The sequence below is a fragment of the Mesoplodon mirus genome (genome assembly GCF_964341445.2).
Source record: "Mesoplodon mirus genome assembly, chromosome: 8".
In the NCBI taxonomy this organism is placed as follows: Eukaryota; Metazoa; Chordata; class Mammalia; order Artiodactyla; family Ziphiidae; genus Mesoplodon; species Mesoplodon mirus.
Genome location: NC_138984.1, coordinates 116,896,768 through 116,968,856, shown reverse-complemented (window position 1 = coordinate 116,968,856; position 72,089 = coordinate 116,896,768).

The following is a 72,089-nucleotide window of genomic DNA, read 5'->3' as shown; positions in this document are numbered from 1 at the left end:
CAGGAAGTATAAAAATGGTTCCAAACATTGTGGAACTTACGTACGATGGAATATCCCTCAGCCACGAAATCAATGTCATAAGACCAGTAGCAGCAAAATGAGTGGATTCAGGTACGATGATTCTAAGTGAAAGAAGTCACACGGGAAAAGAAACTTATCATAAGATATCACTTAGGAAGATCCTGTAAACATGGCTACACATGAACTGAGTTAGGCAAGAGAACAGAGTCTCACATTTAGAAAACACTCTTATGCCTGCTTAAGGGGGAAGGAGAGGTGGGGTGATGCATCAAACCAGACTTTGATATAAGCACAGGTACCGTTCCAAAAACCAACTATGGAATAGACAAGACCTACACCTTCCTCAGTGAAAGGGACTCAAAACCCCATATTTCCCGCAGAGGAATAGATCTGGCTAGTAAGAATCTTAAAACCTACGTATTGATATGTCTCCGTAAGGGAATCAAGTGCGTCTAGACTGGCATAAACATGGCCGCGAGAATCAGCTCAAACCCACTCTAAAAAGGAATTTCAAAAACAGAACAAAGAAACAGGGAAATTCTTTACAATTCCTTCAGGGTCTCTGATGCAACCTGGAATGACCCTATCTACAATGACAGCTGGATGTGGCATAAGGCTGGACACTTGGGACTGAGAGGATTGGTGAGATTGGGTGAGTAAATGCAGACCCTTTAAAGCAATAATGCATGGCACCCATTCCATGGGTCCCAGCTCTCCAGGTGGAAGGGAATATTACTACAGCTATAACGTGTACGGGAAACCTAGAGAATGGACACACTGTGAATACGAAAGGTTTCTAAAACTCAACGGAGAGCCCCTCTCCTGGTGCTCCGGTTTGACTTTCCAACTGCTTTCCTATCAATCTCCCAACTTGGAGAGACAGCCCCTTTAAGCTCCTGGTTCGCACAGGTTGCCAATTTGGCAGAGGATGAAAGGGAAGAGGGAGAACCAATGAGAGAGTAGCTGTTAGGCATTTGGATGGGCACATGTCTCTCTAATTTCCCGGCAGGAAGAAGAATGAACCAAAGTCTCAGCCACCCACCGGGAACCAGTAGAGGTCCTGAACCAAAAGTTTGGACTTGCGTTCAGCTCACAAAAAACGAGTTGAAAAATGGAGCTCAGGGGCACAGCAATTCACAAACTGGCAGAGTAATCAAGGCCAACTATCGTCCAAAAATCTGTTGAGGGAAGGCAACGAGGCGGACTTGAAAGCGAGGCAGAATAGCAGGAAACAGATTTCAAGAGGTACGTTGGAATCGCCTGTAAAGCACAGGAAGAGGGGCACAACTTCGACAATGATGCACTTGGCCAAAAAGGGCGTATGCGTTTTCTCCTGAATATATTCAGGAGAAAACGCATACGCCCTTTTTGGCCAAGCAAGCAAGCGGGCAATGCAAATCTGCACTACAAAGGAGTATCACTTCCCACCGGTCAAAAGGGACATCCACAAAATGTGTAAAAACCAGAAAGGCAAGACAGGCCCTGGAGAACAGGGAGCCTTGTTATGCTGATGGGCGGGATGTAAGTTGCCAACTGCCTCACTGGAGGAGTGCATTGTGTCCCCTAAAACAAGTAAACAACAGAGCTACAGAGCCAAGGGCACTTCCAGTCTAGGGAATATACCTTGGGAAAACTGAAAATCCATAAGACAGAGCCACCCCCAAATTGAGGGCTGCACTGCTTACAGGAACCTCAACCTGGGTACACCTGAAATATCCCAGGAAGTATAAAAATGGTTCCAAACATTGTGGAACTTACGTACGATGGAATATCCCTCAGCCACGAAATCAATGTCATAAGACCAGTAGCAGCAAAATGAGTGGATTCAGGTACGATGATTCTAAGTGAAAGAAGTCACACGGGAAAAGAAACTTATCATAAGATATCACTTAGGAAGATCCTGTAAACATGGCTACACATGAACTGAGTTAGGCAAGAGAACAGAGTCTCACATTTAGAAAACACTCTTATGCCTGCTTAAGGGGGAAGGAGAGGTGGGGTGATGCATCAAACCAGACTTTGATATAAGCACAGGTACCGTTCCAAAAACCAACTATGGAATAGACAAGACCTACACCTTCCTCAGTGAAAGGGACTCAAAACCCCATATTTCCCGCAGAGGAATAGATCTGGCTAGTAAGAATCTTAAAACCTACGTATTGATATGTCTCCGTAAGGGAATCAAGTGCGTCTAGACTGGCATAAACATGGCCGCGAGAATCAGCTCAAACCCACTCTAAAAAGGAATTTCAAAAACAGAACAAAGAAACAGGGAAATTCTTTACAATTCCTTCAGGGTCTCTGATGCAACCTGGAATGACCCTATCTACAATGACAGCTGGATGTGGCATAAGGCTGGACACTTGGGACTGAGAGGATTGGTGAGATTGGGTGAGCAAATGCAGACCCTTTAAAGCAATAATGCATGGCACCCATTCCATGGGTCCCAGCTCTCCAGGTGGAAGGGAATATTACTACAGCTATAACGTGTACGGGAAACCTAGAGAATGGACACACTGTGAATACGAAAGGTTTCTAAAACTCAACGGAGAGCCCCTCTCCTGGTGCTCCGGTTTGACTTTCCAACTGCTTTCCTATCAATCTCCCAACTTGGAGAGACAGCCCCTTTAAGCTCCTGGTTCGCACAGGTTGCCAATTTGGCAGAGGATGAAAGGGAAGAGGGAGAACCAATGAGAGAGTAGCTGTTAGGCATTTGGATGGGCACATGTCACTCTAATTTCCCGGCAGGAAGAAGAATGAACCAAAGTCTCAGCCACCCACCGGGAACCAGTAGAGGTCCTGAACCAAAAGTTTGGACTTGCGTTCAGCTCACAAAAAACGAGTTGAAAAATGGAGCTCAGGGGCAGAGCAATTCACAAACTGGCAGAGTAATCAAGGCCAACTATCGTCCAAAAATCTGTTGAGGGAAGGCAACGAGGCGGACTTGAAAGCGAGGCAGAATAGCAGGAAACAGATTTCAAGAGGTACGTTGGAATCGCCTGTAAAGCACAGGAAGAGGGGCACAACTTCGACAATGATGCACTTGGCCAAAAAGGGCGTATGCGTTTTCTCCTGAATATATTCAGGAGAAAACGCATACGCCCTTTTTGGCCAAGCAAGCAAGCGGGCAATGCAAATCTGCACTACAAAGGAGTATCACTTCCCACCGGTCAAAAGGGACATCCACAAAATGTGTAAAAACCAGAAAGGCAAGACAGGCCCTGGAGAACAGGGAGCCTTGTTATGCTGATGGGCGGGATGTAAGTTGCCAACTGCCTCACTGGAGGAGTGCATTGTGTCCCCTAAAACAAGTAAACAACAGAGCTACAGAGCCAAGGGCACTTCCAGTCTAGGGAATATACCTTGGGAACACTGAAAATCCATAAGACAGAGCCACCCCCAAATTGAGGGCTGCACTGCTTACAGGAACCTCAACCTGGGTACACCTGAAATATCCCAGGAAATATAAAAATGGTTCCAAACATTGTGGAACTTACGTAGGATGGAATATCCCTCAGCCACGAAATCAATGTCATAAGACCAGTAGCAGCAAAATGATTGGATTCAGGTACGATGATTCTAAGTGAAAGAAGTCACACAGGAAAAGAAACTTATCATAAGATATCACTTAGGAAGATCCTGTAAACATGGCTACACATGAACTGAGTTAGGCAAGAGAACAGAGTCTCACATTTAGAAAACACTCTTATGCCTGCTTAAGGGGGAAGGAGAGGTGGGGTGATGCATCACACCAGACTTTGATATAAGAACAGGTACCGTTCCAATAACCAACTATGGAATAGACAAGACCTACACCTTCCTCAGTGAAAGGGACTCAAAACCCCATATTTCCCGCAGAGGAATAGATCTGACTAGTAAGAATCTTAAAACCTATGTATTGATATGTCTCCGTAAGGGAATCAAGTGTGTCTAGACTGGCATAAACATGGCCGCGAGAATCAGCTCAAACCCACTCTAAAAAGGAATTTCAAAAACAGAACAAAGAAACAGGGAAATTCTTTACAATTCCTTCAGGGTCTCTGATGCAACCTGGAATGACCCTATCTACAATGTCAGCTGGATGTGGCATAAGGCTGGACACTTGGGACTGAGAGGTTTGGTGAGATTGGGTGAGCAAATGCAGACCCTTTAAAGCATTAATGCATGGCACCCATTCCATGGGTCCCAGCTCTCCAGGTTGAAGGGAATATTACTACAGCTATAACGTGTACGGGAAACCTAGAGAATGGACACACTGTGAATACGAAAGGTTTCTAAAACTCAACGAAGAGCCCCTCTCCTGGTGCTCCGGTTTGACTTTCCAACTGCTTTCCTATCAATCTCCCAACTTGGAGAGACAGCCCCTTTAAGCTCCTGGTTCGCACAGGTTGCCAATTTGGCAGAGGATGAAAGGGAAGAGGGAGAACCAATGAGAGAGTAGCTGTTAGGCATTTGGATGGGCACATGTCACTCTAATTTCCCGGCAGGAAGAAGAATGAACCAAAGTCTCAGCCACCCACCGGGAACCAGTAGAGGTCCTGAACCAAAAGTTTGGACTTGCGTTCAGCTCACAAAAAACGAGTTGAAAAATGGAGCTCAGGGGCACAGCAATTCACAAACTGGCAGAGTAATCAAGGCCAACTATCGTCCAAAAATCTGTTGAGGGAAGGCAACGAGGCGGACTTGAAAGCGAGGCAGAATAGCAGGAAACAGATTTCAAGAGGTACGTTGGAATCGCCTGTAAAGCACAGGAAGAGGGGCACAACTTCGACAATGATGCACTTGGCCAAAAAGGGCGTATGCGTTTTCTCCTGAATATATTCAGGAGAAAACGCATACGCCCTTTTTGACCAAGCAAGCAAGCGGGCAATGCAAATCTGCACTACAAAGGAGTATCACTTCCCACCGGTCAAAAGGGACATCCACAAAATGTGTAAAAACCAGAAAGGCAAGACAGGCCCTGGAGAACAGGGAGCCTTGTTATGCTGATGGGCGGGATGTAAGTTGCCAACTGCCTCACTGGAGGAGTGCATTGTGTCCCCTAAAACAAGTAAACATCAGAGCTACAGAGCCAAGGGCACTTCCAGTCTAGGGAATATACCTTGGGAAAACTGAAAATCCATAAGACAGAGCCACCCCCAAATTGAGGGCTGCACTGCTTACAGGAACCTCAACCTGGGTACACCTGAAATATCCCAGGAAATATAAAAATGGTTCCAAATATTGTGGAACTTACGTACGATGGAATATCCCTCAGCCACGAAATCAATGTCATAAGACCAGTAGCAGCAAAATGATTGGATTCAGGTACGATGATTCTAAGTGAAAGAAGTCACACGGGAAAAGAAACTTATCATAAGATATCACTTAGGAAGATCCTGTAAACATGGCTACACATGAACTGAGTTAGGCAAGAGAACAGAGTCTCACATTTAGAAAACACTCTTATGCCTGCTTAAGGGGGAAGGAGAGGTGGGGTGATGCATCAAACCTGAGTTTGATATAAGCACAGGTACCCTTCCAAAAACCAACTATGGAATAGAAAAGACCTACACCTTCCTCAGTGAAAGGGACTCAAAACCCAATATTTCCCGCAGAGGAATAGATCTGACTAGTAAGAATCTTAAAACCTATGTATTGATATGTCTCCGTAAGGGAATCAAGTGTGTCTAGACTGGCATAAACATGGCAGCGAGAATCAGCTCAAACCCACTCTAAAAAGGAATTTCAAAATCAGAACAAAGAAACAGGGAAATTCTTTACAATTCCTTCAGGGTCTCTGATGCAACCTGGAATGACCCTATCTACAATGACAGCTGGATGTGGCATAAGGCTGGACACTTGGGACTGAGAGGATTGGTGAGATTGGGTGAGCAAATGCAGACCCTTTAAAGCAATAATGCATGGCCCCCATTCCATAGGTCCCAGCTCTCCAGGTGGAAGGGAATATTACTACAGCTATAACGTGTACGGGAAACCTAGAGAATGGACACACTGTGAATACGAAAGGTTTCTAAAACTCAACGAAGAGCCCCTCTCCTGGTGCTCCGGTTTGACTTTCCAACTGCTTTCCTATCAATCTCCCAACTTGGAGAGACAGCCCCTTTAAGCTCCTGGTTCGCACAGGTTGCCAATTTGGCGGAGGATGAAAGGGAAGAGGGAGAACCAATGAGAGAGTAGCTGTTAGGCATTTGGATGGGCACATGTCACTCTAGTTTCCCGGCAGGAAGAAGAATGAACCAAAGTCTCAGCCACCCACCGGGAACCAGTAGAGGTCCTGAACCAAAAGTTTGGACTTGCGTTCAGCTCACAAAAAACGAGTTGAAAAATGGAGCTCAGGGGCACAGCAATTCACAAACTGGCAGAGTAATCAAGGCCAACTATCGTCCAAAAATCTGTTGAGGGAAGGCAACGAGGCGGACTTGAAAGCGAGGCAGAATAGCAGGAAACAGATTTCAAGAGGTACGTTGGAATCGCCTGTAAAGCACAGGAAGAGGGGCACAACTTCGACAATGATGCACTTGGCCAAAAAGGGCGTATGCGTTTTCTCCTGAATATATTCAGGAGAAAACGCATACGCCCTTTTTGGCCAAGCAAGCAAGCAGGCAATGCAAATCTGCACTACAAAGGAGTATCACTTCCCACCGGTCAAAAGGGACATCCACAAAATGTGTAAAAACCAGAAAGGCAAGACAGGCCCTGGAGAACAGGGAGCCTTGTTATGCTGATGGGCGGGATGTAAGTTGCCAACTGCCTCACTGGAGGAGTGCATTGTGTCCCCTAAAACAAGTAAACAACAGAGCTACAGAGCCAAGGGCACTTCCAGTCTAGGGAATATACCTTGGGAAAACTGAAAATCCATAAGACAGAGCCACCCCCAAATTGAGGGCTGCACTGCTTACAGGAACCTCAACCTGGGTACACCTGAAATATCCCAGGAAATATAAAAATGGTTCCAAACATTGTGGAACTTACGTACGATGGAATATCCCTCAGCCACGAAATCAATGTCATAAGACCAGTAGCAGCAAAATGAGTGGATTCAGGTACGATGATTCTAAGTGAAAGAAGTCACACGGGAAAAGAAACTTATCATAACATATCACTTAGGAAGATCCTGTAAACATGGCTACACATGAACTGAGTTAGGCAAGAGAACAGAGTCTCACATTTAGAAAACACTCTTATGCCTGCTTAAGGGGGAAGGAGAGGTGGGGTGATGCATCAAACCCGAGTTTGATATAAGCACAGGTACCGTTCCAAAAACCAACTATGGAATAGACAAGACCTCCACCTTCCTCAGTGAAAGGGACTCAAAACCCCATATTTCCCGCAGAGGAATAGATCTGGCTAGTAAGAATCTTAAAACCTATGTATTGATATGTCTCCGTAAGGGAATCAAGTGTGTCTAGACTGGCATAAACATGGCAGCGAGAATCAGCTCAAACCCACTCTAAAAAGGAATTTCAAAAACAGAACAAAGAAACAGGGAAATTCTTTACAATTCCTTCAGGGTCTCTGATGCAACCTGGAATGACCCTATCTACAATGACAGCTGGATGTGGCATAAGGCTGGACACTTGGGACTGAGAGGATTGGTGAGATTGGGTGAGCAAATGCAGACCCTTTAAAGCAATAATGCATGGCACCCATTCCATGGGTCCCAGCTCTCCAGGTGGAAGGGAATATTACTACAGCTATAACGTGTACGGGAAACCTAGAGAATGGACACACTGTGAATACGAAAGGTTTCTAAAACTCAACGAAGAGCCCCTCTCCTGGTGCTCCGGTTTGACTTTCCAACTGCTTTCCTATCAATCTCCCAACTTGGAGAGACAGCCCCTTTAAGCTCCTGGTTCGCACAGGTTGCCAATTTGGCAGAGGATGAAAGGGAAGAGGGAGAACCAATGAGAGAGTAGCTGTTAGGCATTTGGATGGGCACATGTCACTCTAATTTCCCGGCAGGAAGAAGAATGAACCAAAGTCTCAGCCACCCACCGGGAACCAGTATAGGTCCTGAACCAAAAGTTTGGACTTGCGTTCAGCTCACAAAAAACGAGTTGTAAAATGGAGCTCAGGGGCACAGCAATTCACAAACTGGCAGAGTAATCAAGGCCAACTATCGTCCAAAAATCTGTTGAGGGAAGGCAACGAGGCGGACTTGAAAGCGAGGCAGAATAGCAGGAAACAGATTTCAAGAGGTACGTTGGAATCGCCTGTAAAGCACAGGAAGAGGGGCACAACTTCGACAATGATGCACTTGGCCAAAAAGGGCGTATGCGTTTTCTCTTGAATATATTCAGGAGAAAACGCATACGCCCTTTTTGGCCAAGCAAGCAAGCGGGCAATGCAAATCTGCACTACAAAGGAGTATCACTTCCCACCGGTCAAAAGGGACATCCACAAAATGTGTAAAAACCAGAAAGGCAAGACAGGCCCTGGAGAACAGGGAGCCTTGTTATGCTGATGGGCGGGATGTAAGTTGCCAACTGCCTCACTGGAGGAGTGCATTGTGTCCCCTAAAACAAGTAAACAACAGAGCTACAGAGCCAAGGGCACTTCCAGTCTAGGGAATATACCTTGGGAAAACTGAAAATCCATAAGACAGAGCCACCCCCAAATTGAGGGCTGCACTGCTTACAGGAACCTCAACCTGGGTACACCTGAAATATCCCAGGAAATATAAAAATGGTTCCAAACATTGTGGAACTTACGTTCGATGGAATATCCCTCAGCCACGAAATCAATGTCATAAGACCAGTAGCAGCAAAATGAGTGGATTCAGGTACGATGATTCTAAGTGAAAGAAGTCACACGGGAAAAGAAACTTATCATAAGATATCACTTAGGAAGATCCTGTAAACATGGCTACACATGAACTGAGTTAGGCAAGAGAACAGAGTCTCACATTTAGAAAACACTCTTATGCCTGCTTAAGGGGGAAGGAGAGGTGGGGTGATGCATCAAACCCGAGTTTGATATAAGCACAGGTACCGTTCCAAAAACCAACTATGGAATAGACAAGACCTACACCTTCCTCAGTGAAAGGGACTCAAAACCCCATATTTCCCGCAGAGGTATAGATCTGACTAGTAAGAATCTTAAAACCTATGTATTGATATGTCTCAGTAAGGGAATCAAGTGTGTCTAGACTGGCATAAACATGGCCGCGAGAATCAGCTCAAACCCACTCTAAAAAGGAATTTCAAAAACAGAACAAAGAAACAGGGAAATTCTTTACAATTCCTTCAGGGTCTCTGATGCAACCTGGAATGACCCTATCTACAATGACAGCTGGATGTGGCATAAGGCTGGACACTTGGGACTGAGAGGATTGGTAAGATTGGGTGAGCAAATGCAGACCCTTTAAAGCATTAATGCATGGCACCCATTCCATGGGTCCCAGCTCTCCAGGTGGAAGGGAATATTACTACAGCTATAACGTGTATGGGAAACCTAGAGAATGGACACACTGTGAATACGAAAGGTTTCTAAAACTCAACGGAGAGCCCCTCTCCTGGTGCTCCGGTTTGACTTTCCAACTGCTTTCCTATCAATCTCCCAGCTTGGAGAGACAGCCCCTTTAAGCTCCTGGTTCGCACAGGTTGCCAATTTGGCAGAGGATGAAAGGGAAGAGGGAGAACCAATGAGAGAGTAGCTGTTAGGCATTTGGATGGGCACATGTCACTCTAATTTCCCGGCAGGAAGAAGAATGAACCAAAGTCTCAGCCACCCACCGGGAACCAGTAGAGGTCCTGAACCAAAAGTTTGGACTTGCGTTCAGCTCACAAAAAACGAGTTGAAAAATGGAGCTCAGGGGCACAGCAATTCACAAACTGGCAGAGTAATCAAGGCCAACTATCGTCCAAAAATCTGTTGAGGGAAGGCAACGAGGCGGACTTGAAAGCGAGGCAGAATAGCAGGAAACAGATTTCAAGAGGTACGTTGGAATCGCCTGTAAAGCACAGGAAGAGGGGCACAACTTCGACAATGATGCACTTGGCCAAAAAGGGCGTATGCGTTTTCTCCTGAATATATTCAGGAGAAAACGCATACGCCCTTTTTGGCCAAGCAAGCAAGCGGGCAATGCAAATCTGCACTACAAAGGAGTATCACATCCCACCGGTCAAAAGGGACATCCACAAAATGTGTAAAAACCAGAAAGGCAAGACAGGCCCTGGAGAACAGGGAGCCTTGTTATGCTGATGGGCGGGATGTAAGTTGCCAACTGCCTCACTGGAGGAGTGCATTGTGTCCCCTAAAACAAGTAAACAACAGAGCTACAGAGCCAAGGGCACTTCCAGTCTAGGGAATATACCTTGGGAAAACTGAAAATCCATAAGACAGAGCCACCCCCAAATTGAGGGCTGCACTGCTTACAGGAACCTCAACCTGGGTACACCAGAAATATCCCAGGAAATATAAAAATGGTTCCAAACATTGTGGAACTTACGTTCGATGGAATATCCCTCAGCCACGAAATCAATGTCATAAGACCAGTAGCAGCAAAATGAGTGGATTCAGGTACGATGATTCTAAGTGAAAGAAGTCACACGGGAAAAGAAACTTATCATAAGATATCACTTAGGAAGATCCTGTAAACATGGCTACACATGAACTGAGTTAGGCAAGAGAACAGAGTCTCACATTTAGAAAACACTCTTATGCCTGCTTAAGGGGGAAGGAGAGGTGGGGTGATGCATCAAACCAGACTTTGATATAAGCACAGGTACCGTTCCAAAAACCAACTATGGAATAGACAAGACCTCCACCTTCCTCAGTGAAAGGGACTCAAAACCCCATATTTCCCGCAGAGGAATAGATCTGACTAGTAAGAATCTTAAAACCTATGTATTGATATGTCTCTGTAAGGGAATCAAGTGTGTCTAGACTGGCATAAACATGGCCACGAGAATCAGCTCAAACCCACTCTAAAAAGGAATTTCAAAAACAGAACAAAGAAACAGGGAAATTCTTTACAATTCCTTCAGGGTCTCTGATGCAACCTGGAATGACCCTATCTACAATGACAGCTGGATGTGGCATAAGGCTGGACACTTGGGACTGAGAGGATTGGTGAGATTGGGTGAGCAAATGCAGACCCTTTAAAGCAATAATGCATGGCCCCCATTCCATGGGTCCCAGCTCTCCAGGTGGAAGGGAATATTACTACAGCTATAACGTGTATGGGAAACCTAGAGAATGGACACACTGTGAATACGAAAGGTTTCTAAAACTCAACGGAGAGCCCCTCTCCTGGTGCTCCGGTTTGACTTTCCAACTGCTTTCCTATCAATCTCCCAACTTGGAGAGACAGCCCCTTTAAGCTCCTGGTTCGCACAGGTTGCCAATTTGGCAGAGGATGAAAGGGAAGAGGGAGAACCAATGAGAGAGTAGCTGTTAGGCATTTGGATGGGCACATGTCACTCTAATTTCCCGGCAGGAAGAAGAATGAACCAAAGTCTCAGCCACCCACCGGGAACCAGTATAGGTCCTGAACCAAAAGTTTGGACTTGCGTTCAGCTCACAAAAAACGAGTTGTAAAATGGAGCTCAGGGGCACAGCAATTCACAAACTGGCAGAGTAATCAAGGCCAACTATCGTCCAAAAATCTGTTGAGGGAAGGCAACGAGGCGGACTTGAAAGCGAGGCAGAATAGCAGGAAACAGATTTCAAGAGGTACGTTGGAATCGCCTGTAAAGCACAGGAAGAGGGGCACAACTTCGACAATGATGCACTTGGCCAAAAAGGGCGTATGCGTTTTCTCCTGAATATATTCAGGAGAAAACGCATACGCCCTTTTTGGCCAAGCAAGCAAGCGGGCAATGCAAATCTGCACTACAAAGGAGTATCACTTCCCACCGGTCAAAAGGGACATCCACAAAATGTGTAAAAACCAGAAAGGCAAGACAGGCCCTGGAGAACAGGGAGCCTTGTTATGCTGATGGGCGGGATGTAAGTTGCCAACTGCCTCACTGGAGGAGTGCATTGTGTCCCCTAAAACAAGTAAACAACAGAGCTACAGAGCCAAGGGCACTTCCAGTCTAGGGAATATACCTTGGGAAAACTGAAAATCCATAAGACAGAGCCACCCCCAAATTGAGGGCTGCACTGCTTACAGGAACCTCAACCTGGGTACACCTGAAATATCCCAGGAAATATAAAAATGGTTCCAAACATTGTGGAACTTACGTACGATGGAATATCCCTCAGCCACGAAATCAAGGTCATAAGACCAGTAGCAGCAAAATGATTGGATTCAGGTACGATGATTCTAAGTGAAAGAAGTCACACGGGAAAAGAAACTTATCATAAGATATCACTTAGGAAGATCCTGTAAACATGGCTACACCTGAAATGAGTTAGGCAAGAGAACAGAGTCTCACATTTAGAAAACACTCTTATGCCTGCTTAAGGGGGAAGGAGAGGTGGGGTGATGCATCAAACCCGAGTTTGATATAAGCACAGGTACCGTTCCAAAAACCAACTATGGAATAGACAAGATCTCCACCTTCCTCAGTGAAAGGGACTCAAAACCCCATATTTCCCGCAGAGGAATAGATCTGACTAGTAAGAAACTTAAAACCTATGTATTGATATGTCTCCGTAAGGGAATCAAGTGTGTCTAGACTGGCATAAACATGGCCGCGAGAATCAGCTCAAACCCACTCTAAAAAGGAATTTCAAAAACAGAACAAAGAAACAGGGAAATTCTTTACAATTCCTTCAGGGTCTCTGATGCAACCTGGAATGACCCTATCTACAATGACAGCTGGATGTGGCATAAGGCTGGACACTTGGGACTGAGAGGATTGGTGAGATTGGGTGAGCAAATGCAGACCCTTTAAAGCATTAATGCATGGCACCCATTCCATGGGTCCCTGCTCTCCAGGTTGAAGGGAATATTACTACAGCTATAACGTGTACGGGAAACCTAGAGAATGGACACACTGTGAATACGAAAGGTTTCTAAAACTCAACGAAGAGCCCCTCTCCTGGTGCTCCGGTTTGACTTTCCAACTGCTTTCCTATCAATCTCCCAGCTTGGAGAGACAGCCCCTTTAAGCTCCTGGTTCGCACAGGTTGCCAATTTGGCAGAGGATGAAAGGGAAGAGGGAGAACCAATGAGAGAGTAGCTGTTAGGCATTTGGATGGGCACATGTCACTCTAATTTCCCGGCAGGAAGAAGAATGAACCAAAGTCTCAGCCACCCACCGGGAACCAGTAGAGGTCCTGAACCAAAAGTTTGGACTTGCGTTCAGCTCACAAAAAACGAGTTGAAAAATGGAGCTCAGGGGCACAGCAATTCACAAACTGGCAGAGTAATCAAGGCCAACTATCGTCCAAAAATCTGTTGAGGGAAGGCAACGAGGCGGACTTGAAAGCGAGGCAGAATAGCAGGAAACAGATTTCAAGAGGTACGTTGGAATCGCCTGTAAAGCACAGGAAGAGGGGCACAACTTCGACAATGATGCACTTGGACAAAAAGGGCGTATGCGTTTTCTCCTGAATATATTCAGGAGAAAACGCATACGCCCTTTTTAGCCAAGCAAGCAAGCAGGCAATGCAAATCTGCACTACAAAGGAGTATCACTTCCCACCGGTCAAAAGGGACATCCACAAAATGTGTAAAAACCAGAAAGGCAAGACAGGCCCTGGAGAACAGGGAGCCTTGTTATGCTGATGCGCGGGATGTAAGTTGCCAACTGCCTCATTGGAGGAGTGCATTGTGTCCCCTAAAACAAGTAAACAACAGAGCTACAGAGCCAAGGGCACTTCCAGTCTAGGGAATATACCTTGGGAAAACTGAAAATCCATAAGACAGAGCCACCCCCAAATTGAGGGCTGCACTGCTTACAGGAACCTCAACCTGGGTACACCTGAAATATCCCAGGAAATATAAAAATGGTTCCAAACATTGTGGAACTTACGTTCGATGGAATATCCCTCAGCCACGAAATCAATGTCATAAGACCAGTAGCAGCAAAATGAGTGGATTCAGGTACGATGATTCTAAGTGAAAGAAGTCACACGGGAAAAGAAACTTATCATAAGATATCACTTAGGAAGATCCTGTAAACATGGCTACACATGAACTGAGTTAGGCAAGAGAACAGAGTCTCACATTTAGAAAACACTCTTATGCCTGCTTAAGTGGGAAGGAGAGGTGGGGTGATGCATCAAACCCGAGTTTGATATAAGCACAGGTACCGTTCCAAAAACCAACTATGGAATAGACAAGACCTCCACCTTCCTCAGTGAAAGGGACTCAAAACCCCATATTTCCCGCAGAGGAATAGATCTGACTAGTAAGAATCTTAAAACCTATGTATTGATATGTCTCCGTAAGGGAATCAAGTGTGTCTAGACTGGCATAAACATGGCCGCGAGAATCAGCTCAAACCCACTCTAAAAAGGAATTTCAAAAACAGAACAAAGAAACAGGGAAATTCTTTACAATTCCTTCAGGGTCTCTGATGCAACCTGGAATGACCCTATCTACAATGACAGCTGGATGTGGCATAAGGCTGGACACTTGGGACTGAGAGGATTGGTGAGATTGGGTGAGCAAATGCAGACCCTTTAAAGCAATAATGCATGGCACCCATTCCATGGGTCCCAGCTCTCCAGGTGGAAGGGAATATTACTACAGCTATAACGTGTACGGGAAACCTAGAGAATGGACACACTGTGAATACGAAAGGTTTCTAAAACTCAACGAAGAGCCCCTCTCCTGGTGCTCCGGTTTGACTTTCCAACTGCTTTCCTATCAATCTCCCAACTTGGAGAGACAGCCCCTTTAAGCTCCTGGTTCGCACAGGTTGCCAATTTGGCAGAGGAGGAAAGGGAAGAGGGAGAACCAATGAGAGAGTAGCTGTTAGGCATTTGGATGGGCACATGTCACTCTAATTTCCCGGCAGGAAGAAGAATGAACCAAAGTCTCAGCCACCCACCGGGAACCAGTATAGGTCCTGAACCAAAAGTTTGGACTTGCGTTCAGCTCACAAAAAACGAGTTGTAAAATGGAGCTCAGGGGCACAGCAATTCACAAACTGGCAGAGTAATCAAGGCCAACTATCGTCCAAAAATCTGTTGAGGGAAGGCAACGAGGCGGACTTGAAAGCGAGGCAGAATAGCAGGAAACAGATTTCAAGAGGTACGTTGGAATCGCCTGTAAAGCACAGGAAGAGGGGCACAACTTCGACAATGATGCACTTGGCCAAAAAGGGCGTATGCGTTTTCTCTTGAATATATTCAGGAGAAAACGCATACGCCCTTTTTGGCCAAGCAAGCAAGCGGGCAATGCAAATCTGCACTACAAAGGAGTATCACTTCCCACCGGTCAAAAGGGACATCCACAAAATGTGTAAAAACCAGAAAGGCAAGACAGGCCCTGGAGAACAGGGAGCCTTGTTATGCTGATGGGCGGGATGTAAGTTGCCAACTGCCTCACTGGAGGAGTGCATTGTGTCCCCTAAAACAAGTAAACAACAGAGCTACAGAGCCAAGGGCACTTCCAGTCTAGGGAATATACCTTGGGAAAACTGAAAATCCATAAGACAGAGCCACCCCCAAATTGAGGGCTGCACTGCTTACAGGAACCTCAACCTGGGTACACCTGAAATATCCCAGGAAATATAAAAATGGTTCCAAACATTGTGGAACTTACGTTCGATGGAATATCCCTCAGCCACGAAATCAATGTCATAAGACCAGTAGCAGCAAAATGAGTGGATTCAGGTACGATGATTCTAAGTGAAAGAAGTCACACGGGAAAAGAAACTTATCATAAGATATCACTTAGGAAGATCCTGTAAACATGGCTACACATGAACTGAGTTAGGCAAGAGAACAGAGTCTCACATTTAGAAAACACTCTTATGCCTGCTTAAGGGGGAAGGAGAGGTGGGGTGATGCATCAAACCCGAGTTTGATATAAGCACAGGTACCGTTCCAAAAACCAACTATGGAATAGACAAGACCTACACCTTCCTCAGTGAAAGGGACTCAAAACCCCATATTTCCCGCAGAGGTATAGATCTGACTAGTAAGAATCTTAAAACCTATGTATTGATATGTCTCAGTAAGGGAATCAAGTGTGTCTAGACTGGCATAAACATGGCCGCGAGAATCAGCTCAAACCCACTCTAAAAAGGAATTTCAAAAACAGAACAAAGAAACAGGGAAATTCTTTACAATTCCTTCAGGGTCTCTGATGCAACCTGGAATGACCCTATCTACAATGACAGCTGGATGTGGCATAAGGCTGGACACTTGGGACTGAGAGGATTGGTAAGATTGGGTGAGCAAATGCAGACCCTTTAAAGCATTAATGCATGGCACCCATTCCATGGGTCCCAGCTCTCCAGGTGGAAGGGAATATTACTACAGCTATAACGTGTATGGGAAACCTAGAGAATGGACACACTGTGAATACGAAAGGTTTCTAAAACTCAACGGAGAGCCCCTCTCCTGGTGCTCCGGTTTGACTTTCCAACTGCTTTCCTATCAATCTCCCAGCTTGGAGAGACAGCCCCTTTAAGCTCCTGGTTCGCACAGGTTGCCAATTTGGCAGAGGATGAAAGGGAAGAGGGAGAACCAATGAGAGAGTAGCTGTTAGGCATTTGGATGGGCACATGTCACTCTAATTTCCCGGCAGGAAGAAGAATGAACCAAAGTCTCAGCCACCCACCGGGAACCAGTAGAGGTCCTGAACCAAAAGTTTGGACTTGCGTTCAGCTCACAAAAAACGAGTTGAAAAATGGAGCTCAGGGGCACAGCAATTCACAAACTGGCAGAGTAATCAAGGCCAACTATCGTCCAAAAATCTGTTGAGGGAAGGCAACGAGGCAGACTTGAAAGCGAGGCAGAATAGCAGGAAACAGATTTCAAGAGGTACGTTGGAATCGCCTGTAAAGCACAGGAAGAGGGGCACAACTTCGACAATGATGCACTTGGCCAAAAAGGGCGTATGCGTTTTCTCCTGAATATATTCAGGAGAAAACGCATACGCCCTTTTTGGCCAAGCAAGCAAGCGGGCAATGCAAATCTGCACTACAAAGGAGTATCACTTCCCACCGGTCAAAAGGGACATCCACAAAATGTGTAAAAACCAGAAAGGCAAGACAGGCCCTGGAGAACAGGGAGCCTTGTTATGCTGATGGGCGGGATGTAAGTTGCCAACTGCCTCACTGGAGGAGTGCATTGTGTCCCCTAAAACAAGTAAACAACAGAGCTACAGAGCCAAGGGCACTTCCAGTCTAGGGAATATACCTTGGGAAAACTGAAAATCCATAAGACAGAGCCACCCCCAAATTGAGGGCTGCACTGCTTACAGGAACCTCAACCTGGGTACACCTGAAATATCCCAGGAAATATAAAAATGGTTCCAAACATTGTGGAACTTACGTACGATGGAATATCCCTCAGCCACGAAATCAAGGTCATAAGACCAGTAGCAGCAAAATGATTGGATTCAGGTACGATGATTCTAAGTGAAAGAAGTCACACGGGAAAAGAAACTTATCATAAGATATCACTTAGGAAGATCCTGTAAACATGGCTACACCTGAAATGAGTTAGGCAAGAGAACAGAGTCTCACATTTAGAAAACACTCTTATGCCTGCTTAAGGGGGAAGGAGAGGTGGGGTGATGCATCAAACCCGAGTTTGATATAAGCACAGGTACCGTTCCAAAAACCAACTATGGAATAGACAAGACCTCCACCTTCCTCAGTGAAAGGGACTCAAAACCCCATATTTCCCGCAGAGGAATAGATCTGACTAGTAAGAAACTTAAAACCTATGTATTGATATGTCTCCGTAAGGGAATCAAGTGTGTCTAGACTGGCATAAACATGGCCGCGAGAATCAGCTCAAACCCACTCTAAAAAGGAATTTCAAAAACAGAACAAAGAAACAGGGAAATTCTTTACAATTCCTTCAGGGTCTCTGATGCAACCTGGAATGACCCTATCTACAATGACAGCTGGATGTGGCATAAGGCTGGACACTTGGGACTGAGAGGATTGGTGAGATTGGGTGAGCAAATGCAGACCCTTTAAAGCATTAATGCATGGCACCCATTCCATGGGTCCCTGCTCTCCAGGTTGAAGGGAATATTACTACAGCTATAACGTGTACGGGAAACCTAGAGAATGGACACACTGTGAATACGAAAGGTTTCTAAAACTCAACGAAGAGCCCCTCTCCTGGTGCTCCGGTTTGACTTTCCAACTGCTTTCCTATCAATCTCCCAGCTTGGAGAGACAGCCCCTTTAAGCTCCTGGTTCGCACAGGTTGCCAATTTGGCAGAGGATGAAAGGGAAGAGGGAGAACCAATGAGAGAGTAGCTGTTAGGCATTTGGATGGGCACATGTCACTCTAATTTCCCGGCAGGAAGAAGAATGAACCAAAGTCTCAGCCACCCACCGGGAACCAGTAGAGGTCCTGAACCAAAAGTTTGGACTTGCGTTCAGCTCACAAAAAACGAGTTGAAAAATGGAGCTCAGGGGCACAGCAATTCACAAACTGGCAGAGTAATCAAGGCCAACTATCGTCCAAAAATCTGTTGAGGGAAGGCAACGAGGCGGACTTGAAAGCGAGGCAGAATAGCAGGAAACAGATTTCAAGAGGTACGTTGGAATCGCCTGTAAAGCACAGGAAGAGGGGCACAACTTCGACAATGATGCACTTGGACAAAAAGGGCGTATGCGTTTTCTCCTGAATATATTCAGGAGAAAACGCATACGCCCTTTTTAGCCAAGCAAGCAAGCGGGCAATGCAAATCTGCACTACAAAGGAGTATCACTTCCCACCGGTCAAAAGGGACATCCACAAAATGTGTAAAAACCAGAAAGGCAAGACAGGCCCTGGAGAACAGGGAGCCTTGTTATGCTGATGCGCGGGATGTAAGTTGCCAACTGCCTCATTGGAGGAGTGCATTGTGTCCCCTAAAACAAGTAAACAACAGAGCTACAGAGCCAAGGGCACTTCCAGTCTAGGGAATATACCTTGGGAAAACTGAAAATCCATAAGACAGAGCCACCCCCAAATTGAGGGCTGCACTGCTTACAGGAACCTCAACCTGGGTACACCTGAAATATCCCAGGAAATATAAAAATGGTTCCAAACATTGTGGAACTTACGTTCGATGGAATATCCCTCAGCCACGAAATCAATGTCATAAGACCAGTAGCAGCAAAATGAGTGGATTCAGGTACGATGATTCTAAGTGAAAGAAGTCACACGGGAAAAGAAACTTATCATAAGATATCACTTAGGAAGATCCTGTAAACATGGCTACACATGAACTGAGTTAGGCAAGAGAACAGAGTCTCACATTTAGAAAACACTCTTATGCCTGCTTAAGTGGGAAGGAGAGGTGGGGTGATGCATCAAACCCGAGTTTGATATAAGCACAGGTACCGTTCCAAAAACCAACTATGGAATAGACAAGACCTCCACCTTCCTCAGTGAAAGGGACTCAAAACCCCATATTTCCCGCAGAGGAATAGATCTGACTAGTAAGAATCTTAAAACCTATGTATTGATATGTCTCCGTAAGGGAATCAAGTGTGTCTAGACTGGCATAAACATGGCCGCGAGAATCAGCTCAAACCCACTCTAAAAAGGAATTTCAAAAACAGAACAAAGAAACAGGGAAATTCTTTACAATTCCTTCAGGGTCTCTGATGCAACCTGGAATGACCCTATCTACAATGACAGCTGGATGTGGCATAAGGCTGGACACTTGGGACTGAGAGGATTGGTGAGATTGGGTGAGCAAATGCAGACCCTTTAAAGCAATAATGCATGGCACCCATTCCATGGGTCCCAGCTCTCCAGGTGGAAGGGAATATTACTACAGCTATAACGTGTACGGGAAACCTAGAGAATGGACACACTGTGAATACGAAAGGTTTCTAAAACTCAACGAAGAGCCCCTCTCCTGGTGCTCCGGTTTGACTTTCCAACTGCTTTCCTATCAATCTCCCAACTTGGAGAGACAGCCCCTTTAAGCTCCTGGTTCGCACAGGTTGCCAATTTGGCAGAGGAGGAAAGGGAAGAGGGAGAACCAATGAGAGAGTAGCTGTTAGGCATTTGGATGGGCACATGTCACTCTAATTTCCCGGCAGGAAGAAGAATGAACCAAAGTCTCAGCCACCCACCGGGAACCAGTATAGGTCCTGAACCAAAAGTTTGGACTTGCGTTCAGCTCACAAAAAACGAGTTGTAAAATGGAGCTCAGGGGCACAGCAATTCACAAACTGGCAGAGTAATCAAGGCCAACTATCGTCCAAAAATCTGTTGAGGGAAGGCAACGAGGCGGACTTGAAAGCGAGGCAGAATAGCAGGAAACAGATTTCAAGAGGTACGTTGGAATCGCCTGTAAAGCACAGGAAGAGGGGCACAACTTCGACAATGATGCACTTGGCCAAAAAGGGCGTATGCGTTTTCTCTTGAATATATTCAGGAGAAAACGCATACGCCCTTTTTGGCCAAGCAAGCAAGCGGGCAATGCAAATCTGCACTACAAAGGAGTATCACTTCCCACCGGTCAAAAGGGACATCCACAAAATGTGTAAAAACCAGAAAGGCAAGACAGGCCCTGGAGAACAGGGAGCCTTGTTATGCTGATGGGCGGGATGTAAGTTGCCAACTGCCTCACTGGAGGAGTGCATTGTGTCCCCTAAAACAAGTAAACAACAGAGCTACAGAGCCAAGGGCACTTCCAGTCTAGGGAATATACCTTGGGAAAACTGAAAATCCATAAGACAGAGCCACCCCCAAATTGAGGGCTGCACTGCTTACAGGAACCTCAACCTGGGTACACCTGAAATATCCCAGGAAATATAAAAATGGTTCCAAACATTGTGGAACTTACGTTCGATGGAATATCCCTCAGCCACGAAATCAATGTCATAAGACCAGTAGCAGCAAAATGAGTGGATTCAGGTACGATGATTCTAAGTGAAAGAAGTCACACGGGAAAAGAAACTTATCATAAGATATCACTTAGGAAGATCCTGTAAACATGGCTACACATGAACTGAGTTAGGCAAGAGAACAGAGTCTCACATTTAGAAAACACTCTTATGCCTGCTTAAGGGGGAAGGAGAGGTGGGGTGATGCATCAAACCCGAGTTTGATATAAGCACAGGTACCGTTCCAAAAACCAACTATGGAATAGACAAGACCTACACCTTCCTCAGTGAAAGGGACTCAAAACCCCATATTTCCCGCAGAGGTATAGATCTGACTAGTAAGAATCTTAAAACCTATGTATTGATATGTCTCAGTAAGGGAATCAAGTGTGTCTAGACTGGCATAAACATGGCCGCGAGAATCAGCTCAAACCCACTCTAAAAAGGAATTTCAAAAACAGAACAAAGAAACAGGGAAATTCTTTACAATTCCTTCAGGGTCTCTGATGCAACCTGGAATGACCCTATCTACAATGACAGCTGGATGTGGCATAAGGCTGGACACTTGGGACTGAGAGGATTGGTAAGATTGGGTGAGCAAATGCAGACCCTTTAAAGCATTAATGCATGGCACCCATTCCATGGGTCCCAGCTCTCCAGGTGGAAGGGAATATTACTACAGCTATAACGTGTATGGGAAACCTAGAGAATGGACACACTGTGAATACGAAAGGTTTCTAAAACTCAACGGAGAGCCCCTCTCCTGGTGCTCCGGTTTGACTTTCCAACTGCTTTCCTATCAATCTCCCAGCTTGGAGAGACAGCCCCTTTAAGCTCCTGGTTCGCACAGGTTGCCAATTTGGCAGAGGATGAAAGGGAAGAGGGAGAACCAATGAGAGAGTAGCTGTTAGGCATTTGGATGGGCACATGTCACTCTAATTTCCCGGCAGGAAGAAGAATGAACCAAAGTCTCAGCCACCCACCGGGAACCAGTAGACGTCCTGAACCAAAAGTTTGGACTTGCGTTCAGCTCACAAAAAACGAGTTGAAAAATGGAGCTCAGGGGCACAGCAATTCACAAACTGGCAGAGTAATCAAGGCCAACTATCGTCCAAAAATCTGTTGAGGGAAGGCAACGAGGCGGACTTGAAAGCGAGGCAGAATAGCAGGAAACAGATTTCAAGAGGTACGTTGGAATCGCCTGTAAAGCACAGGAAGAGGGGCACAACTTCGACAATGATGCACTTGGCCAAAAAGGGCGTATGCGTTTTCTCCTGAATATATTCAGGAGAAAACGCATACGCCCTTTTTGGCCAAGCAAGCAAGCGGGCAATGCAAATCTGCACTACAAAGGAGTATCACATCCCACCGGTCAAAAGGGACATCCACAAAATGTGTAAAAACCAGAAAGGCAAGACAGGCCCTGGAGAACAGGGAGCCTTGTTATGCTGATGGGCGGGATGTAAGTTGCCAACTGCCTCACTGGAGGAGTGCATTGTGTCCCCTAAAACAAGTAAACAACAGAGCTACAGAGCCAAGGGCACTTCCAGTCTAGGGAATATACCTTGGGAAAACTGAAAATCCATAAGACAGAGCCACCCCCAAATTGAGGGCTGCACTGCTTACAGGAACCTCAACCTGGGTACACCAGAAATATCCCAGGAAATATAAAAATGGTTCCAAACATTGTGGAACTTACGTTCGATGGAATATCCCTCAGCCACGAAATCAATGTCATAAGACCAGTAGCAGCAAAATGAGTGGATTCAGGTACGATGATTCTAAGTGAAAGAAGTCACACGGGAAAAGAAACTTATCATAAGATATCACTTAGGAAGATCCTGTAAACATGGCTACACATGAACTGAGTTAGGCAAGAGAACAGAGTCTCACATTTAGAAAACACTCTTATGCCTGCTTAAGGGGGAAGGAGAGGTGGGGTGATGCATCAAACCAGACTTTGATATAAGCACAGGTACCGTTCCAAAAACCAACTATGGAATAGACAAGACCTCCACCTTCCTCAGTGAAAGGGACTCAAAACCCCATATTTCCCGCAGAGGAATAGATCTGACTAGTAAGAATCTTAAAACCTATGTATTGATATGTCTCTGTAAGGGAATCAAGTGTGTCTAGACTGGCATAAACATGGCCACGAGAATCAGCTGAAACCCACTCTAAAAAGGAATTTCAAAAACAGAACAAAGAAACAGGGAAATTCTTTACAATTCCTTCAGGGTCTCTGATGCAACCTGGAATGACCCTATCTACAATGACAGCTGGATGTGGCATAAGGCTGGACACTTGGGACTGAGAGGATTGGTGAGATTGGGTGAGCAAATGCAGACCCTTTAAAGCAATAATGCATGGCCCCCATTCCATGGGTCCCAGCTCTCCAGGTGGAAGGGAATATTACTACAGCTATAACGTGTATGGGAAACCTAGAGAATGGACACACTGTGAATACGAAAGGTTTCTAAAACTCAACGGAGAGCCCCTCTCCTGGTGCTCCGGTTTGACTTTCCAACTGCTTTCCTATCAATCTCCCAACTTGGAGAGACAGCCCCTTTAAGCTCCTGGTTCGCACAGGTTGCCAATTTGGCAGAGGATGAAAGGGAAGAGGGAGAACCAATGAGAGAGTAGCTGTTAGGCATTTGGATGGGCACATGTCACTCTAATTTCCCGGCAGGAAGAAGAATGAACCAAAGTCTCAGCCACCCACCGGGAACCAGTAGAGGTCCTGAACCAAAAGTTTGGACTTGCGTTCAGCTCACAAAAAACGAGTTGAAAAATGGAGCTCAGGGGCACAGCAATTCACAAACTGGCAGAGTAATCAAGGCCAACTATCGTCCAAAAATCTGTTGAGGGAAGGCAACGAGGCGGACTTGAAAGCGAGGCAGAATAGCAGGAAACAGATTTCAAGAGGTACGTTGGAATCGCCTGTAAAGCACAGGAAGAGGGGCACAACTTCGACAATGATGCACTTGGCCAAAAAGGGCGTATGCGTTTTCTCCTGAATATATTCAGGAGAAAACGCATACGCCCTTTTTGGCCAAGCAAGCAAGCGGGCAATGCAAATCTGCACTACAAAGGAGTATCACATCCCACCGGTCAAAAGGGACATCCACAAAATGTGTAAAAACCAGAAAGGCAAGACAGGCCCTGGAGAACAGGGAGCCTTGTTATGCTGATGGGCGGGATGTAAGTTGCCAACTGCCTCACTGGAGGAGTGCATTGTGTCCCCTAAAACAAGTAAACAACAGAGCTACAGAGCCAAGGGCACTTCCAGTCTAGGGAATATACCTTGGGAAAACTGAAAATCCATAAGACAGAGCCACCCCCAAATTGAGGGCTGCACTGCTTACAGGAACCTCAACCTGGGTACACCAGAAATATCCCAGGAAATATAAAAATGGTTCCAAACATTGTGGAACTTACGTTCGATGGAATATCCCTCAGCCACGAAATCAATGTCATAAGACCAGTAGCAGCAAAATGAGTGGATTCAGGTACGATGATTCTAAGTGAAAGAAGTCACACGGGAAAAGAAACTTATCATAAGATATCACTTAGGAAGATCCTGTAAACATGGCTACACATGAACTGAGTTAGGCAAGAGAACAGAGTCTCACATTTAGAAAACACTCTTATGCCTGCTTAAGGGGGAAGGAGAGGTGGGGTGATGCATCAAACCAGACTTTGATATAAGCACAGGTACCGTTCCAAAAACCAACTATGGAATAGACAAGACCTACACCTTCCTCAGTGAAAGGGACTCAAAACCCCATATTTCCCGCAGAGGAATAGATCTGACTAGTAAGAATCTTAAAACCTATGTATTGATATGTCTCTGTAAGGGAATCAAGTGTGTCTAGACTGGCATAAACATGGCCACGAGAATCAGCTGAAACCCACTCTAAAAAGGAATTTCAAAAACAGAACAAAGAAACAGGGAAATTCTTTACAATTCCTTCAGGGTCTCTGATGCAACCTGGAATGACCCTATCTACAATGACAGCTGGATGTGGCATAAGGCTGGACACTTGGGACTGAGAGGATTGGTGAGATTGGGTGAGCAAATGCAGACCCTTTAAAGCAATAATGCATGGCCCCCATTCCATGGGTCCCAGCTCTCCAGGTGGAAGGGAATATTACTACAGCTATAACGTGTATGGGAAACCTAGAGAATGGACACACTGTGAATACAAAAGGTTTCTAAAACTCAACGGAGAGCCCCTCTCCTGGTGCTCCGGTTTGACTTTCCAACTGCTTTCCTATCAATCTCCCAACTTGGAGAGACAGCCCCTTTAAGCTCCTGGTTCGCACAGGTTGCCAATTTGGCAGAGGATGAAAGGGAAGAGGGAGAACCAATGAGAGAGTAGCTGTTAGGCATTTGGATGGGCACATGTCACTCTAATTTCCCGGCAGGAAGAAGAATGAACCAAAGTCTCAGCCACCCACCGGGAACCAGTATAGGTCCTGAACCAAAAGTTTGGACTTGCGTTCAGCTCACAAAAAACGAGTTGTAAAATGGAGCTCAGGGGCACAGCAATTCACAAACTGGCAGAGTAATCAAGGCCAACTATCGTCCAAAAATCTGTTGAGGGAAGGCAACGAGGCGGACTTGAAAGCGAGGCAGAATAGCAGGAAACAGATTTCAAGAGGTACGTTGGAATCGCCTGTAAAGCACAGGAAGAGGGGCACAACTTCGACAATGATGCACTTGGCCAAAAAGGGCGTATGCGTTTTCTCCTGAATATATTCAGGAGAAAACGCATACGCCCTTTTTGGCCAAGCAAGCAAGCGGGCAATGCAAATCTGCACTACAAAGGAGTATCACTTCCCACCGGTCAAAAGGGACATCCACAAAATGTGTAAAAACCAGAAAGGCAAGACAGGCCCTGGAGAACAGGGAGCCTTGTTATGCTGATGGGCGGGATGTAAGTTGCCAACTGCCTCACTGGAGGAGTGCATTGTGTCCCCTAAAACAAGTAAACAACAGAGCTACAGAGCCAAGGGCACTTCCAGTCTAGGGAATATACCTTGGGAAAACTGAAAATCCATAAGACAGAGCCACCCCCAAATTGAGGGCTGCACTGCTTACAGGAACCTCAACCTGGGTACACCTGAAATATCCCAGGAAATATAAAAATGGTTCCAAACATTGTGGAACTTACGTACGATGGAATATCCCTCAGCCACGAAATCAAGGTCATAAGACCAGTAGCAGCAAAATGATTGGATTCAGGTACGATGATTCTAAGTGAAAGAAGTCACACGGGAAAAGAAACTTATCATAAGATATCACTTAGGAAGATCCTGTAAACATGGCTACACCTGAAATGAGTTAGGCAAGAGAACAGAGTCTCACATTTAGAAAACACTCTTATGCCTGCTTAAGGGGGAAGGAGAGGTGGGGTGATGCATCAAACCCGAGTTTGATATAAGCACAGGTACCGTTCCAAAAACCAACTATGGAATAGACAAGACCTCCACCTTCCTCAGTGAAAGGGACTCAAAACCCCATATTTCCCGCAGAGGAATAGATCTGACTAGTAAGAAACTTAAAACCTATGTATTGATATGTCTCCGTAAGGGAATCAAGTGTGTCTAGACTGGCATAAACATGGCCGCGAGAATCAGCTCAAACCCACTCTAAAAAGGAATTTCAAAAACAGAACAAAGAAACAGGGAAATTCTTTACAATTCCTTCAGGGTCTCTGATGCAACCTGGAATGACCCTATCTACAATGACAGCTGGATGTGGCATAAGGCTGGACACTTGGGACTGAGAGGATTGGTGAGATTGGGTGAGCAAATGCAGACCCTTTAAAGCATTAATGCATGGCACCCATTCCATGGGTCCCTGCTCTCCAGGTTGAAGGGAATATTACTACAGCTATAACGTGTACGGGAAACCTAGAGAATGGACACACTGTGAATACGAAAGGTTTCTAAAACTCAACGAAGAGCCCCTCTCCTGGTGCTCCGGTTTGACTTTCCAACTGCTTTCCTATCAATCTCCCAGCTTGGAGAGACAGCCCCTTTAAGCTCCTGGTTCGCACAGGTTGCCAATTTGGCAGAGGATGAAAGGGAAGAGGGAGAACCAATGAGAGAGTAGCTGTTAGGCATTTGGATGGGCACATGTCACTCTAATTTCCCGGCAGGAAGAAGAATGAACCAAAGTCTCAGCCACCCACCGGGAACCAGTAGAGGTCCTGAACCAAAAGTTTGGACTTGCGTTCAGCTCACAAAAAACGAGTTGAAAAATGGAGCTCAGGGGCACAGCAATTCACAAACTGGCAGAGTAATCAAGGCCAACTATCGTCCAAAAATCTGTTGAGGGAAGGCAACGAGGCGGACTTGAAAGCGAGGCAGAATAGCAGGAAACAGATTTCAAGAGGTACGTTGGAATCGCCTGTAAAGCACAGGAAGAGGGGCACAACTTCGACAATGATGCACTTGGACAAAAAGGGCGTATGCGTTTTCTCCTGAATATATTCAGGAGAAAACGCATACGCCCTTTTTAGCCAAGCAAGCAAGCGGGCAATGCAAATCTGCACTACAAAGGAGTATCACTTCCCACCGGTCAAAAGGGACATCCACAAAATGTGTAAAAACCAGAAAGGCAAGACAGGCCCTGGAGAACAGGGAGCCTTGTTATGCTGATGCGCGGGATGTAAGTTGCCAACTGCCTCAGTGGAGGAGTGCATTGTGTCCCCTAAAACAAGTAAACAACAGAGCTACAGAGCCAAGGGCACTTCCAGTCTAGGGAATATACCTTGGGAAAACTGAAAATCCATAAGACAGAGCCACCCCCAAATTGAGGGCTGCACTGCTTACAGGAACCTCAACCTGGGTACACCTGAAATATCCCAGGAAATATAAAAATGGTTCCAAACATTGTGGAACTTACGTTCGATGGAATATCCCTCAGCCACGAAATCAATGTCATAAGACCAGTAGCAGCAAAATGAGTGGATTCAGGTACGATGATTCTAAGTGAAAGAAGTCACACGGGAAAAGAAACTTATCATAAGATATCACTTAGGAAGATCCTGTAAACATGGCTACACATGAACTGAGTTAGGCAAGAGAACAGAGTCTCACATTTAGAAAACACTCTTATGCCTGCTTAAGTGGGAAGGAGAGGTGGGGTGATGCATCAAACCCGAGTTTGATATAAGCACAGGTACCGTTCCAAAAACCAACTATGGAATAGACAAGACCTCCACCTTCCTCAGTGAAAGGGACTCAAAACCCCATATTTCCCGCAGAGGAATAGATCTGACTAGTAAGAATCTTAAAACCTATGTATTGATATGTCTCCGTAAGGGAATCAAGTGTGTCTAGACTGGCATAAACATGGCCGCGAGAATCAGCTCAAACCCACTCTAAAAAGGAATTTCAAAAACAGAACAAAGAAACAGGGAAATTCTTTACAATTCCTTCAGGGTCTCTGATGCAACCTGGAATGACCCTATCTACAATGACAGCTGGATGTGGCATAAGGCTGGACACTTGGGACTGAGAGGATTGGTGAGATTGGGTGAGCAAATGCAGACCCTTTAAAGCAATAATGCATGGCACCCATTCCATGGGTCCCAGCTCTCCAGGTGGAAGGGAATATTACTACAGCTATAACGTGTACGGGAAACCTAGAGAATGGACACACTGTGAATACGAAAGGTTTCTAAAACTCAACGAAGAGCCCCTCTCCTGGTGCTCCGGTTTGACTTTCCAACTGCTTTCCTATCAATCTCCCAACTTGGAGAGACAGCCCCTTTAAGCTCCTGGTTCGCACAGGTTGCCAATTTGGCAGAGGAGGAAAGGGAAGAGGGAGAACCAATGAGAGAGTAGCTGTTAGGCATTTGGATGGGCACATGTCACTCTAATTTCCCGGCAGGAAGAAGAATGACCAAAGTCTCAGCCACCCACCGGGAACCAGTAGAGGTCCTGAACCAAAAGTTTGGACTTGCGTTCAGCTCACAAAAAACGAGTTGAAAAATGGAGCTCAGGGGCACAGCAATTCACAAACTGGCAGAGTAATCAAGGCCAACTATCGTCCAAAAATCTGTTGAGGGAAGGCAACGAGGCGGACTTGAAAGCGAGGCAGAATAGCAGGAAACAGATTTCAAGAGGTACGTTGGAATCGCCTGTAAAGCACAGGAAGAGGGGCACAACTTCGACAATGATGCACTTGGCCAAAAAGGGCGTATGCGTTTTCTCCTGAATATATTCAGGAGAAAACGCATACGCCCTTTTTGGCCAAGCAAGCAAGCGGGCAATGCAAATCTGCACTACAAAGGAGTATCACTTCCCACCGGTCAAAAGGGACATCCACAAAATGTGTAAAAACCAGAAAGGCAAGACAGGCCCTGGAGAACAGGGAGCCTTGTTATGCTGATGGGCGGGATGTAAGTTGCCAACTGCCTCACTGGAGGAGTGCATTGTGTTCCCTAAAACAAGTAAACAACAGAGCTACAGAGCCAAGGGCACTTCCAGTCTAGGGAATATACCTTGGGAAAACTGAAAATCCATAAGACAGAGCCACCCCCAAATTGAGGGCTGCACTGCTTACAGGAACCTCAACCTGGGTACACCTGAAATATCCCAGGAAATATAAAAATGGTTCCAAACATTGTGGAACTTACGTACGATGGAATATCCCTCAGCCACGAAATCAATATCATAAGACCAGTAGCAGCAAAATGAGTGGATTCAGGTACGATGATTCTAAGTGAAAGAAGTCACACAGGAAAAGAAACTTATCATAAGATATCACTTAGGAAGATCCTGTAAACATGGCTACACATGAACTGAGTTAGGCAAGAGAACAGAGTCTCACATTTAGAAAACACTCTTATGCCTGCTTAAGGGGGAAGGAGAGGTGGGGTGATGCATCAAACCAGACTTTGATATAAGCACAGGTACCGTTCCAAAAACCAACTATGGAATAGACAAGACCTACACCTTCCTCAGTGAAAGGGACTCAAAACCCCATATTTCCCGCAGAGGAATAGATCTGACTAGTAAGAATCTTAAAACCTATGTATTGATATGTCTCCGTAAGGGAATCAAGTGTGTCTAGACTGGCATAAACATGGCCGCGAGAATCAGCTCAAACCCACTCTAAAAAGGAATTTCAAAAACAGAACAAAGAAACAGGGAAATTCTTTACAATTCCTTCAGGGTCTCTGATGCAACCTGGAATGACCCTATCTACAATGACAGCTGGATGTGGCATAAGGCTGGACACTTGGGACTGAGAGGATTGGTGAGATTGGGTGAGCAAATGCAGACCCTTTAAAGCAATAATGCATGGCACCCATTCCATGGGTCCCAGCTCTCCAGGTGGAAGGGAATATTACTACAGCTATAACGTGTACGGGAAACCTAGAGAATGGACACACTGTGAATACGAAAGGTTTCTAAAACTCAACGAAGAGTCCCTCTCCTGGTGCTCCGGTTTGACTTTCCAACTGCTTTCCTATCAATCTCCCAACTTGGAGAGACAGCCCCTTTAAGCTCCTGGTTCGCACAGGTTGCCAATTTGGCAGAGGATGAAAGGGAAGAGGGAGAACCAATGAGAGAGTAGCTGTTAGGCATTTGGATGGGCACATGTCACTCTAATTTCCCGGCAGGAAGAAGAATGAACCAAAGTCTCAGCCACCCACCGGGAACCAGTAGAGGTCCTGAACCAAAAGTTTGGACTTGCGTTCAGCTCACAAAAAACGAGTTGAAAAATGGAGCTCAGGGGCACAGCAATTCACAAACTGGCAGAGTAATCAAGGCCAACTATCGTCCAAAAATCTGTTGAGGGAAGGCAACGAGGCGGACTTGAAAGCGAGGCAGAATAGCAGGAAACAGATTTCAAGAGGTACGTTGGAATCGCCTGTAAAGCACAGGAAGAGGGGCACAACTTCGACAATGATGCACTTGGCCAAAAAGGGCGTATGTGTTTTCTCCTGAATATATTCAGGAGAAAACGCATACGCCCTTTTTGGCCAAGCAAGCAAGCGGGCAATGCAAATCTGCACTACAAAGTAGTATCACTTCCCACAGGTCAAAAGGGACATCCACAAAATGTGTAAAAACCAGAAAGGCAAGACAGGCACTGGAGAACAGGGAGCCTTGTTATGCTGATGGGCGGGATGTAAGTTGCCAACTGCCTCACTGGAGGAGTGCATTGTGTCCCCTAAAACAAGTAAACAACAGAGCTACAGAGCCAAGGGCACTTCCAGTCTAGGGAATATACCTTGGGAAAACTGAAAATCCATAAGACAGAGCCACCCCCAAATTGAGAGCTGCACTGCTTACAGGAACCTCAACCTGGGTACACCTGAAATATCCCAGGAAATATAAAAATGGTTCCAAACATTGTGGAACTTACGTACGATGGAATATCCCTCAGCCACGAAATCAATATCATAAGACCAGTAGCAGCAAAATGAGTGGATTCAGGTACGATGATTCTAAGTGAAAGAAGTCACACAGGAAAAGAAACTTATCATAAGATATCATTTAGGAAGATCCTGTAAACATGGCTACATATGAACTGAGTTAGGCAAGAGAACAGAGTCTCACATTTAGAAAACACTCTTATGCCTGCTTAAGGGGGAAGGAGAGGTGGGGTGATGCATCAAACCAGACTTTGATATAAGCACAGGTACCGTTCCAAAAACCAACTATGGAATAGACAAGACCTACACCTTCCTCAGTGAAAGGGACTCAAAACCCCATATTTCCCGCAGAGGAATAGATCTGACTAGTAAGAATCTTAAAACCTATGTATTGATATGTCTCCGTAAGGGAATCAAGTGTGTCTAGACTGGCATAAACATGGCCGCGAGAATCAGCTCAAACCCACTCTAAAAAGGAATTTCAAAAACAGAACAAAGAAACAGGGAAATTCTTTACAATTCCTTCAGGGTCTCTGATGCAACCTGGAATGACCCTATCTACAATGACAGCTGGATGTGGCATAAGGCTGGACACTTGGGACTGAGAGGATTGGTGAGATTGGGTGAGCAAATGCAGACCCTTTAAAGCAATAATGCATGGCACCCATTCCATGGGTCCCAGCTCTCCAGGTGGAAGGGAATATTACTACAGCTATAACGTGTACGGGAAACCTAGAGAATGGACACACTGTGAATACGAAAGGTTTCTAAAACTCAACGAAGAGCCCCTCTCCTGGTGCTCCGGTTTGACTTTCCAACTGCTTTCCTATCAATCTCCCAACTTGGAGAGACAGCCCCTTTAAGCTCCTGGTTCGCACAGGTTGCCAATTTGGCAGAGGAGGAAAGGGAAGAGGGAGAACCAATGAGAGAGTAGCTGTTAGGCATTTGGATGGGCACATGTCACTCTAATTTCCCGGCAGGAAGAAGAATGAACCAAAGTCTCAGCCACCCACCGGGAACCAGTAGAGGTCCTGAACCAAAAGTTTGGACTTGCGTTCAGCTCACAAAAAACGAGTTGAAAAATGGAGCTCAGGGGCACAGCAATTCACAAACTGGCAGAGTAATCAAGGCCAACTATCGTCCAAAAATCTGTTGAGGGAAGGCAACGAGGCGGACTTGAAAGCGAGGCAGAATAGCAGGAAACAGATTTCAAGAGGTACGTTGGAATCGCCTGTAAAGCACAGGAAGAGGGGCACAACTTCGACAATGATGCACTTGGCCAAAAAGGGCGTATGCGTTTTCTCCTGAATATATTCAGGAGAAAACGCATACGCCCTTTTTGGCCAAGCAAGCAAGCGGGCAATGCAAATCTGCACTACAAAGGAGTATCACTTCCCACCGGTCAAAAGGGACATCCACAAAATGTGTAAAAACCAGAAAGGCAAGACAGGCCCTGGAGAACAGGGAGCCTTGTTATGCTGATGGGTGGGATGTAAGTTGCCAACTGCCTCACTGGAGGAGTGCATTGTGTTCCTTAAAACAAGTAAACAACAGAGCTACAGAGCCAAGGGCACTTCCAGTCTAGGGAATATACCTTGGGAAAACTGAAAATCCATAAGACAGAGCCACCCCCAAATTGAGGGCTGCACTGCTTACAGGGACCTCAACCTGGGTACACCAGAAATATCCCAGGAAATATAAAAATGGTTCCAAACATTGTGGAACTTACGTACGATGGAATATCCCTCAGCCACGAAATCAATATCATAAGACCAGTAGCAGCAAAATGAGTGGATTCAGGTACGATGATTCTAAGTGAAAGAAGTCACACAGGAAAAGAAACTTATCATAAGATATCACTTAGGAAGATCCTGTAAACATGGCTACACATGAACTGAGTTAGGCAAGAGAACAGAGTCTCACATTTAGAAAACACTCTTATGCCTGCTTAAGGGGGAAGGAGAGGTGGGGTGATGCATCAAACCAGACTTTGATATAAGCACAGGTACCGTTCCAAAAACCAACTATGGAATAGACAAGACCTACACCTTCCTCAGTGAAAGGGACTCAAAACCCCATATTTCCCGCAGAGGAATAGATCTGACTAGTAAGAATCTTAAAACCTATGTATTGATATGTCTCCGTAAGGGAATCAAGTGTGTCTAGACTGGCATAAACATGGCCGCGAGAATCAGCTCAAACCCACTCTAAAAAAGAATTTCAAAAACAGAACAAAGAAACAGGGAAATTCTTTACAATTCCTTCAGGGTCTCTGATGCAACCTGGAATGACCCTATCTACAATGACAGCTGGATGTGGCATAAGGCTGGACACTTGGGACTGAGAGGATTGGTGAGATTGGGTGAGCAAATGCAGACCCTTTAAAGCAATAATGCATGGCACCCATTCCATGGGTCCCAGCTCTCCAGGTGGAAGGGAATATTACTACAGCTATAACGTGTACGGGAAACCTAGAGAATGGACACACTGTGAATACGAAAGGTTTCTAAAACTCAACGAAGAGCCCCTCTCCTGGTGCTCCGGTTTGACTTTCCAACTGCTTTCCTATCAATCTCCCAACTTGGAGAGACAGCCCCTTTAAGCTCCTGGTTCGCACAGGTTGCCAATTTGGCAGAGGAGGAAAGGGAAGAGGGAGAACCAATGAGAGAGTAGCTGTTAGGCATTTGGATGGGCACATGTCACTCTAATTTCCCGGCAGGAAGAAGAATGAACCAAAGTCTCAGCCACCCACCGGGAACCAGTAGAGGTCCTGAACCAAAAGTTTGGACTTGCGTTCAGCTCACAAAAAACGAGTTGAAAAATGGAGCTCAGGGGCACAGCAATTCACAAACTGGCAGAGTAATCAAGGCCAACTATCGTCCAAAAATCTGTTGAGGGAAGGCAACGAGGCGGACTTGAAAGCGAGGCAGAATAGCAGGAAACAGATTTCAAGAGGTACGTTGGAATCGCCTGTAAAGCACAGGAAGAGGGGCACAACTTCGACAATGATGCACTTGGCCAAAAAGGGCGTATGCGTTTTCTCCTGAATATATTCAGGAGAAAACGCATACGCCCTTTTTGGCCAAGCAAGCAAGCGGGCAATGCAAATCTGCACTACAAAGGAGTATCACTTCCCACCGGTCAAAAGGGACATCCACAAAATGTGTAAAAACCAGAAAGGCAAGACAGGCCCTGGAGAACAGGGAGCCTTGTTATGCTGATGGGCGGGATGTAAGTTGCCAACTGCCTCACTGGAGGAGTGCATTGTGTCCCCTAATACAAGTAAACAACAGAGCTACAGAGCCAAGGGCACTTCCAGTCTAGGGAATATACCTTGGGAAAACTGAAAATCCATAAGACAGAGCCACCCCCAAATTGAGGGCTGCACTGCTTACAGGAACCTCAACCTGGGTACACCTGAAATATCCCAGGAAATATAAAAATGGTTCCAAACATTGTGGAACTTACGTACGATGGAATATCCCTCAGCCACGAAATCAACGTCATAAGACCAGTAGCAGCAAAATGAGTGGATTCAGGTACGATGATTCTAAGTGAAAGAAGTCACACAGGAAAAGAAACTTATCATAAGATATCACTTAGGAAGATCCTGTAAACATGGCTACACATGAACTGAGTTAGGCAAGAGAACAGAGTCTCACATTTAGAAAACACTCTTATGCCTGCTTAAGGGGGAAGGAGAGGTGGGGTGATGCATCAAACCCGAGTTTGATATAAGCACAGGTACCGTTCCAAAAACCAACTATGGAATAGACAAGACCTACACCTTCCTCAGTGAAAGGGACTCAAAACCCCATATTTCCCGCAGAGGAATAGATCTGGCTAGTAAGAATCTTAAAACCTATGTATTGATATGTCTCCGTAAGGGAATCAAGTGTGTCTAGACTGGCATAAACATGGCAGCGAGAATCAGCTCAAACCCACTCTAAAAAGGAATTTCAAAAACAGAACAAAGAAACAGGGAAATTCTTTACAATTCCTTCAGGGTCTCTGATGCAACCTGGAATGACCCTATCTACAATGACAGCTGGATGTGGCATAAGGCTGGACACTTGGGACTGAGAGGATTGGTGAGATTGGGTGAGCAAATGCAGACCCTTTAAAGCAATAATGCATGGCACCCATTCCATGGGTCCCAGCTCTCCAGGTGGAAGGGAATATTACTACAGCTATAACGTGTACGGGATACCTAGAGAATGGACACACTGTGAATACGAAAGGTTTCTAAAACTCAACGAAGAGCCCCTCTCCTGGTGCTCCGGTTTGACTTTCCAACTGCTTTCCTATCAATCTCCCAACTTGGAGAGACAGCCCCTTTAAGCTCCTGGTTCGCACAGGTTGCCAATTTGGCAGAGGATGAAAGGGAAGAGGGAGAACCAATGAGAGAGTAGCTGTTAGGCATTTGGATGGGCACATGTCACTCTAATTTCCCGGCAGGAAGAAGAATGAACCAAAGTCTGAGCCACCCACCGGGAACCAGTAGAGGTCCTGAACCAAAAGTTTGGACTTGCGTTCAGCTCACAAAAAACGAGTTGAAAAATGGAGCTCAGGGGCACAGCAATTCACAAACTGGCAGAGAAATCAAGGCCAACTATCGTCCGAAAATCTGTTGAGGGAAGGCAACGAGGCGGACTTGAAAGCGAGGCAGAATAGCAGGAAACAGATTTCAAGAGGTACGTTGGAATCGCCTGTAAAGCACAGGAAGAGGGGCACAACTTCGACAATGATGCACTTGGCCAAAAAGGGCGTATGCGTTTTCTCCTGAATATATTCAGGAGAAAACGCATACGCCCTTTTTGGCCAAGCAAGCAAGCGGGCAATGCAAATCTGCACTACAAAGAAGTATCACTTCCCACCGGTCAAAAGGGACATCCACAAAATGTGTAAAAACCAGAAAGGCAAGACAGGCCCTGGAGAACAGGGAGCCTTGTTATGCTGATGGGCGGGATGTAAGTTGCCAACTGCCTCAGTGGAGGAGTGCATTGTGTCCCCTAAAACAAGTAAACAACAGAGCTACAGAGCCAAGGGCACTTCCAGTCTAGGGAATATACCTTGGGAAAACTGAAAATCCATAAGACAGAGCCACCCCCAAATTGAGGCCTGCACTGCTTACAGGAACCTCAACCTGGGTACACCTGAAATATCCCAGGAAATATAAAAATGGTTCCAAACATTGTGGAACTTACGTACGATGGAATATCCCTCAGCCACGAAATCAATGTCATAAGACCAGTAGCAGTAAAATGAGTGGATTCAGGTATGATGATTCTAAGTGAAAGAAGTCACACAGGAAAAGAAACTTATCATAAGATATCACTTAGGAAGATCCTGTAAACATGGCTACACATGAACTGAGTTAGGCAAGAGAACAGAGTCTCACATTTAGAAAACACTCTTATGCCTGCTTAAGGGGGAAGGAGAGGTGGGGTGATGCATCAAACCCGAGTTTGATATAAGCACAGGTACCGTTCCAAAAACCAACTATGGAATAGACAAGACCTACACCTTCCTCAGTGAAAGGGACTCAAAACCCCATATTTCCCGCAGAGGAATAGATCTGGCTAGTAAGAATCTTAAAACCTATGTATTGATATGTCTCCGTAAGGGAATCAAGTGTGTCTAGACTGGCATAAACATGGCCGCGAGAATCAGCTCAAACCCACTCTAAAAAGGAATTTCAAAAACAGAACAAAGAAACAGGGAAATTCTTTACAATTCCTTCAGGGTCTCTGATGCAACCTGGAATGACCCTATCTACAATGACAGCTGGATGTGGCATAAGGCTGGACACTTGGGACTGAGAGGATTGGTGAGATTGGGTGAGCAAATGCAGACCCTTTAAAGCAATAATGCATGGCACCCATTCCATGGGTCCCAGCTCTCCAGGTGGAAGGGAATATTACTACAGCTATAACGTGTACGGGAAACCTAGAGAATGGACACACTGTGAATACGAAAGGTTTCTAAAACTCAACGAAGAGCCCCTCTCCTGGTGCTCCGGTTTGACTTTCCAACTGCTTTCCTATCAATCTCCCAACTTGGAGAGACAGCCCCTTTAAGCTCCTGGTTCGCACAGGTTGCCAATTTGGCAGAGGATGAAAGGGAAGAGGGAGAACCAATGAGAGAGTAGCTGTTAGGCATTTGGATGGGCACATGTCACTCTAATTTCCCGGCAGGAAGAAGAATGAACCAAAGTCTCAGCCACCCACCGGGAACCAGTAGAGGTCCTGAACCAAAAGTTTGGACTTGCGTTCAGCTCACAAAAAACGAGTTGAAAAATGGAGCTCAGGGGCACAGCAATTCACAAACTGGCAGAGTAATCAAGGCCAACTATCGTCCAAAAATCTGTTGAGGGAAGGCAACGAGGCGGACTTGAAAGCGAGGCAGAATAGCAGGAAACAGATTTCAAGAGGTACGTTGGAATCGCCTGTAAAGCACAGGAAGAGGGGCACAACTTCGACAATGATGCACTTGGCCAAAAAGGGCGTATGCGTTTTCTCCTGAATATATTCAGGAGAAAACGCATACGCCCTTTTTGGCCAAGCAAGCAAGCGGGCAATGCTAATCTGCACTACAAAGGAGTATCACTTCCCACCGGTCAAAAGGGACATCCACAAAATGTGTAAAAACCAGAAAGGCAAGACAGGCCCTGGAGAACAGGGAGCCTTGTTATGCTGATGGGCGGGATGTAAGTTGCCAACTGCCTCACTGGAGGAGTGCATTGTGTCCCCTAAAACAAGTAAACAACAGAGCTACAGAGCCAAGAGCACTTCCAGTCTAGGGAATATACCTTGGGAAAACTGAAAATCCATAAGACAGAGCCACCCCCAAATTGAGGGCTGCACTGCTTACAGGAACCTCAACCTGGGTACACCTGAAATATCCCAGGAAATATAAAAATGGTTCCAAACATTGTGGAACTTACGTACGATGGAATATCCCTCAGCCACGAAATCAATGTCATAAGACCAGTAGCAGCAAAATGAGTGGATTCAGATACGATGATTCTAAGTGAAAGAAGTCACACGGGAAAAGAAACTTATCATAAGATATCACTTAGGAAGATCCTGTAAACATGGCTACACATGAACTGAGTTAGGCAAGAGAACAGAGTCTCACATTTAGAAAACACTCTTATGCCTGCTTAAGGGGGAAGGAGAGGTGGGGTGATGCATCAAACCCGAGTTTGATATAAGCACAGGTACCGTTCCAAAAACCAACTATGGAATAGACAAGACCTACACCTTCCTCAGTGAAAGGGACTCAAAACCCCATATTTCCCGCAGAGGAATAGATCTGGCTAGTAAGAATCTTAAAACCTATGTATTGATATGTCTCCGTAAGGGAATCAAGTGTGTCTAGACTGGCATAAACATGGCAGCGAGAATCAGCTCAAACCCACTCTAAAAAGGAATTTCAAAAACAGAACAAAGAAACAGGGAAATTCTTTACAATTCCTTCAGGGTCTCTGATGCAACCTGGAATGACCCTATCTACAATGACAGCTGGATGTGGCATAAGGCTGGACACTTGGGACTGAGAGGATTGGTGAGATTGGGTGAGCAAATGCAGACCCTTTAAAGCAATAATGCATGGCAACCATTCCATGGGTCCCAGCTCTCCAGGTGGAAGGGAATATTACTACAGCTATAACGTGTACGGGAAACCTAGAGAATGGACACACTGTGAATACGAAAGGTTTCTAAAACTCAACGAAGAGCCCCTCTCCTGGTGCTCCGGTTTGACTTTCCAACTGCTTTCCTATCAATCTCCCAACTTGGAGAGACAGCCCCTTTAAGCTCCTGGTTCGCACAGGTTGCCAATTTGGCAGAGGAGGAAAGGGAAGAGGGAGAACCAATGAGAGAGTAGCTGTTAGGCATTTGGATGGGCACATGTCACTCTAATTTCCCGGCAGGAAGAAGAATGAACCAAAGTCTCAGCCACCCACCGGGAACCAGTAGAGGTCCTGAACCAAAAGTTTGGACTTGCGTTCAACTCACAAAAAACGAGTTGAAAAATGGAGCTCAGGGGCACAGCAATTCACAAACTGGCAGAGTAATCAAGGCCAACTATCGTCCAAAAATCTGTTGAGGGAAGGCAACGAGGCGGACTTGAAAGCGAGGCAGAATAGCAGGAAACAGATTTCAAGAGGTACGTTGGAATCGCCTGTAAAGCACAGGAAGAGGGGCACAACTTCGACAATGATGCACTTGGCCAAAAAGGGCGTATGCGTTTTCTCCTGAATATATTCAGGAGAAAACGCATACGCCCTTTTTGGCCAAGCAAGCAAGCGGGCAATGCAAATCTGCACTACAAAGGAGTATCACTTCCCACCGGTCAAAAGGGACATCCACAAAATGTGTAAAAACCAGAAAGGCAAGACAGGCCCTGGAGAACAGGGAGCCTTGTTATGCTGATGGGCGGGATGTAAGTTGCCAACTGCCTCACTGGAGGAGTGCATTGTGTTCCCTAAAACAAGTAAACAACAGAGCTACAGAGCCAAGGACACTTCCAGTCTACGGAATATACCTTGGGAAAACTGAAAATCCATAAGACAGAGCCACCCCCAAATTGACGGCTGCACTGCTTACAAGAACCTCAACCTGGGTACACCTAAAATATCCCAGGAAATATATTGGTAAGGGTGAACTGCTGCCACCATGTGGCCGTTTCACACAACAGCAGCTTTAATCCCAACGCTAATGGTCAGTTGATATTCAAAATCATTGCAGGCCTGTAAAAGACACCTGCCCTGAAAACAAATCCTCGGGTCACATAACGACCAAAAAATTCAAAGGACGTCCATATTTCAAAACGACCATTTTAAAAGGCATATTTTACGCACATTAGTGTTCTGCTTCTTTTCCTGTCTTCCCTTTTTTGTTAAAAAACACCGGAATGGAAAAAGGCATCCCTCAGAATGGGCGAAAATCCTTGCAGACGAATCAATGGACAGAGGTTTATTCTCCAATATATATAAACAGCTCATGCAGCTTAATATTAAAAAAAAAAAACAACCCAAAAAAAATGGGCAGAAGATCTAAAGAGACGTTTCTTCAATGGAGACACAGAGATGGCCAAGACGCACATGAAAAGCTGCTCAACAGCACTAATTATTAGAGAAATGCAAATCAAAACTACAATGAGGTATCACCTCACACCTGTTAGAATCGGCATCATCAGAAAATCTACAAACAACCAATTCTGGGGAGGGTGTGGACAAAAGGAGCCCTCTTCCACTATTGGTGGGAATGTAAATTGATACAGTCACTATGGAGAACACTATGGACTTTCCTTAAAAAAACTAGAAATAGAATTACCATCTGATCCAGCAATACCACTTCTGGGCATATACCCAGAGAAAACCGTAAATCAAAAAGGCACATTCACCACAATGTTCATTGCAGCACTATTTACAATAGCCAGTTAATGGAAGCAACCTAAATACCCTCAGACAGATGAATGGATAAAGATGTGGTACATATATGAAATGGAATATTACTCGGCCATAAAAAGGAATGAAACTGGGTCATTTGTAGAGACATCGATGGATCGAGAGACTGTCATACAGAATGAAGTAAGTCAGAAAGAGGAAAACAAATATTGTATATTAATGCATATATGTGGAGCCTAAAAATGGTACAGATGAACTGGTTTGCAGGGAAGAAATAGAGACACAGAGGTAGAGAACAAACGTATGGACACCTAGTGTGGGAAGCCATGGGGTGGTGGTGGTGGGATGAGTTGGGAGTTTGGGATTGACCTGTATACATGTATATGCATAAAATACATAACTAATAATAACCTGCTGTATAAAAAAATAAATAAAATTAAATTTCAAAATTTTAAAAAATAAAATTTAAAAATAAAACAGAAAAAAGTTCTTCCCGTCACACAGATGTATTTATAGGAATGAATTATTTCCATGATTATATCTATAAATACATAAAAGAGGAATAAAATCTAACTTGAACCATAAAAGAAAAAAAAAACTGAACCGACGAGTTATACAGAGGAAAACCCTATCACGGCACTTGTTCCAGCGGTAAACAATTCTGAAATTGGTCAGAGGTGGGGAACCATCTCCCATACAGCCAGCAACCCACCCCCCATGCAAGGAGCGTCCTCATTGCAAAGCTGGTGGACCCTGCCGAGGCATCTGTGAGTAAACGTGAGCTGAGCCCCAGACCAGCTGCTGCTGAACTGTTCCCACCCTTTCCAGGTAAAACACCTGAATATGTACAAGGGCTTGAAAGCCTAGAGGAAGGACCGTGGAGCCACACCAGCGACAGCACGCAGGCGAACTTGGTGCCTGCAGGCCAGCCAGGGTGGTCCTGGCCCCGGGCGCTCTTCCAGAAGCTTTCCATTGCCCTGCCTGAGATACCCCTCCTGTCCCGGCCCCCACTGCTTTTTTCCTTCCTCACCTCTGTCCGGAGAGAAATTCCAGCGGAAGGTATGGGTGACACATCCTCTTCTTTACAGGCGGCAGCCTGGCATCTCCTGCAGAAAGGCCAGCAGGACCCCACTCACACCGGGCCACCCACAAAGCTGTGGCCCCTCACTCCCTCCCACCAGCACAGCCCCGAGACTGCTGACGGGGCAGAGAATATGGAGTCAGGCACAGCTTCAGGGGCTATTGCTGCCTGGAGCGCTGTTTATATTGATCTCAACGAGGCACACCTGGGGAGGGCGGGCCGGCAGGGTAAGGCTGCCCAGGTCAGCTAATCCACAACCCTCAGGGAATCACATTGTTGAAAATAGACCCCTCTAAGGCAAAAGAGAAGCCAAGGAAAAAAAGGACACAATGCCATTTGCAGCACCGTAGATGAGTCTAGAAGTAATCACGTGACTTGTAGTAAGTCAGAAAGTGAAAGACACATAACATATCGTATCATTTATAGGTGTTACCTAAAAATGGATACCAGGGCAGATATTTCCACGGAGAAGGGCAATCACACATTCATTAAACAAACTTATGGTTCACCAATGGAAAGGTGTGAGGGTTGGTTTCATTACGATATCGGGGTTAACAGACATATACAAACACAGGTGACATATATAATCACCAAAGACCTACAGAATACCAAGAGAGGACTACTCAACATTCTGTCATAACGTACATGGGAAAAGGATCCCAGGAAGAACAGTCATCTGTATATGTGTAAAAGAACCACATCTTCCACATCTACAACAAGCCAAACATTGTAATCAAACTTGCTGTAAGAAAAAATAAAAAATTAAATTAAAAACACGAACAAGAAGTAGTGAGACAAACGTGAGGGGCTTTCTCCTGGCACATTCCATTCTAAACTCCAATCTAGAACACCACTTCCACTGAGGCTCTCTTGCCCTAGTAACCAGATTTGGTAAGGGTGAACTGCTGCCACCTTGTGGCCGTTTCACACAACAGCAGCTTTAATCCCAACGCTAATGGTCAGTTGATATTCAAAATCATTGCAGGCCTGTAAATGACACCTGCCCTGAAAACAAATCCTGGGGTCACATATCGACCAAAATATTCAAAGGACGTCCATATTTCAAAACGACCGTTTCAAAAGGCATATTTTACGCACATTAGTGTTCTGCTTCTTTTCCTTTCTTTCCTTTTTTGTTAAAAAACACGGGAATGGAAAAAGGCATCCCTCAGAATGGGCAAAAATCGTTGCAGACGAATCAATGGACAGAGGTTTAATCTCCAATATATATAAACAGCTCATGCAGCTTAATATTAAAAAAACAAACAACCCAAAAAAAATGGCCAGAAGATCTAAAGAGACGTTTCTTCAAAGGAGACACAGAGATGGCCTAGACGCACATGAAAAGCTGCTCAACAGCACTAATTATCAGAGAAATGCAAATCAAAACTACAATGAGGTTTCATCTCACACCTGTTAGAATCGGCATCATCAGAAAATCTACAAACAACCAATTCTGGGGAGGGTGTGGACAAAAGGAGCCCTCTTCCACTATTGGTGGGAATGTAAATTGATACAGTCACTATGGAGAACAGTATGGAGTTTCCTTAAAAAAACTAGAAATAGAATTACCATCTGATCCAGCAATCCCACTTCTGGGCATATACCCAGAGAAAACCGTAAATCAAAAAGGCACATTCACCACAATGTTCATTGCAGCACTATTTACAATAGCCAGGTAATGGAAGCAACCTAAATGCCCACAGACAGACGAATGGATAAAGATGTGGTACATATATGAAATGGAATATTACTCGGCCATAAAAAGGAATGAAACTGGGTCATTTGTAGAGACATCGATGGATCGAGAGACTCTCATACAGAATGAAGTAAGTCAGAAAGAGGAAAACAAATATTGTATATTAATGCATATATGTGGAGCCTACAAATGGTACAGGTGAACTGGTTTGCAGGGAAGAAATAGAGACACAGAGGTAGAGAACAAACGTATGGACACCAAGTGTGGGAAGCCATGGGGTGGTGGTGGTGGGATGAGTTGGGAGTTTGGGATTGACCTGTGTACATGTATATGCATAAAATACATAACTAGTAATAACGTGCTGTATAAAAAAAATAAATAAAATTAAATTTCAAAATTTTAAAAAATAAAATTTAAAAATAAAACAGAAAAACGTTCTTCCCGTCACACAGATGTATTTATAGGAATGAATTATTTCCATTCTTATATCTATAAATACATAAATGAGGAATAAAATCTAACTTGAACCATAAAAGAAAAAAAAACCTGAACCCACGAGTTATACAGAGGAAAACCCTATCAGGGCACTTGCTCCAGTGGTAAACAATTCTGAAATTGGTCAGAGGTGGGGAACCATCTCCCATACAGCCATCAACCCACCCCCCACACAAGGAGCGTCCTCATTGCAAAGCTGGGGGACCGTGCCGAGGCATCTGTGAGTAAACGTGAGCTGAGCCCCAGGCCAGCTGCTGCTGAACTGTTCCCACCCTTTCCAGGTAAAACACCTGAATATGTACAAGGGCTTGAAAGCCTAGAGGAAGGACCGTGGAGCCACACCAGCGACAGCACGCAGGCGAACTTCATGCCTGCAGGCCAGCCAGGGTGGTCCTGGCCCCGGGCGCTCTTCCAGAAGCTTTCCATTGCCCTGCCTGAGATACCCCTCCTGTCCCGGCCCCCACTGCTTTTTTCCTTCCTCACCTCTGTCCGGAGAGAAATTCCAGCGGAAGGTATGGGTGACACAACCTCTTCTTTACAGGCGGCAGCCTGGCAACTCCTGAAGAAAGGCCAGCAGAACCCCACTCACACCGGGCCACCCACAAAGCTGTGGCCCCTCACTCCCTCCCACCAGCACAGCCCCGAGACTGCTGACGGGGCAGAGAATATGGAGTCAGGCACAGCTTCAGGGGCTATTGCTGCCTGGAGCGCTGTTTATATTGACCTCAACGAGGCACACCTGGGGAGGGCGGGCTGGCAGGGTAAGGCTGCCCAGGTCAACTAAACCACAACCCACAGGGAATCACATTGTTGAAAATGGACCCCACTAAGGCAGAAGAGAAGCCAAGGAAAAAAAGGACACAATGCCATTTGCAGCACCGTAGATGAGTCTAGAAGTAATCACGTGACTTGTAGTAAGTCAGAAAGTGAAAGACACATAACATATCATATCACTTATAGGTGTTACCTAAAAATGGATACCAGGGCAGATATTTCCACGGAGAAGGGCAATCACAGATTCATTAAACAAACTTATGGTTCACCAATGGAAAGGTGTGAGGATTGGTTTCATTACGATATCGGGGTTAACAGACATCTACAAACACAGGTGACATATATAATCACCAAAGACCTACAGAATACCAAGAGAGGACTTCTCAACATTCTGTCATAACGTACATGGGAAAAGGATCCCAGGAAGAACAGACATGTGTATATGTGTAAAAGAACCACATCTTCCACACCTACAACAAGCCAAATATTGTAATCAAACTTGCTGTAATAAAAAATAAAAAAAAAATTAAATTAAAAACACGAACAAGATGTAGTGAGACAAACGTGAGGGGCTTTCTCCTGGCACATTCCATTCTAAATTCCAATCTAGAACACCACTTCCACTGAGGCTCTCTTGCCCTAGTAACCAGATTTGGTAAGGGTGAACTGCTGCCACCTTGTGGCCGTTTCACACAACAGCAGCTTTAATCCCAGCGCTAATGGTCAGTTGATATTCAAAATCATTGCAGGCCTGTAAATGACACCTGCCCTGAAAACAAATCCTGGGGTCACATATCGACCAAAAAATTCAAAGGACGTCCATATTTCAAAACGACCGTTTCAAAAGGCATATTTTACGCACATTAGTGTTCTGCTTCTTTTCCTTTCTTTCCTTTTTTTGTTAAAAAACACGGGAATGGAAAAAGGCATCCCTCAGAATGGGCGAAAATCGTTGCAGACGAATCAATGGACAGAGGTTTAATCTCCAATATATATAAACAGCTCATGCAACTTAATATTAAAAAAAAACAAACAACCCAATACAAAAATGGGCAGAAGATCTAAAGAGACGTTTCTTCAAAGAAGACACAGAGATGGCCAAGACGCACATGAAAAGCTGCTCAACAGCACTAATTATTAGAGAAATGCAAATCAAGACTACAATGAGGTATCACCTCACACCTGTAAGAATCGGCATCATCAGAAATTCTACAAACAACCAATTCTGGGGAGGGTGTGGACAAAAGGAGCCCTCTTCCACTATTGGTGGGAATGTAAATTGATACAGTCACTATGGAGAACAGTATGGAGTTTCCTTAAAAAAACTAGAAATAGAATTACCATCTGATCCAGCAATCCCACTTCTGGGCATATACCCAGAGAAAACCGTAAATCAAAAAGGCACATTCACCACAATGTTCATTGCAGCACTATTTACAATAGCCAGGTAATGGAAGCAACCTAAATACCCTCAGACAGATGAATGGATAAAGATGTGGTACATATATGAAATGGAATATTACTCAGCCATAAAAAGGAATGAAACTGGGTCATTTGTACAGACATCGATGGATCGAGAGACTGTCATACAGAATGAAGTAAGTCAGAAAGAGTAAAACAAATATTGTATATTAATTCATATATGTGGAACCTAAAAAAATGGTACAGATGAACTGGTTTGCAGGGAAGAAATAGAGACACAGAGGTAGAGAACAAACGTATGGACACCAAGTGTGGGAAGCCATGGGGTGGTGGTGGTGGGATGAGTTGGGAGATTGGGATTGACCTGTATACATGTATATGCATAAAATACATAACTAATAATAACCTGCTGTATAAAAACATAAATAAAATTAAATTTCAAAATTTTAAAAAATAAAATTTAAAAATAAAACAGAAAAAAGTTTTTCCCGTCACACAGATGTATTTATAGGAATAAATTATTTCCATGATTATATCTATAAATACATAAAAGAGGAATAAAATCTAACTTGAACCATAAAAGAAAAAAAAAAACTGAACCGACGAGTTATACAGAGGAAAACCCTATCACGGCACTTGTTCCAGCGGTAAACAATTCTGAAATTGGTCAGAGGTGGGGAACCTTCTCCCATACAGCCAGCAACCCACCCCCCACGCAAGGAGCGTCCTCATTGCAAAGCTGGGGGACCGTGCCGAGGCATCTGTGAGTAAACGTGAGCTGAGCCCCAGGCCAGCTGCTGCTGAACTGTTCCCACCCTTTCCAGGTAAAACACCTGAATATGTACAAGGGCTTGAAAGCCTAGAGGAAGGACCGTGGAGCCACACCAGAGACAGCACGCAGGCCAACTTGGTGCCTGCAGGCCAGCCAGGGTGGTCCTGGCCCCGGGCGCTCTTCCAGAAGCTTTCCATTGCCCTGCCTGAGATACCCCTCCTGTCCCGGCCCCCACTGCTTTTTTCCTTCCTCACCTCTGTCCGGAGAGAAATTCCAGCGGAAGGTATGGGTGACACAACCTCTTCTTTGCAGGCGGCAGCCTGGCAACTCCTGAAGAAAGGCCAGCAGAACCCCATTCACACCGGGCCACCCACCAAGCTGTGGCCCCTCACTCCCTCCCACCAGCACAGCCCCGAGACTGCTGACGGGGCAGAGAATATGGAGTCAGGCACAGCTTCAGGGGCTATTGCTGCCTGGAGCGCTGTTTATATTGACCTCAACGAGGCACACCTGGGGAGGGCGGGCCGGCAGGGTAAGGCTGCCCAGGTCAGCTAATCCACAACCCTCAGGGAATCACATTGTTGAAAATGGACCCCGCTAAGGCAGAAGAGAAGCCAAGGGAAAAAAGGACACAATGCCATTTGCAGCACCGTAGATGAGTCTAGAAGTAATCACGTGACTTGTAGTAAGTCAGAAAGTGAAAGACACATATCATATCATATCACTTATAGGTGTTACCTAAAAATGGATACCAGGGCAGATATTTCCACGGAGAAGGGCAATCACAGATTCATTAAACAAACTTATGGTTCACCAAAGGAAAGGTGTGAGGATTGGTTTCATTACGATATCGGGGTTAACAGACATCTACAAACACAGGTGACATATATAATCACCAAAGACCTACAGAATACCAAGAGAGGACTACTCAACATTCTGTCATAACGTACATGGGAAAAGGATCCCAGGAAGAACAGACATGTGTATATGTGTAAAAGAACCACATCTTCCACACCTACAACAAGCCAAACATTGTAATCAAACTTGCTGTAAGAAAAAATAAAAAATTAAATTAAAAACACGAACAAGAAGTAGTGAGACAAACGTGAGGGGCTTTCTCCTGGCACATTCCATTCTAAACTCCAATCTAGAACACCACTTCCACTGAGGCTCTCTTGCCCTAGTAACCAGATTTGGTAAGGGTGAACTGCTGCCACCTTGTGGCCGTTTCACACAACAGCAGCTTTAATCCCAACGCTAATGGTCAGTTGATATTCAAAATCATTGCAGGCCTGTAAATGACACCTGCCCTGAAAACAAATCCTGGGGTCACATATCGACCAAAATATTCAAAGGACGTCCATATTTCAAAACGACCGTTTCAAAAGGCATATTTTACGCACATTAGTGTTCTGCTTCTTTTCCTTTCTTTCCTTTTTTGTTAAAAAACACGGGAATGGAAAAAGGCATCCCTCAGAATGGGCGAAAATCGTTGCAGACGAATCAATGGACAGAGGTTTAATCTCCAATATATATAAACAGCTCATGCAGCTTAATATTAAAAAAACAAACAACCCAAAAAAAATGGCCAGAAGATCTAAAGAGACGTTTCTTCAAAGGAGACACAGAGATGGCCTAGACGCACATGAAAAGCTGCTCAACAGCACTAATTATCAGAGAAATGCAAATCAAAACTACAATGAGGTTTCACCTCACACCTGTTAGAATCGGCATCATCAGAAAATCTACAAACAACCAATTCTGGGGAGGGTGTGGACAAAAGGAGCCCTCTTCCACTATTGGTGGGAATGTAAATTGATACAGTCACTATGGAGAACAGTATGGAGTTTCCTTAAAAAAACTAGAAATAGAATTACCATCTGATCCAGCAATCCCACTTCTGGGCATATACCCAGAGAAAACCGTAAATCAAAAGGCACATTCACCACAATGTTCATTGCAGCACTATTTACAATAGCCAGGTAATGGAAGCAACCTAAATGCCCACAGACAGATGAATGGATAAAGATGTGGTACATATATGAAATGGAATATTACTCGGCCATAAAAAGGAATGAAACTGGGTCATTTGTAGAGACATCGATGGATCGAGAGACTGTCATACAGAATGAAGTAAGTCAGAAAGAGGAAAACAAATATTGTATATTAATGCATATATGTGGAGCCTAGAAATGGTACAGGTGAACTGGTTTGCAGGGAAGAAATAGAGACACAGAGGTAGAGAACAAACGTATGGACACCAAGTGTGGGAAGCCATGGGGTGGTGGTGGTGGGATGAGTTGGGAGTTTGGGATTGACCTGTGTGCATGTATATGCATAAAATACATAACTAATAATAACGTGCTGTATAAAAAAATAAATAAAATTAAATTTCAAAATTTTAATAAATAAAATTTAAAAATAAAACAGAAAAACGTTCTTCCCGTCACACAGATGTATTTATAGGAATGAATTATTTCCATGCTTATATCTATAAATACATAAATGAGGAATAAAATCTAACTTGAACCATAAAAGAAAAAAAAAACCTGAACCCACGAGTTATACAGAGGAAAACCCTATCAGGGCACTTGCTCCAGTGGTAAACAATTCTGAAATTGGTCAGAGGTGGGGAACCATCTCCCATACAGCCATCAACCCACCCCCCACGCAAGGAGCGTCCTCATTGCAAAGCTGGGGGACCGTGCCGAGGCATCTGTGAGTAAAGGTGAGCTGTGCCCCAGGCCAGCTGCTGCTGAACTGTTCCCACCCTTTCCAGGTAAAACACCTGAATATGTACAAGGGCTTGAAAGCCTAGAGGAAGGACCATGGAGCCACACCAGCGACAGCACGCAGGCCAACTTGGTGCCTGCAGGCCAGCCAGCGTGGTCCTGGCCCCGGGCGCTCTTCCAGAAGCTTTCCATTGCCCTGCCTGAGATACCCCTCCTGTCCCGGACCCCACTGCTTTTTTCCTTCCTCACCTCTGTCCGGAGAGAAATTACAGCGGAAGGTATGGGTGACACAACCTCTTCTTTACAGGTGGCACCCTGGCAACTCCTGCAGAAAGGCCAGCAGAACCCCACTCACACCGGGCCACCCACAAAGCTGTGGCCCCTCACTCCCTCCCACCAGCACAGCCCCGAGACTGCTGACGGGGCAGAGAATATGGAGTCAGGCACAGCTTCAGGGGCTATTGCTGCCTGGAGCTCTGTTTATATTGACCTCAACGAGGCACACCTGGGTAGGGCGGGCCGGCAGGGTAAGGCTGCCCAGGTCAGCTAATCCACAACCCTCAGGGAATCACATTGTTGAAAATGGACCCCGCTAAGGCAGAAGAGAAGCCAAGGGAAAAAAGGACACAATGCCATTTGCAGCACCGTAGATGAGTCTAGAAGTAATCACGTGACTTGTAGTAAGTCAGAAAGTGAAAGACACATATCATATCATATCACTTATAGGTGTTACCTAAAAATGGATACCAGGGCAGATATTTCCACGGAGAAGGGCAATCACAGATTCATTAAACAAACTTATGGTTCACCAATGGAAAGGTGTGAGGATTGGTTTCATTACGATATCGGGGTTAACAGACATCTACAAACACAGGTGACATATATAATCACCAAAGACCTACAGAATACCAAGAGAGGACTACTCAACATTCTGTCATAACGTACCTGGGAAAAGGATCCCAGGAAGAACAGACATGTGTATATGTGTAAAAGAACCACATCTTCCACACCTACAACAAGCCAAACATTGTAATCAAACTTGCTGTAAGAAAAAATAAAAAATTAAATTAAAAACACGAACAAGAAGTAGTGAGACAAACGTGAGGGGCTTTCTCCTGGCACATTCCATTCTAAACTCCAATCTAGAACACCACTTCCACTGAGGCTCTCTTGCCCTAGTAACCAGATTTGGTAAGGGTGAACTGCTGCCACCTTGTGGCCGTTTCACACAACAGCAGCTTTAATCCCAACGCTAATGGTCAGTTGATATTCAAAATCATTGCAGGCCTGTAAATGACACCTGCCCTGAAAACAAATCCTGGGGTCACATATCGACCAAAATATTCAAAGGACGTCCATATTTCAAAACGACCGTTTCAAAAGGCATATTTTACGCACATTAGTGTTCTGCTTCTTTTCCTTTCTTTCCTTTTTTGTTAAAAAACACGGGAATGGAAAAAGGCATCCCTCAGAATGGGCGAAAATCGTTGCAGACGAATCAATGGACAGAGGTTTAATCTCCAATATATATAAACAGCTCATGCAGCTTAATATTAAAAAAACAAACAACCCAAAAAAAATGGCCAGAAGATCTAAAGAGACGTTTCTTCAAAGGAGACACAGAGATGGCCTAGACGCACATGAAAAGCTGCTCAACAGCACTAATTATCAGAGAAATGCAAATCAAAACTACAATGAGGTTTCACCTCACACCTGTTAGAATCGGCATCATCAGAAAATCTACAAACAACCAATTCTGGGGAGGGTGTGGACAAAAGGAGCCCTCTTCCACTATTGGTGGGAATGTAAATTGATACAGTCACTATGGAGAACAGTATGGAGTTTCCTTAAAAAAACTAGAAATAGAATTACCATCTGATCCAGCAATCCCACTTCTGGGCATATACCCAGAGAAAACCGTAAATCAAAAGGCACATTCACCACAATGTTCATTGCAGCACTATTTACAATAGCCAGGTAATGGAAGCAACCTAAATGCCCACAGACAGATGAATGGATAAAGATGTGGTACATATATGAAATGGAATATTACTCGGCCATAAAAAGGAATGAAACTGGGTCATTTGTAGAGACATCGATGGATCGAGAGACTGTCATACAGAATGAAGTAAGTCAGAAAGAGGAAAACAAATATTGTATATTAATGCATATATGTGGAGCCTAGAAATGGTACAGGTGAACTGGTTTGCAGGGAAGAAATAGAGACACAGAGGTAGAGAACAAACGTATGGACACCAAGTGTGGGAAGCCATGGGGTGGTGGTGGTGGGATGAGTTGGGAGTTTGGGATTGACCTGTATACATGTATATGCATAAAATACATAACTAATAATAACCTGCTGTATAAAAACATAAATAAAATTAAATTTCAAAATTTTAATAAATAAAATTTAAAAATAAAACAGAAAAACGTTCTTCCCGTCACACAGATGTATTTATAGGAATGAATTATTTCCATGCTTATATCTATAAATACATAAATGAGGAATAAAATCTAACTTGAACCATAAAAGAAAAAAAAAAACCTGAACCCACGAGTTATACAGAGGAAAACCCTATCAGGGCACTTGCTCCAGTGGTAAACAATTCTGAAATTGGTCAGAGGTGGGGAACCATCTCCCATACAGCCATCAACCCACCCCCCACGCAAGGAGCGTCCTCATTGCAAAGCTGGGGGACCGTGCCGAGGCATCTGTGAGTAAAGGTGAGCTGTGCCCCAGGCCAGCTGCTGCTGAACTGTTCCCACCCTTTCCAGGTAAAACACCTGAATATGTACAAGGGCTTGAAAGCCTAGAGGAAGGACCATGGAGCCACACCAGCGACAGCACGCAGGCCAACTTGGTGCCTGCAGGCCAGCCAGGGTGGTCCTGGCCCCGGGCGCTCTTCCAGAAGCTTTCCATTGCCCTGCCTGAGATACCCCTCCTGTCCCGGACCCCACTGCTTTTTTCCTTCCTCACCTCTGTCCGGAGAGAAATTACAGCGGAAGGTATGGGTGACACAACCTCTTCTTTACAGGTGGCACCCTGGCAACTCCTGCAGAAAGGCCAGCAGAACCCCACTCACAACGGGCCACCCACAAAGCTGTGGCCCCTCACTCCCTCCCACCAGGAAAGCCCTGAGACTGCTGACGGGGCAGAGAATATGGAGTCAGGCACAGCTTCAGGGGCTATTGCTGCCTGGAGCGCTGTTTATATTGACCTCAACGAGGCACACCTGGGGAGGGCGGGCCGGCAGGGTAAGGCTGCCCAGGTCAGCTAATCCACAACCCACAGGGAATCACATTGTTGAAAATGGACCCCGCTAAGGCAGAAGAGAAGCCAAGGGAAAAAAGGACACAATGCCATTTGCAGCACCGTAGATGAGTCTAGAAGTAATCACGTGACTTGTAGTAAGTCAGAAAGTGAAAGACACATATCATATCATATCACTTATAGGTGTTACCTAAAAATGGATACCAGGGCAGATATTTCCACGGAGAAGGGCAATCACAGATTCATTAAACAAACTTATGGTTCACCAAAGGAAAGGTGTGAGGATTGGTTTCATTACGATATCGGGGTTAACAGACATCTACAAACACAGGTGACATATATAATCACCAAAGACCTACAGAATACCAAGAGAGGACTACTCAACATTCTGTCATAACGTACATGGGAAAAGGATCCCAGGAAGAACAGACATGTGTATATGTGTAAAAGAACCACATCTTCCACACCTACAACAAGCCAAACATTGTATTCAAACTTGCTGTAAGAAAAAATAAAAAATTAAATTAAAAACACGAACAAGAAGTAGTGAGATAAACGTGAGGGGCTTTCTCCTGGCACATTCCATTCTAAACTCCAATCTAGAACACCACTTCCACTGAGGCTCTCTTGCCCTAGTAACCAGATTTGGTAAGGGTGAACTGCTGCCACCTTGTGGCCGTTTCACACAACAGCAGCTTTAATCCCAACGCTAATGGTCAGTTGATATTCAAAATCATTGCAGGCCTGTAAATGACACCTGCCCTGAAAACAAATCCTGGGGTCACATATCGACCAAAATATTCAAAGGACGTCCATATTTCAAAACGACCGTTTCAAAAGGCATATTTTACGCACATTAGTGTTCTGCTTCTTTTCCTTTCTTTCCTTTTTTGTTAAAAAACACGGGAATGGAAAAAGGCATCCCTCAGAATGGGCGAAAATCGTTGCAGACGAATCAATGGACAGAGGTTTAATCTCCAATATATATAAACAGCTCATGCAGCTTAATATTAAAAAAAACAAACAACCCAAAAAAAATGGCCAGAAGATCTAAAGAGACGTTTCTTCAAAGGAGACACAGAGATGGCCTAGACGCACATGAAAAGCTGCTCAACAGCACTAATTATCAGAGAAATGCAAATCAAAACTACAATGAGGTTTCACCTCACACCTGTTAGAATCGGCATCATCAGAAAATCTACAAACAACCAATTCTGGGGAGGGTGTGGACAAAAGGAGCCCTCTTCCACTATTGGTGGGAATGTAAATTGATACAGTCACTATGGAGAACAGTATGGAGTTTCCTTAAAAAAACTAGAAATAGAATTACCATCTGATCCAGCAATCCCACTTCTGGGCATATACCCAGAGAAAACCGTAAATCAAAAAGGCACATTCACCACAATGTTCATTGCAGCACTATTTACAATAGCCAGGTAATGGAAGCAACCTAAATGCCCACAGACAGATGAATGGATAAAGATGTGGTACATATATGAAATGGAATATTACTCGGCCATAAAAAGGAATGAAACTGGGTCATTTGTAGAGACATCGATGGATCGAGAGACTGTCATACAGAATGAAGTAAGTCAGAAAGAGGAAAACAAATATTGTATATTAATGCATATATGTGGAGCCTAGAAATGGTACAGGTGAACTGGTTTGCAGGGAAGAAATAGAGACACAGAGGTAGAGAACAAACGTATGGACACCAAGGGTGGGAAGCCATGGGGTGGTGGTGGTGGGATGAGTTGGGAGTTTGGGATTGACCTGTGTGCATGTATATGCATAAAATACATAACTAATAATAACGTGCTGTATAAAAAAATAAATAAAATTAAATTTCAAAATTTTAATAAATAAAATTTAAAAATAAAACAGAAAAACGTTCTTCCCGTCACACAGATGTATTTATAGGAATGAATTATTTCCATGCTTATATCTATAAATACATAAATGAGGAATAAAATCTAACTTGAACCATAAAAGAAAAAAAAACCTGAACCCACGAGTTATACAGAGGAAAACCCTATCAGGGCACTTGCTCCAGTGGTAAACAATTCTGAAATTGGTCAGAGGTGGGGAACCATCTCCCATACAGCCATCAACCCACCCCCCACGCAAGGAGCGTCCTCATTGCAAAGCTGGGGGACCGTGCCGAGGCATCTGTGAGTAAACGTGAGCTGAGCCCCAGGCCAGCTGCTGCTGAACTGTTCCCACCCTTTCCAGGTAAAACACCTGAATATGTACAAGGGCTTGAAAGCCTAGAGGAAGGACCGTGGAGCCACACCAGCGACAGCACGCAGGCCAACTTGGTGCCTGCAGGCCAGCCAGGGTGGTCCTGGCCCCGGGCGCTCTTCCAGAAGCTTTCCATTGCCCTGCCTGAGATACCCCTCCTGTCCCGGACCCCACTGCTTTTTTCCTTCCTCACCTCTGTCCGGAGAGAAATTACAGCGGAAGGTATGGGTGACACAACCTCTTCTTTACAGGTGGCACCCTGGCAACTCCTGCAGAAAGGCCAGCAGAACCCCACTCACACCGGGCCACCCACAAAGCTGTGGCCCCTCACTCCCTCCCACCAGCACAGCCCCGAGACTGCTGACGGGGCAGAGAATATGGAGTCAGGCACAGCTTCAGGGGCTATTGCTGCCTGGAGCTCTGTTTATATTGACCTCAACGAGGCACACCTGGGGAGGGCGGGCCGGCAGGGTAAGGCTGCCCAGGTCAGCTAATCCACAACCCTCAGGGAATCACATTGTTGAAAATGGACCCCGCTAAGGCAGAAGAGAAGCCAAGGGAAAAAAGGACACAATGCCATTTGCAGCACCGTAGATGAGTCTAGAAGTAATCACGTGACTTGTAGTAAGTCAGAAAGTGAAAGACACATATCATATCATATCACTTATAGGTGTTACCTAAAAATGGATACCAGGGCAGATATTTCCACGGAGAAGGGCAATCACAGATTCATTAAACAAACTTATGGTTCACCAAAGGAAAGGTGTGAGGATTGGTTTCATTACGATATCGGGGTTAACAGACATCTACAAACACAGGTGACATATATAATCACCAAAGACCTACAGAATACCAAGAGAGGACTACTCAACATTCTGTCATAACGTACATGGGAAAAGGATCCCAGGAAGAACAGACATGTGTATATGTGTAAAAGAACCACATCTTCCACACCTACAACAAGCCAAACATTGTAATCAAACTTGCTGTAAGAAAAAATAAAAAATTAAATTAAAAACACGAACAAGAAGTAGTGAGACAAACGTGAGGGGCTTTCTCCTGGCACATTCCATTCTAAACTCCAATCTAGAACACCACTTCCACTGAGGCTCTCTTGCCCTAGTAACCAGATTTGGTAAGGGTGAACTGCTGCCACCTTGTGGCCGTTTCACACAACAGCAGCTTTAATCCCAACGCTAATGGTCAGTTGATATTCAAAATCATTGCAGGCCTGTAAATGACACCTGCCCTGAAAACAAATCCTGGGGTCACATATCGACCAAAATATTCAAAGGACGTCCATATTTCAAAACGACCGTTTCAAAAGGCATATTTTACGCACATTAGTGTTCTGCTTCTTTTCCTTTCTTTCCTTTTTTGTTAAAAAACACGGGAATGGAAAAAGGCATCCCTCAGAATGGGCGAAAATCGTTGCAGACGAATCAATGGACAGAGGTTTAATCTCCAATATATATAAACAGCTCATGCAGCTTAATATTAAAAAAACAAACAACCCAAAAAAAATGGCCAGAAGATCTAAAGAGACGTTTCTTCAAAGGAGACACAGAGATGGCCTAGACACACATGAAAAGCTGCTCAACAGCACTAATTATCAGAGAAATGCAAATCAAAACTACAATGAGGTTTCACCTCACACCTGTTAGAATCGGCATCATCAGAAAATCTACAAACAACCAATTCTGGGGAGGGTGTGGACAAAAGGAGCCCTCTTCCACTATTGGTGGGAATGTAAATTGATACAGTCACTATGGAGAACAGTATGGAGTTTCCTTAAAAAATCTAGAAATAGAATTACCATCTGATCCAGCAATCCCACTTCTGGGCATATACCCAGAGAAAACCGTAAATCAAAAGGCACATTCACCACAATGTTCATTGCAGCACTATTTACAATAGCCAGGTAATGGAAGCAACCTAAATGCCCACAGACAGATGAATGGATAAAGATGTGGTACATATATGAAATGGAATATTACTCGGCCATAAAAAGGAATGAAACTGGGTCATTTGTAGAGACATCGATGGATCGAGAGACTGTCATACAGAATGAAGTAAGTCAGAAAGAGGAAAACAAATATTGTATATTAATGCATATATGTGGAGCCTAGAAATGGTACAGGTGAACTGGTTTGCAGGGAAGAAATAGAGACACAGAGGTAGAGAACAAACGTATGGACACCAAGTGTGGGAAGCCATGGGGTGGTGGTGGTGGGATGAGTTGGGAGTTTGGGATTGACCTGTATACATGTATATACATAAAATACATAACTAATAATAACCTGCTGTATAAAAACATAAATAAAATTAAATTTCAAAATTTTAATAAATAAAATTTAAAAATAAAACAGAAAAACGTTCTTCCCGTCACACAGATGTATTTATAGGAATGAATTATTTCCATGCTTATATCTATAAATACATAAATGAGGAATAAAATCTAACTTGAACCATAAAAGAAAAAAAAACCTGAACCCACGAGTTATACAGAGGAAAACCCTATCAGGGCACTTGCTCCAGTGGTAAACAATTCTGAAATTGGTCAGAGGTGGGGAACCATCTCCCATACAGCCATCAACCCACCCCCCACGCAAGGAGCGTCCTCATTGCAAAGCTGGGGGACCGTGCCGAGGCATCTGTGAGTAAAGGTGAGCTGTGCCCCAGGCCAGCTGCTGCTGAACTGTTCCCACCCTTTCCAGGTAAAACACCTGAATATGTACAAGGGCTTGAAAGCCTAGAGGAAGGACCATGGAGCCACACCAGCGACAGCACGCAGGCCAACTTGGTGCCTGCAGGCCAGCCAGGGTGGTCCTGGCCCCGGGCGCTCTTCCAGAAGCTTTCCATTGCCCTGCCTGAGATACCCCTCCTGTCCCGGACCCCACTGCTTTTTTCCTTCCTCACCTCTGTCCGGAGAGAAATTACAGCGGAAGGTATGGGTGACACAACCTCTTCTTTACAGGTGGCACCCTGGCAACTCCTGCAGAAAGGCCAGCAGAACCCCACTCACAACGGGCCACCCACAAAGCTGTGGCCCCTCACTCCCTCCCACCAGGAAAGCCCTGAGACTGCTGACGGGGCAGAGAATATGGAGTCAGGCACAGCTTCAGGGGCTATTGCTGCCTGGAGCGCTGTTTATATTGACCTCAACGAGGCACACCTGGGGAGGGCGGGCCGGCAGGGTAAGGCTGCCCAGGTCAGCTAATCCACAACCCACAGGGAATCACATTGTTGAAAATGGACCCCGCTAAGGCAGAAGAGAAGCCAAGGGAAAAAAGGACACAATGCCATTTGCAGCACCGTAGATGAGTCTAGAAGTAATCACGTGACTTGTAGTAAGTCAGAAAGTGAAAGACACATATCATATCATATCACTTATAGGTGTTACCTAAAAATGGATACCAGGGCAGATATTTCCACGGAGAAGGGCAATCACAGATTCATTAAACAAACTTATGGTTCACCAAAGGAAAGGTGTGAGGATTGGTTTCATTACGATATCGGGGTTAACAGACATCTACAAACACAGGTGACATATATAATCACCAAAGACCTACAGAATACCAAGAGAGGACTACTCAACATTCTGTCATAACGTACATGGGAAAAGGATCCCAGGAAGAACAGACATGTGTATATGTGTAAAAGAACCACATCTTCCACACCTACAACAAGCCAAACATTGTAATCAAACTTGCTGTAAGAAAAAATAAAAAATTAAATTAAAAACACGAACAAGAAGTAGTGAGACAAACGTGAGGGGCTTTCTCCTGGCACATTCCATTCTAAACTCCAATCTAGAACACCACTTCCACTGAGGCTCTCTTGCCCTAGTAACCAGATTTGGTAAGGGTGAACTGCTGCCACCTTGTGGCCGTTTCACACAACAGCAGCTTTAATCCCAACGCTAATGGTCAGTTGATATTCAAAATCATTGCAGGCCTGTAAATGACACCTGCCCTGAAAACAAATCCTGGGGTCACATATCGACCAAAATATTCAAAGGACGTCCATATTTCAAAACGACCGTTTCAAAAGGCATATTTTACGCACATTAGTGTTCTGCTTCTTTTCCTTTCTTTCCTTTTTTGTTAAAAAACACGGGAATGGAAAAAGGCATCCCTCAGAATGGGCGAAAATCGTTGCAGACGAATCAATGGACAGAGGTTTAATCTCCAATATATATAAACAGCTCATGCAGCTTAATATTAAAAAAACAAACAACCCAAAAAAAATGGCCAGAAGATCTAAAGAGACGTTTCTTCAAAGGAGACACAGAGATGGCCTAGACGCACATGAAAAGCTGCTCAACAGCACTAATTATCAGAGAAATGCAAATCAAAACTACAATGAGGTTTCACCTCACACCTGTTAGAATCGGCATCATCAGAAAATCTACAAACAACCAATTCTGGGGAGGGTGTGGACAAAAGGAGCCCTCTTCCACTATTGGTGGGAATGTAAATTGATACAGTCACTATGGAGAACAGTATGGAGTTTCCTTAAAAAAACTAGAAATAGAATTACCATCTGATCCAGCAATCCCACTTCTGGGCATATACCCAGAGAAAACCGTAAATCAAAAGGCACATTCACCACAATGTTCATTGCAGCACTATTTACAATAGCCAGGTAATGGAAGCAACCTAAATGCCCACAGACAGATGAATGGATAAAGATGTGGTACATATATGAAATGGAATATTACTCGGCCATAAAAAGGAATGAAACTGGGTCATTTGTAGAGACATCGATGGATCGAGAGACTGTCATACAGAATGAAGTAAGTCAGAAAGAGGAAAACAAATATTGTATATTAATGCATATATGTGGAGCCTAGAAATGGTACAGGTGAACTGGTTTGCAGGGAAGAAATAGAGACACAGAGGTAGAGAACAAACGTATGGACACCAAGTGTGGGAAGCCATGGGGTGGTGGTGGTGGGATGAGTTGGGAGTTTGGGATTGACCTGTGTGCATGTATATGCATAAAATACATAACTAATAATAACGTGCTGTATAAAAAAATAAATAAAATTAAATTTCAAAATTTTAATAAATAAAATTTAAAAATAAAACAGAAAAACGTTCTTCCCGTCACACAGATGTATTTATAGGAATGAATTATTTCCATGCTTATATCTATAAATACATAAATGAGGAATAAAATCTAACTTGAACCATAAAAGAAAAAAAAAACCTGAACCCACGAGTTATACAGAGGAAAACCCTATCAGGGCACTTGCTCCAGTGGTAAACAATTCTGAAATTGGTCAGAGGTGGGGAACCATCTCCCATACAGCCATCAACCCACCCCCCACGCAAGGAGCGTCCTCATTGCAAAGCTGGGGGACCGTGCCGAGGCATCTGTGAGTAAACGTGAGCTGAGCCCCAGGCCAGCTGCTGCTGAACTGTTCCCACCCTTTCCAGGTAAAACACCTGAATATGTACAAGGGCTTGAAAGCCTAGAGGAAGGACCGTGGAGCCACACCAGCGACAGCACGCAGGCCAACTTGGTGCCTGCAGGCCAGCCAGGGTGGTCCTGGCCCCGGGCGCTCTTCCAGAAGCTTTCCATTGCCCTGCCTGAGATACCCCTCCTGTCCCGGACCCCACTGCTTTTTTCCTTCCTCACCTCTGTCCGGAGAGAAATTCCAGCGGAAGGTAAGGGTGACACAACCTCTTCTTTACAGGCGGCAGCCTGGCAACTCCTGCAGAAAGGCCAGCAGAACCCCACTCACACCGGGCCACCCACAAAGCTGTGGCCCCTCACTCCCTCCCACCAGCACAGCCCTGAGACTGCTGACGGGGCAGAGAATATGGAGTCAGGCACAGCTTCAGGGGCTATTGCTGCCTGGAGCGCTGTTTATATTGACCTCAACGAGGCACACCTTGGTAGGGCGGGCCGGCAGGGTTAGGCTGCCCAGGTCAGCTAATCCACAACCCACAGGGAATCACATTGTTGAAAATGGACCCCGCTAAGGCAGAAGAGAAGCCAAGGGAAAAAAGGACACAATGCCATTTGCAGCACCGTAGATGAGTCTAGAAGTAATCACGTGACTTGTAGTAAGTCAGAAAGTGAAAGACACATATCATATCATATCACTTATAGGTGTTACCTAAAAATGGATACCAGGGCAGATATTTCCACGGAGAAGGGCAATCACAGATTCATTAAACAAACTTATGGTTCACCAAAGGAAAGGTGTGAGGATTGGTTTCATTACGATATCGGGGTTAACAGACATCTACAAACACAGGTGACATATATAATCACCAAAGACCTACAGAATACCAAGAGAGGACTACTCAACATTCTGTCATAACGTACATGGGAAAAGGATCCCAGGAAGAACAGACATGTGTATATGTGTAAAAGAACCACATCTTCCACACCTACAACAAGCCAAACATTGTAATCAAACTTGCTGTAAGAAAAAATAAAAAATTAAATTAAAAACACGAACAAGAAGTAGTGAGACAAACGTGAGGGGCTTTCTCCTGGCACATTCCATTCTAAACTCCAATCTAGAACACCACTTCCACTGAGGCTCTCTTGCCCTAGTAACCAGATTTGGTAAGGGTGAACTGCTGCCACCTTGTGGCCGTTTCACACAACAGCAGCTTTAATCCCAACGCTAATGGTCAGTTGATATTCAAAATCATTGCAGGCCTGTAAATGACACCTGCCCTGAAAACAAATCCTGGGGTCACATATCGACCAAAATATTCAAAGGACGTCCATATTGCAAAACGACCGTTTCAAAAGGCATATTTTACGCACATTAGTGTTCTGCTTCATTTCCTTTCTTTCCTTTTTTGTTAAAAAACACGGGAATGGAAAAAGGCATCCCTCAGAATGGGCGAAAATCATTGCAGACGAATCAATGGACAGAGGTTTAATCTCCAATATATATAAACAGCTCATGCAGCTTAATATTAAAAAAACAAACAACCCAAAAAAATGGCCAGAAGATCTAAAGAGACGTTTCTTCAAAGGAGACACAGAGATGGCCTAGACGCACATGAAAAGCTGCTCAACAGCACTAATTATCAGAGAAATGCAAATCAAAACTACAATGAGGTTTCACCTCACACCTGTTAGAATCGGCATCATCAGAAAATCTACAAACAACCAATTCTGGGGAGGGTGTGGACAAAAGGAGCCCTCTTCCACTATTGGTGGGAATGTAAATTGATACAGTCACTATGGAGAACAGTATGGAGTTTCCTTAAAAAAACTAGAAATAGAATTACCATCTGATCCAGCAATCCCACTTCTGGGCATATACCCAGAGAAAACCGTAAATCAAAAAGGCACATTCACCACAATGTTCATTGCAGCACTATTTACAATAGCCAGGTAATGGAAGCAACCTAAATGCCCACAGACAGATGAATGGATAAAGATGTGGTACATATATGAAATGGAATATTACTCGGCCATAAAAAGGAATGAAACTGGGTCATTTGTAGAGACATCGATGGATCGAGAGACTGTCATACAGAATGAAGTAAGTCAGAAAGAGGAAAACAAATATTGTATATTAATGCATATATGTGGAGCCTAGAAATGGTACAGGTGAACTGGTTTGCAGGGAAGAAATAGAGACACAGAGGTAGAGAACAAACGTATGGACACCAAGTGTGGGAAGCCATGGGGTGGTGGTGGTGGGATGAGTTGGGAGTTTGGGATTGACCTGTGTGCATGTATATGCATAAAATACATAACTAATAATAACGTGCTGTATAAAAAAATAAATAAAATTAAATTTCAAAATTTTAATAAATAAAATTTAAAAATAAAACAGAAAAACGTTCTTCCCGTCACACAGATGTATTTATAGGAATGAATTATTTCCATGCTTATATCTATAAATACATAAATGAGGAATAAAATCTAACTTGAACCATAAAAGAAAAAAAAAACCTGAACCCACGAGTTATACAGAGGAAAACCCTATCAGGGCACTTGCTCCAGTGGTAAACAATTCTGAAATTGGTCAGAGGTGGGGAACCATCTCCCATACAGCCATCAACCCACCCCCCACGCAAGGAGCGTCCTCATTGCAAAGCTGGGGGACCGTGCCGAGGCATCTGTGAGTAAACGTGAGCTGAGCCCCAGGCCAGCTGCTGCTGAACTGTTCCCACCCTTTCCAGGTAAAACACCTGAATATGTACAAGGGCTTGAAAGCCTAGAGGAAGGACCGTGGAGCCACACCAGCGACAGCACGCAGGCCAACTTGGTGCCTGCAGGCCAGCCAGGGTGGTCCTGGCCCCGGGCGCTCTTCCAGAAGCTTTCCATTGCCCTGCCTGAGATACCCCTCCTGTCCCGGACCCCACTGCTTTTTTCCTTCCTCACCTCTGTCCGGAGAGAAATTCCAGCGGAAGGTATGGGTGACACAACCTCTTCTTTGCAGGCGGCAGCCTGGCAACTCCTGCAGAAAGGCCAGCAGAACCCCACCCTCACCGGGCCACCCACAAAGCTGTGGCCCCTCACTCCCTCCCACCAGCACAGCCCCGAGACTGCTGACGGGGCAGAGAATATGGAGTCAGGCACAGCTTCAGGGGCTATTGCTGCCTGGAGCGCTGTTTATATTGACCTCAACGAGGCACACCTGGGTAGGGCGGGCCGGCAGGGTAAGGCTGCCCAGGTCAGCTAATCCACAACCCTCAGGGAATCACATTGTTGAAAATGGACCCCGCTAAGGCAGAAGAGAAGCCAAGGGAAAAAAGGACACAATGCCATTTGCAGCACCGTAGATGAGTCTAGAAGTAATCACGTGACTTGTAGTAAGTCAGAAAGTGAAAGACACATATCATATCATATCACTTATAGGTGTTACCTAAAAATGGATACCAGGGCAGATATTTCCACGGAGAAGGGCAATCACAGATTCATTAAACAAACTTATGGTTCACCAAAGGAAAGGTGTGAGGATTGGTTTCATTACGATATCGGGGTTAACAGACATCTACAAACACAGGTGACATATATAATCACCAAAGACCTACAGAATACCAAGAGAGGACTACTCAACATTCTGTCATAACGTACATGGGAAAAGGATCCCAGGAAGAACAGACATGTGTATATGTGTAAAAGAACCACATCTTCCACACCTACAACAAGCCAAACATTGTAATCAAACTTGCTGTAAGAAAAAATAAAAAATTAAATTAAAAACACGAACAAGAAGTAGTGAGACAAACGTGAGGGGCTTTCTCCTGGCACATTCCATTCTAAACTCCAATCTAGAACACCACTTCCACTGAGGCTCTCTTGCCCTAGTAACCAGATTTGGTAAGGGTGAACTGCTGCCACCTTGTGGCCGTTTCACACAACAGCAGCTTTAATCCCAACGCTAATGGTCAGTTGATATTCAAAATCATTGCAGGCCTGTAAATGACACCTGCCCTGAAAACAAATCCTGGGGTCACATATCGACCAAAATATTCAAAGGACGTCCATATTTCAAAACGACCGTTTCAAAAGGCATATTTTACGCACATTAGTGTTCTGCTTCTTTTCCTTTCTTTCCTTTTTTGTTAAAAAACACGGGAATGGAAAAAGGCATCCCTCAGAATGGGCGAAAATCGTTGCAGACGAATCAATGGACAGAGGTTTAATCTCCAATATATATAAACAGCTCATGCAGCTTAATATTAAAAAAACAAACAACCCAAAAAAAATGGGCAGAAGATCTAAAGAGACGTTTCTTCAAAGGAGACACAGAGATGGCCTAGACGCACATGAAAAGCTGCTCAACAGCACTAATTATCAGAGAAATGCAAATCAAAACTACAATGAGGTTTCACCTCACACCTGTTAGAATCGGCATCATCAGAAAATCTACAAACAACCAATTCTGGGGAGGGTGTGGACAAAAGGAGCCCTCTTCCACTATTGGTGGGAATGTAAATTGATACAGTCACTATGGAGAACAGTATGGAGTTTCCTTAAAAAAACTAGAAATAGAATTACCATCTGATCCAGCAATCCCACTTCTGGGCATATACCCAGAGAAAACCGTAAATCAAAAAGGCACATTCACCACAATGTTCATTGCAGCACTATTTACAATAGCCAGGTAATGGAAGCAACCTAAATGCCCACAGACAGATGAATGGATAAAGATGTGGTACATATATGAAATGGAATATTACTCGGCCATAAAAAGGAATGAAACTGGGTCATTTGTAGAGACATCGATGGATCGAGAGACTCTCATACAGAATGAAGTAAGTCAGAAAGAGGAAAACAAATATTGTATATTAACGCATATATGTGGAGCCTACAAATGGTACAGGTGAACTGGTTTGCAGGGAAGAAATAGAGACACAGAGGTAGAGAACAAACGTATGGACACCAAGTGTGGGAAGCCATGGGGTGGTGGTGGTGGGATGAGTTGGGAGTTTGGGATTGACCTGTGTACATGTATATGCATAAAATACATAACTAATAATAACGTGCTGTATAAAAAAATAAATAAAATTAAATTTCAAAATTTTAAAAAATAAAATTTAAAAATAAAACAGAAAAACGTTCTTCCCGTCACACAGATGTATTTATAGGAATGAATTATTTCCATGCTTATATCTATAAATACATAAATGAGGAATAAAATCTAACTTGAACCATAAAAGAAAAAAAAACCTGAACCCACGAGTTATACAGAGGAAAACCCTATCAGGGCACTTGCTCCAGTGGTAAACAATTCTGAAATTGGTCAGAGGTGGGGAACCATCTCCCATACAGCCATCAACCCACCCCCCACGCAAGGAGCGTCCTCATTGCAAAGCTGGGGGACCGTGCCGAGGCATCTGTGAGTAAACGTGAGCTGTGCCCCAGGCCAGCTGCTGCTGAACTGTTCCCACCCTTTCCAGGTAAAACACCTGAATATGTACAAGGGCTTGAAAGCCTAGAGGAAGGACCGTGGAGCCACACCAGCGACAGCACGCAGGCCAACTTGGTGCCTGCAGGCCAGCCAGGGTGGTCCTGGCCCCGGGCGCTCTTCCAGAAGCTTTCCATTGCCCTGCCTGAGATACCCCTCCTGTCCCGGACCCCACTGCTTTTTTCCTTCCTCACCTCTGTCCGGAGAGAAATTCCAGCGGAAGGTATGGGTGACACAACCTCTTCTTTGCAGGCGGCAGCCTGGCAACTCCTGCAGAAAGGCCAGCAGAACCCCACTCACACCGGGCCACCCACAAAGCTGTGGCCCCTCACTCCCTCCCACCAGCACAGCCCCGAGACTGCTGACGGGGCAGAGAATATGGAGTCAGGCACAGCTTCAGGGGCTATTGCTGCCTGGAGCGCTGTTTATATTGACCTCAACGAGGCACACCTGGGTAGGGCGGGCCGGCAGGGTAAGGCTGCCCAGGTCAGCTAATCCACAACCCTCAGGGAATCACATTGTTGAAAATGGACCCCGCTAAGGCAGAAGAGAAGCCAAGGGAAAAAAGGACACAATGCAATTTGCAGCACCGTAGATGAGTCTAGAAGTAATCACGTGACTTGTAGTAAGTCAGAAAGTGAAAGACACATATCATATCATATCACTTATAGGTGTTACCTAAAAATGGATACCAGGGCAGATATTTCCACGGAGAAGGGCAATCACAGATTCATTAAACAAACTTATGGTTCACCAAAGGAAAGGTGTGAGGATTGGTTTCATTACGATATCGGGGTTAACAGACATCTACAAACACAGGTGACATATATAATCACCAAAGACCTACAGAATACCAAGAGAGGACTACTCAACATTCTGTCATAACGTACATGGGAAAAGGATCCCAGGAAGAACAGACATGTGTATATGTGTAAAAGAACCACATCTTCCACACCTACAACAAGCCAAACATTGTAATCAAACTTGCTGTAAGAAAAAATAAAAAAATAAATCAAAAACACGAACAAGAAGTAGTGAGACAAACGTGAGGGGCTTTCTCCTGGCACATTCCATTCTAAACTCCAATCTAGAACACCACTTCCACTGAGGCTCTCTTGCCCTAGTAACCAGATTTGGTAAGGGTGAACTGCTGCCACCTTGTGGCCGTTTCACACAACAGCAGCTTTAATCCCAACGCTAATGGTCAGTTGATATTCAAAATCATTGCAGGCCTGTAAATGACACCTGCCCTGAAAACAAATCCTGGGGTCACATATCGACCAAAATATTCAAAGGACGTCCATATTTCAAAACGACCGTTTCAAAAGGCATATTTTACGCACATTAGTGTTCTGCTTCTTTTCCTTTCTTTCCTTTTTTGTTAAAAAAACACGGCAATGGAAAAAGGCATCCCTCAGAATGGACGAAAATCGTTGCAGATGAATCAATGGACAGAGGTTTAATCTCCAATATATATAAACAGCTCATGCAGCTTAATATTAAAAAAACAAACAACCCAAAAAAAATGGCCAGAAGATCTAAAGAGACGTTTCTTCAAAGGAGAGACAGAGATGGCCTAGACGCACATGAAAAGCTGCTCAACAGCACTAATTATCAGAGAAATGCAAATCAAAACTACAATGAGGTTTCACCTCACACCTGTTAGAATCGGCATCATCAGAAAATCTACAAACAACCAATTCTGGGGAGGGTGTGGACAAAAGGAGCCCTCTTCCACTATTGGTGGGAATGTAAATTGATACAGTCACTATGGAGAACAGTATGGAGTTTCCTTAAAAAAACTAGAAATAGAATTACCATCTGATCCAGCAATCCCACTTCTGGGCATATACCCAGAGAAAACCATAAATCAAAAAGGCACATTCACCACAATGTTCTTTGCAGCACTATTTACAATAGCCAGGTAATGGAAGCAACCTTAATGCCCACAGACAGATGAATGGATAAAGATGTGGTACATATATGAAATGGAATATTACTCGGCCATAAAAAGGAATGAAACTGGGTCATTTGTAGAGACATCGATGGATCGAGAGACTGTCATACAGAATGAAGTAAGTCAGAAAGAGGAAAAAAAATACTGTATATTAATGCATATATGTGGAGCCTACAAATGGTACAGGTGAACTGGTTTGCAGGGAAGAAATAGAGACACAGAGGTAGAGAACAAACGTATGGACATCAAGTGTGGGAAGCCATTGGGTGGTGGTGGTGGGATGAGTTGGGAGTTTGGGATTGACCTGTGTACATGTATATGCATAAAATACATAACTAATAATAACGTGCTGTATAAAAAAAATAAATAAAATTAAATTTCAAAATTTTAAAAAATAAAATTTAAAAATAAAACAGAAAAACGTTCTTCCCGTCACACAGATGTATTTATAGGAATGAATTATTTCCATGCTTATATCTATAAATACATAAAAGAGGAATAAAATCTAACTTGAACCATAAAAGAAAAAAAAACCTGAACCCACGAGTTATACAGAGGAAAACCCTATCAGGGCACTTGCTCCAGTGGTAAACAATTCTGAAATTGGTCAGAGGTGGGGAAGCATCTCCCATACAGCCATCAACACACCCCCCACGCAAGGAGCGTCCTCATTGCAAAGCTGGGGGACCGTGCCGAGGCATCTGTGAGTAAACGTGAGCTGAGCCCCAGGCCAGCTGCTGCTGAACTGTTCCCACCCTTTCCAGGTAAAACACCTGAATATGTACAAGGGCTTGAAAGCCTAGAGGAAGGACCGTGGAGCCACACCAGCGACAGCACGCAGGCGAACTTGGTGCCTGCAGGCCAGCCAGTGTGGTCCTGGCCCCGGGCGCTCTTCCAGAAGCTTTCCATTGCCCTGCCTGAGATACCCCTCCTGTCCCGGACCCCACTGCTTTTTCCCATCCTCACCTCTGTCCGGAGAGAAATTCCAGCGGAAGATATGGGTGACACAACCTCTTCTTTACAGGCGGCAGCCTGGCAACTCCTGCAGAAAGGCCAGCAGAACCCCATTCACACCGGGCCACCCACCAAGCTGTGGCCCCTCACTCCCTCCCACCAACACAGCCCCGAGACTGCTGACGGGGCAGAGAATATGGAGTCAGGCACAGCTTCAGGGGCTATTGCTGCCTAGAGCGCTGTTTATATTGACCTCAACGAGGCACACCTGGGTAGGGCGGGCCGGCAGGGTAAGGCTGCCCAGGTCAGCTAATCCACAACCCTCAGGGAATCACATTGTTGAAAATGGACCCCGCTAAGGCAGAAGAGAAGCCAAGGGAAAAAAGGACACAATGCCATTTGCAGCACCGTAGATGAGTCTAGAAGTAATCACGTGACTTGTAGTAAGTCAGAAAGTGAAAGACACATATCATATCATATCACTTATAGGTGTTACCTAAAAATGGATACCAGGGCAGATATTTCCACGGAGAAGGGCAATCACAGATTCATTAAACAAACTTATGGTTCACCAAAGGAAAGGTGTGAGGATTGGTTTCATTACGATATCGGGGTTAACAGACATCTACAAACACAGGTGACATATATAATCACCAAAGACCTACAGAATACCAAGAGAGGACTACTCAACATTCTGTCATAACGTACATGGGAAAAGGATCCCAGGAAGAACAGACATGTGTATATGTGTAAAAGAACCACATCTTCCACACCTACAACAAGCCAAACATTGTAATCAAACTTGCTGTAAGAAAAAATAAAAAATTAAATCAAAAACACGAACAAGAAGTAGTGAGACAAACGTGAGGGGCTTTCTCCTGGCACATTCCATTCTAAACTCCAATCTAGAACACCACTTCCACTGAGGCTCTCTTGCCCTAGTAACCAGATTTGGTAAGGGTGAACTGCTGCCACCTTGTGGCCGTTTCACACAACAGCAGCTTTAATCCCAACGCTAATGGTCAGTTGATATTCAAAATCATTGCAGGCCTGTAAATGACACCTGCCCTGAAAACAAATCCTGGGGTCACATATCGACCAAAATATTCAAAGGACGTCCATATTTCAAAACGGCCGTTTCAAAAGGCATATTTTACGCACATTAGTGTTCTGCTTCTTTTCCTTTCTTTCCTTTTTTGTTAAAAAACACGGGAATGGAAAAAGGCATCCCTCAGAATGGGCGAAAATCGTTGCAGACGAATCAATGGACAGAGGCTTAATCTCCAATATATATAAACAGCTCATGCAGCTTAATATTAAAAAAACAAACAACCCAAAAAAAAAATGTTCAGAAGATCTAAAGAGACGTTTCTTCAAAGGAGACACAGAGATGGCCAAGACGCACATGAAAAGCTGCTCAACAGCACTAATTATCAGAGAAATGCAAATCAAAACTACAATGAGGTTTCACCTCACACCTGTTAGAATCGGCATCATCAGAAAATCTACAAACAACCAATTCTGGGGAGGGTGTGGACAAAAGGAGCCCTCTTCCACTATTGGTGGGAATGTAAATTGATACAGTCACTATGGAGAACAGTATGGAGTTTCCTTAAAAAAACTAGAAATAGAATTACCCTCTGATCCAGCAATCCCACTCCCGGGCATATACCCAGAGAAAACCGTAAATCAAAAAGGCACATTCACCACAATGTTCATTGCAGCACTATTTACAATAGCCAGGTAATGGAAGCAACCTAAATGCCCACAGACAGATGAATGGATAAAGATGTGGTACATATATGAAATGGAATATTACTCGGCCATAAAAAGGAATGAAACTGGGTCATTTGTAGAGACATCGATGGATCGAGAGACTGTCATACAGAATGAAGTAAGTCAGAAAGAGGAAAACAAATATTGTATATTAATGCATATATGTGGAGCCTAAAAATGGTACAGATGAACTGGTTTGCAAGGAAGAAATAGAGACACAGAGGTAGAGAACAAACGTAAGGACACCAAGTGTGGGAAGCCATGGGGTGGTGGTGGTGGGATGAGTTGGGAGTTTGGGATAGACCTGTGTACATGTATATGCATAAAATACATAACTAATAATAACGTGCTGTATAAAAAAATAAATAAAATTAACTTTCAAAATTTAAGAAAATAAAATTTAAAAATAAAACAGAAAAAAGTTCTTCCCGTCACACAGATGTATTTATAGGAATGAATTATTTCCATGCTTATATCTATAAATACATAAAAGAGGAATAAAATCTAACTTGAACCATAAAAGAAAAAAAAACCTGAACCCAGGAGTTATACAGAAGAAAACCCTATCAGGGCACTTGCTCCAGTGGCAAACAATTCTGAAATTGGTCAGAGGTGGGGAACCATCTCCCATACAGCCATCAACCCACCCCCCACGCAAGGAGCGTCCTCATTGCAAAGCTGGGGGACCGTGCCGAGGCATCTGTGAGTAAACGTGAGCTGAGCCCCAGGCCAGCTGCTGCTGAACTGTTCCCACCCTTTCCAGGTAAAACACCTGAATATGTACAAGGGCTTGAAAGCCTAGAGGAAGGACCGTGGAGCCACACCAGCGACAGCACGCAGGCCAACTTGGTGCCTGCAGGCCAGCCAGGGTGGTCCTGGCCCCGGGCGCTCTTCCAGAAGCTTTCCATTGCCCTGCCTGAGATACCCCTCCTGTCCCGGCCCCCACTGCTTTTTTCCTTCCTCACCTCTGTCCGGAGAGAAATTACAGCGGAAGGTATGGGTGACACAACCTCTTCTTTACAGGTGGCACCCTGGCAACTCCTGCAGAAAGGCCAGCAGAACCCCACTCACACCGGGCCACCCACAAAGCTGTGGCCCCTCACTCCCTCCCACCAGGAAAGCCCTGAGACTGCTGACGGGGCAGAGAATATGGAGTCAGACACAGCTTCAGGGGCTATTGCTGCCTGGAGCGCTGTTTATGTTGACCTCAACGAGGCACACCTGGGGAGGGCGGGCCGGCAGG